Source organism: Cnephaeus nilssonii (genome assembly GCF_951640355.1).
Source record: "Cnephaeus nilssonii genome assembly, chromosome: 16".
NCBI classification, from domain to species: Eukaryota; Metazoa; Chordata; class Mammalia; order Chiroptera; family Vespertilionidae; genus Cnephaeus; species Cnephaeus nilssonii.
The window spans coordinates 31792251-31864339 of record NC_137087.1 but is presented as its reverse complement, the minus strand read 5'-3'; positions in this window follow the sequence as shown (position 1 = coordinate 31864339).

Below are 72089 nucleotides of genomic sequence, written 5' to 3'. Positions count from 1 at the left end.
AACGTACCTAGGACATGCATGACTGCCTTTAGATTAGAGAAGACTTTCTTAATGGATTGATTGATTCTATTAACAGTTTCAAGTTATGACCTTGATACTATGTGATATTATAGTCATCCTTCACTCCATTATTCTATTTGATTTTGCTATTAAGGTTACAAGGGATCAAATTAGAAACAGAGCTCACTTCATTTTAGACTAACAGAAATCAAATTTCATTAGCACTCATTATACTAAACATTGAAGGCTTCCTCCCTGCTACCTCCTCGTGAATGATATTAAACTCTCTTAGTAAAATCTAAAGGCTGACACTAACAGATTCGATCTTTTAGCAAAATACATTTGGCTTATGTCTGAGTGTTCAATTTGGTTCAATGATGCCTGAAATGCAACATGGGAGGAAGGCATTTACTGTATTTGCCTGCCTAGCAAACCCATCTCCTCCTTTTGCTAAGGGTCCTACAATTTTTCAAATATTCCCTGTTATACACAACCTTGGTACTTCTGTAAATCAAGGTGATCCACCCACCCTCCTTCCCCTGGCCTAGAGCTTGGGTTTGGAAACAAGGCAACCAATTGCTTTATGCTGCAGAACATATTACAAAAAGAAAAATTAAATGGAAGGAATACATCCCAACAGCTGTTACCTAAACAAGTCCTCACGGGTTCCTCTTTCCTAGACCCCAGAACTGTCCTCATTTTGTACTTCCTGAAATTTAATTGTTTAACCATTTTTTTCTTTGAATATGTATCTTCCTTCTAGCTTATAATGATTTGCTTAACTTTGTTTTTAAGATGGCCAGTTAGTTTTTGAGAAAGTATTTAAGGCTGGAGGGAGTCCTAAATAGTGATGAGAATCCATATTGGGATTTTCTTGGGATCTACTTGACATTCTGAAGTGCCATTTGTGCCTCCTTGCCCTCTGCCATGGTAACTTCTCACACTGTTGATGAGTAGCTTCACACCATCATAATCCCCATGGGTCTTTCAATTTAGCTCCTAGGAATGATTTAACCACAACAAAGCCTCCTTCTGCCAGAATACTGCTTTAAACCCCCCCACAAATGTTAACTCTATTTGAAGTTAAATGCCCACCTGTTTGTGCTATGAGAGATGTTGGCAAATAGAAGGAAAATGAAAGAACTCCTATTTTAGAAAAATTTAAACTTGTCAAATTCATTGTAAATTTTTAAAAACCATAATGTCAAAGTGATCTGTTTGGTGAAAACATATTTAACTATTATTTTCTGTGTTAACATATGTTCCAATAGCATTGTTAGACATTTGATAATATATTTTCCTGAACCATCTTAAGATTATCCTATCTAATAAAAGAATAATATGCAAATTAACCATCACTCCGCTAAACCCACCAGCCACGCCCACCAGCCACGCCCACCAGCCCATCAGAGCGAGTATGCAAATTAACCCCAACTAAGATGGCTGCAGCCACAGAGAGCAGGAGGGAGGTTTGGGTTTCCTTGGCAATGGAGGAAGCCAAGCTTTCCACACACCCTGGTGGGCCCAGGCATCCACTCAAGGGTACAAAGTTTCAATTACAGAAGGTAAATAAATTCCAACAGAAATGGCGGCAGCCACGGACCTGGAAGAGCAGGAGGCTAGGGTTTCCCCGGGCGATGGAGGAAGCCAAGCTTCTGCAGCCCCGGCCAGCCTAGGCCTCCACTCCAGGCTACAAAGTTTCAATTATAGAAGATAAATAAATTCCAACAGAAATGGCTGCTGCCACGGAGCGAGCAGGAAGCTTGGCTCTGCTCCAGGCTACAAAGTTTCAATTGTAGAAGATAAATAAATCCCAGATACCAGGGCCTCCACTTGGGTCACTGGGGGGCATGGCTGGCCTGTAAACCACCACAGGCCCCTCACCCAGGCCACCCCACACCCCATGGGAACCCCCACCCTGATCCGGGACACCCTTCAGGACAAACCAGCTGGCCCCCACCGATGCACCAGGCCTCTACCCTATCTAATAAAAGAGTAATATGCAGATTGACCATCACTCCAATACACAAGATGGCTGTCCCCATGTGGTCAAAGATCCTGCCCCCATGTGAACACAAGATGGCCACCACAAGATGGCCAGCAGGGGAGGGCAGTTGAGAGGGACCAGGTCTGCAAGGAAGGGCAGTTGTGGGTGATCAGGCCAGCAGAGGAGGGCAGTTGGGAGGCACCAGGCCTGCAAGGGAGGGCAGTTGAGAGGGATCAGGCCTGCAAGTTAGGGCAGTTGGGGGTGATCAACCCTGCAGGGGAGGGCAGTTAGGGGTGACCAGGCCAGCAGAAGAGGGCAGTTGGGGCAAACAGGCTGGCAGGGGAGCAGTTAGACATCAATCAGGCTGGCATGGGTGTGGTTAGGGGGTGATCAGGCTAGCAGGCAGAAGTGGTTAGGGGCAATCAGGAAGGCAGTCAGGTGAGCAGTTGGGAGCCAGCTGTCCTGGATTGTGAGAGTGATATCCGACTGCCCGTTTAGGCCCGATCCCGGTTAGCTAGGGCCTAAATGAACAGTCGGACATCCCTGGAGGGGTCCCAGAATCGAGAGGGTGCAGGCTGGGCTGAGGGACACCCCCCCCCCATTTATAAATTTCGTGCACCAGGCCTCTAATTATTATATACGATATAAGTTATTTTAAATTATTATATAAGATATAAATTACTTTAAAACTATTGGTTCAACCAGTGTGTGTGCCTCAATAATTTTTAAAATATGTAAAAATACATTATGAAAAACTTGGTAAGCTAACAATTCCACAAATTTAAAGGGCTTAGAGATTAAAAAATTGCCAATGTGAAGTAATACCAAACAAATAGACATTTATTTTGATAAATACAAATATTTGTTATACTGAGATTTAACCTCAGGGTACAGAAGATAGGTTAAAGTTTGATTTAAATTCACACATCCATCCTAAAAGGTTTACAAAGTGTACCTTCTATTTATTCATACATGCATACTAGTCTGCTTCAATATTTGAATATAAATTAATAAGTGAAAAGCATCTGTGTATGTAAATTCCAGCAAAGTCACATCTAAAAATCTCCCCTATCAGACCACCTTGCAAAAGAAAGAGGATTTGAATTCTGCATATTAAGTATTTGGCAGAAGTAAGTGTCACAGTAAAACGCATGCTATGAATGTCAGCCATTAAATGGAAAACAGCTAACAGGAAAAGCCACTCATTAACCTATTTACATAGTGTGTTCTCCTCTTCCCTGTTTTATAAGAGACATTTTAGGAATATTTGAAAGAAAAAGAAGTTTAAGCATCTAAAATCAATAAAGCATCCAACATGTTTTATAGCTACACATTATATGAATTTAAGTAGTTATTTATTTTTTTAATTTAATAAATATTGTTCAGATTATTACAGTCCTCTTTTTTCCCCCCATAGCTCCCCTCCACCTGGTTCCCATCCCACCCTCTTCCCTTACCTCCCCCCCACTGTCCTCATCCATAGGTGTATGATTTTAGTCCAGTCTCTTCCCGCACCACCCACACACCTTTCCCCCTGAGAGTTGTCAGTCCACTCCCTTTCTATGCCCCTGATTCTATTATATTCACCAGTTTATTCTGTACATCAGATTTTTAATTCACTTGATTTTTAGATTCACTTGTTGATAGATATGTATTTGTTGTTCATAATTTTTATCTTTACCTTTTTCTTCTTCTTCCTCTTCTTAGAGAATACCTTTCAGCATTTCATATAATCCTGGTTTGGTGGTGATGAACTCCTTTAGCTTTTTCTTATCTGTGAAGCTCTTTAGCTGACATTCAATTCTGAATGTCAGCTTGGCTGGGTAGAGTACCCTTGGTTGTAGGTTCTTGCTATTCATCACTTTGACTATTTCTTGCCACTCCCATCTGGCCTGCATAGTTTCTGTTGAGAAATCAGCTGACAATTGTATGGTGCTCCCTTGTAGGTAATTAACTGTTTTTCTCTTGCTGCTTTTAATACTCTCTTTGTCTTTTGCTCTTGGCATTTTAATTATGATGTGTCTTGGTGTGGTCCTCTTTGGATTCCTTTTGTTTGGGGTTCTGTGCGCTTCCTGGACTTGTAAGTCTATTTCTTTTACCAGTTTTCAGTCATTATTTCTTCAAATAGGTTTTCAGTATCTTGCTCTCTCCCTTCTCTGGCACCCCCATAATTCTGAAGTTGGTACACTTGAAGTTGTCCCAGAGACTTCTTACATTATCTTCAAATTTTTGGATTCTTTTTTCTTTTAGCTTTTCCAGTAGAGTGATTTTTGCTTCTTTGTATTTCAAATCTTTGACTTGATTCTTGCGTTCCTCTAGTTTGCTGTTGGGTGTCCGTATAATTATTTTTTTATTTCAGTCAGTGTATGTTTAATTTCTAGTTGGTCCTTTTCCATATCCTCGAGGGTCTCTCTCATATCCTCGAGGGTCTCGCTAAATTTATCGGCCTTTTCTAGGAAATTCTTGAAAAACCTTATAACCATGGTTTTGAACTCTATCTCCAGTCGTTTGTTTTCCTCCATTTCTTTGGTTTGTGCTCTCTTTCTTTGTCTCCGCATTCTCGCTGCTTCCCTGAGTTGGTAGGGTAGCTTTGTGTGCTAGTTGTCCTATATGGGCCAGTGGCTCAGCCTTCCCAGTTACCTGAGGTGGACACACTTGGTGCACCCCTTTGTGGACTATGTGCACAGCCTTGTTGTAGTTAAGTCTTGATTGTTGTTGGTATCAGTGGGAGGAGTTGACCTCCAGGCAAATTGGCTGTGAGGATCAGCTGTGTCTATGCTGGGAGACAGCCTTATTTGACTAGACTTGCAAAATTGGAAAAGCCTCTGTGCTCAGCTTGGATGTGGTGAAGTTTCAGGGTGGTGCCTACAGCCTTGGCTTCCTGTCAGCCCCGCCCTATGAGGTTTCTGGGTCTCAGTGTCCCTTGGTACTCGCTTCAAGCACCTCTGAGAGAAAGGAACCCTTGTGTTTCGCCCGCTGCCAAACAGTCTAGTCTCTCCCCTAATTAATCTGGATTCCCAGATTCTCGCCTGGAACTGGGGTTCAGCGCAGTCTGGAGCTTTTGTCTCCTTCCCGATAGGGCAATCCAGCGACACAGTCAACAGTCCGTCCTCTGCGTGCATTCACGTGTGCGCCTCCGGAGCTCTGCCTTTCGCCGCTCCCCTGAGTTTCCGCCTTACAGCCCAGATCCCCCAGTATGAGCCTGGGTCCCCAGGGTCTCTCCCAGAACTGGGGTTCAGTGCAGTCGGAGCTGGGTTTCAGCGCAGTCCGGAGCTTTTATCTCCTTCCCGCTAGAGAACGCCAGACAGGCACTCAGCCGCCCCGTCCTCTCCAGCTCCGTCCTCTCCGCACACGCGCGCCCATGTCTCAGTACCTCAGGCTTTTACAGCTCCTCTGATTTTCCTAGTGGTTTTCTCTTTCCTTCTAGTTGTAGAAATTCCAGTCAGCCAGCTTTCCTGTGGTTCTGGATGATGTCCGTTTTGTCTTTTAGTTGTATTTTTGAAATTGTTGTGCGAGGCTGCAGTTTAGGTGTTTAACTATGCCACCATCTTGGTTTTCCTAAGTAGTTATTTTTTAATTTTTTAACATATATTATTGTTGTTTTTTTTTTACAGAGAGGAAGGGAGAGGGATAGAGAGTTAGAAACATCGATGAGAGAGAAACATCGATCAGCTGCCTCCTGCACACTCCCTACTGGGGATGTGCCCACAACAAGGGACATGCCCTTGAATGGAATCAAACCTGGGACCCTGGAGTCTGAAGGCCGAAGCTCTATCCACTGAGCCAAACCGGTTAGGGCTAAGTAGTTATTTTTAATTTTTCAGCTACACTCAAAGCTTAAGCATGTTTATTTAGAAGATATTTTAAATTCACATTCTTAAGCAAACTCTATTGTTTATACTGTCCATATTCAAACATTTTTCAATAATTAAATATTTACTTCCCAAAATAAATAATTAAACTAGCCCTAGTATGATTACCATGTTCATAATGTATAATACAGTTAAGCTTAGAAATAATTGTGTTAGAAGGAGAAATGAGATCTAAATGATCCATGTATTACAAATGAAATACAAATGTACACAAGCATTCACTTCTCCTAATCTGTAGGTTTTTCTTATAAATTAGAACTGTGTTCATCAGCACAAGTGCGCCATCAAAACATATAAATGAAAGGTCTTTGTCTTCACAAAGTAGTTATAGCTAGCATCTATGCCCCTGACACTTATCCGCTAGCTTTTGTCATCAATCACCCACATCTGTGGATGCGGTCTCAACCCTCAATGATTTTCAGTGTCACATTAGGAAAGGAGAGATCTAGTTAAACCTTTTCACTATGAGTGCTTTGGAGGTGGCAGAGATGATTGTCATGTTGTCACATGGAGACATGTTGCTTCTAGCACTTCTTGATTCTTCGATAAATATGTTAGATCATTACTAGTAGGTCAATAACTTGCCCTTCTCACCTATGATTAGAAACACTATTTTTTTCAAAGTTCCTTATTGATTGTTTCTAGCTGTTTTTATAACTTTCAAAAATAACAAGAAAATATCATTTAATGCTGCTGCCAAAATAATCTATGGAAGAAAAACAACCACAGGTGTACCATACAATAAGAATAAGCTGATTTCTTATGTAGCCAGTGTTGTAATTGTGTAAGAGCCAATTCTAACTCCGCAATCTATTGCTTAACACCTGATGCTTAACACTTCAATAAAGTCAAGTCCAGATGAGCTGGCATTCTTCATATTCTTACAAATACATTACTGTCATAATTATTAAAGAGTAAAAAAAATCAGTTTACTATAAACTGACATTGGCATCTGGAATGAATGAGATCACATAAATGTATTATATTATGGAACTAAAGACCAAGAAGAAACAAGTATCATTAATGTTAAATATATATTTCTCCAAAAACAAATCCCCCCACACAGAGGCATATTTATGTGCTATAATCACACACACACACACACACACACACACACACACACACACACAATCACACACACACACACATACACAAATTAATATTAGTAGCAAACCCTAGATATTTAAAGTCACCAATGATTAATTATTCCAACAGTGTTACCCACTAAGCCTCAGAGACAATTATTTTCATTTCAGTTCCACTAGTGTGCAAAATTTAAATGTCAAAATTTAGCACAGTGTTTAATGAGTGAATATATATTAGAAGCCACTGCTCTTGAAATCTTAGGTAAATCATTATTAAGTTTTTATTAATTTTAGTATATGACATTTATTCATTTTTTCATACTAGTTTTATTTCGTATTAATTACCTCCTGCTTTGAAGATAATCTATTTAATATTTTTTTTAAAATGTGCTTTTCTCATAGAGTTTTCCTTATACACAAGAATTACCTTTGTAATATGTCTTCTAAGGCAACTGGACTGTATCATATCCAATTATTATTAACAATGCATTATTAATCCTGAATGCAACCTAGGACAAAATATAATCTAATTATGTGGGAAATCTATAGATGTTGTTCCTACCTATTAAAGAAATACATCATTTAACCTACTGAGAATCAAGGGAGGTAAATGCTTCAAAGAGTTGATAATAAATAGCTGGCAAAATTTTGGGCGGAAGTGTAATTATATAAATAATTTGATTTACTGTCATTATTATTTTTTTATTGTTTAAGGTACTACAAATAGTAGTACATATTTCTCCTTTTTTCCCCCATTGACCTCCCCCCAACCTCTCCTACCCTATTTATCCCAACAACACTGAGGACTGAGGTTTTCTTGCAATTCCAGTTTATAGGATCTCAACCCAGTGAAATTACTTTATCAACTAACATTTTAATTCAAGGGGATGATTCATCAAACTAGGTGCTAAAATTGAGCGATCGCAGCTTAATCATCTGGGATCTAGAAGCAAAATTTATTTATATACTATTGCAAATTGCAACCTTCCTATCGAAAACAAACAAAACCATCAATAGAAGCTTATACCTGTAGACCTTAGACTTCAGTTTAGCCTCTAATTAAATTTGAGGGCAATGGTTTTATACCAATATTTTATAAAGTTTTTGCATGGAGGTAAATACCGGTGTACAAGAGGAATAAGAGCAAGTTCTGGTAGAGAGGATTCATGCATGAGAGGATACCTCAGGGAAAGCTTTCAGTTCAGATGAAAGGGAATGCAAACACACACACACACACACACACACATACACACACAATGCCAATAACTGAAATAGTCCAACAAACAAAATGTTTCCTAAAAGAAGGTTTCATTTTGTCAGGTGATAGCTAGACTTGATTTATTAGGTTTGGTTGTTTGTTTCATTATGTTTCTTGCAGGTGGGGCTAGGTGAGGCTAACAATGTATTTTGAGGAACAGGAGACAGTTCAGGTATAACAACAGGAGATTGGAGGCAGTGTGAGAGAAAAACATGTCGAAAGGAGGTCTACAGGTTGAAAGAATGAGAGACTGAGGAGAAGAAATACATTTTAAGAGAAAAAACTAAGATTATGCTGTGTAGAGTATAATATAAATCTCAATCTTTTGCTCAAACTTAATTAAAATAATCAATTTCTGGTTGATGTTTTATTTTTTGGGGGGGAATATGAAGGGTGACATAGGTTGATTGCTCTGGAAACAGACTTTAAGATAGCTATTTGGATGCAATTATTTCAGAGTGAACACCTATGTGCAGTCTCACCTTGAGGCAATTGTTAAGGGTCTTTATATAACACTCTCTACCATCAGCTAGTTCTTCTATGAAACAACACCACCCTGAGACCAGTCACGGGATGATCGCCTCCTGGCAGGGTGTGAGTGGGATTTTGGTCACAGTGACTCCCTTCAACTGAAGCCAGTTTCTAAACTGGGAATGAGTGGAGGCTGTCAGCAACTATCACTGCTTACAATTATGGGGAATGAAATATCCATTGTGGTGATCCTTTCTTTTGCTGTGCAGAAGCTTTTATGTTTGATGTAGTCCTACTTGTTGACTTTTGCTCTTGTTCTTTGATCTTTTGATATTATAGGCAAAAAAACAAACAAACAAACAAAAAACACTGCCAAGACTAATATCAAGAATCTTTTTTCCTATGTTTTCTTCTAGGGGTTTTAAGGTATCATGTCTTATATTTATACTAGAGGCCCGGTGCATGAAAATCCATGCACTGGAGGGGGTTCGCTCAGCCCAGCCTGCCACCTCTCACAGTCTGGGAGCCCTTAGGAGTGGGAGGCGACCTGGTGATCAGGGGAAGGTGACACCCCATCACACCTCTGCTGCTGCCAATGCTGGCAGCGCAAGCCTTGGCTGGCCCTGGTTACTAGAGCCTCATGCAGCCCTGGGTGGCTGGGCAGCCACCATCCAAGGCTTGCCTGCATCTAGGGCTGGCCCTGGACAGCTTGGGGGCTGAGGGGGATGGGGGACTCTGGAGGCAGGCATGCAGCAAGGCTGGGCCCGCCTGGGGGCAGGCCAGGCCTTGCTGTGTGCCTGCTGCCCTGGCAGGGCTGAGGGGACTGGTCACTGCCATCTTGTGGCTGTGGCCGCCATCATCTTTGAGGGCAGGGCAATTAGCATATTCCCTCCTTAATGGCTGTGGGTGCCACCATCTTTGCGATGGTGTGAGGGTCAATTAGCATATTCCCTCTTTATTAGATAGGGTTAGGATCCATTTCAAGTTAATTTTTCTGAGTAGTGTAAGACAGAGGTACAATTTCATTTTCCTGAATGTCGTTATCCAATTTTTCCAAAAAAGTTATTTAAGAAACTATCCTTTCCCCATTAGTTTTCTTGGCTCCTTAGGAAAATACTAGTTGACAGTATATGCAGTGGTTTAATTCTTGGTTCTCTTCTGTTCCCTTGGTCTATTAAATACCCAAGTATTGAGCAACAGATGAATGGGTTAAAAATGTGATATCTACACTAATAAAAGAGAAACATGCAAATTGACCATCACTCCGCTACACCCACCAGCCAATCAGGAGGGAATATGCACATTAGGACAAAGATGGCAGCTGCCCAGATGCTCCAGGTGTGGAGTGGCCAGGCAGGGCAGGACACCTGCTATGAGAGGGAGGGCGAGGGGTGGGTGCGAGGGGGGGGGGAGAAGGGATCTACAGGAGCAACACTCCGGCTACAGAGAAGATGAACACTGCAGACTCTGGGCGGAGTCTGCAGCGAAGATGAAGGTGGCAGACTCTGGCCGGAGTCTGCAGCAAAGATGGCAGACTCCAGTCGGAGTGAAGGCCTGGGTCCCAGGTGCCGGAAGAAAACCAGTGCTGGAGGCCAAGGGGAGGAAGGCCTATTGCATGAATCTCTTCATGCAACAGGCCTCTAGTATATATATATTACAATGAGATATTATTCATCCATGAGAAATTAGGAAGTTCTGTCATTTGTGACAACATGGATAGACCTTGAGGACATTATGCTAAGTGATATATGTCAGAGAGAGAAAGACAAATATTGTATGATAACACTTATATGTGGAATATTAAAAAACAAACATGAAGAATGGTGATAATAAGGGGCTGAGGGGTTAGGGAGAGGAGAAATGTTTAAGGGTTCAAACTTGCAAGTGGTAGATAAATAAGTTCTGGAGATCTCATGCACAATATAGGGATTATAGACAATAATACCATACTATCATCAACATCAAACTTATTAAGATGCTCTATCTTAACTATTTCTACCACACAAATGATTATTATTATGCTGTACTATAGAGGAGCTAGCTAATGCTACAACAGCAATCACTGTATTATAGATTGCAATGCAATATATAAACATATCATATCATCATGTTGTACACCTTAAAGTTACACAATGTCATATGTCAAATATACTGCAATTGAAAATAGAAAGTAATCTTGGAGGTATCCATTAAGAAAAATGTGAAGAAGAACTTCAAGGAGGGGTTGAAGCCAGAGCTATGTCTGCCTACAAGAGAGTCAGTTACTTCATTTAGATATGGGGAGCTCTCATCACAATAAAGGAGAGGTAAAGAAGGTAACATGGACTTATATGAACCTTGAATTGCTTCAGTTCAATAATCCATCCAACTTAAGTGTACTTATCATTTTGCAGTTTCAAGGTGCTCTTTTTTCCTCTGTTATTGCTCATTTTCACATAAACTTTCATTCAGTTTGTCATTTTAAATAATTTATGTAACTCTCTTTTGCACTTATTTGAAGAATAACAGAAGATAAAAACGTGAGAAAATTAAAAGGGATTTATTTTTGCCAACGGAAAATATAGGTAATTTATAGAAAAGCTGGAAATGAGGACCCATTAAGAGTTTTCCAAAGTATGTCAGTTAGAACCATGGAGTTTTAAATATTTTCTTTATTGTAATCATTCCTGCTGGAAAGAAGGAGATCATTAGAGTTAAGTTAGCAAGAGAATGATAACCCTGAATAGAGTTATTAATCATGTGCACACGGTGTGCAGACAGGATGAGAAGATACTAGCCAAGACCCTGACACAGGAAAGAGTTACTAGAAACATCTCAGTTCCCACATGCAAGCAGATAAGTGCCCTTCACCAGATTTTGCAGTGAGCTACTGGCAATAGGCAGGGCAAAGGAAACTGTTGTTAAAACAAATGCCAGGTATTCAAATCGGTAAATTCAATGTGGGGATTTGATCTTAGGGTAATTTTTTGATGGATTCCCTTGCTTTTACCAGCATGCATTTTTGCTGTAGAGAGAAGGGTGTTTTCTCCCTATTTATTCTACATTAGTCAAATATTTTGAGAATATTGTAGTTTCATTAGATGTCAGTCACAAAATCCATTAATAGTTTCATGGAAGTTTAACAGCTATTGTTTAAGGATAAGTATCATTAATCATGGTCTGCTATATGGAAGCACTAGGAAATAAAATGACCTGAAAATTTTTGAGCAGTTACTGTTCTGCTTACTTTTATCAAGGTTATAAGGTCAGATTTCATTTCATTTATGCTTTTTTTTCTGATTGATGTTTTTACCTTAATTTATGAATAACAAAAAAATCCTCCTTAAAATTAGTATATATCTACAAAGTATTCACTATTTCAAGTTTCACTAAGTATAATTGTTAGGCACATGCTTGCAATCCATTATGCGCTGCTTGCCCCTCCCAGCGATTTTCCTGTTATTCTCATTATAGGTCTCATGATGAAATGCCTTTGGCTTCCAATAAACTGCCTCACCCAGTTTCCAGTGGACTGCCTACACCTGGCCCCCACCTGCACCTGGTCCAACTGGTTACTCTGACTGACCTTTACAGGAGACATAAATATCCCGCTCCCCCTACTCTGCCCCGCTGATGCCATTTTGGTCTCAGCCCTTTTGCTAGCAGATGTAACAATAAATTTATAATTCTTTACCCCTTTTGGCCTCGTGTGCTCCTCCGTAGGTGACCCTAACAATATTTTTTAAAGAAATTGTCTTAATATTTTTTTTAATTCTGACTGGTCAGATTAATTCTCATATTAAGTACTGAAATAAGTTTAGATGCCCTTGATAATTACAGACTGAATATACAGTTAAAATTGGCTCAATTTATGATGAGGTCAAAGACTCTAACATTTGATTCGCATTAAATTGTGATATTAGAGTGAAAAACTGCGTGGAAAGTGCCCATTGGTAGTGCTGAACCACACTAAACCATCCTAAGGACACAGCCAGCCTCAGGAGATCTGGAATAAATCTAGTCCTAACTTTATAAACTCAGACTCCTGTTCTCCTTTGGGTTATACAAAGACAAAAAATAAAGTTAATGTGCATAGATGGGGGTACATTCTGAATTTACAACAATGATCTTGGTTGCACTGTACCTACCAACAAATTTAACCCTGCTCTGGCACATTTTTAAGTAAATAACTATGCACAAAGAATGTGCTCATTGTTTTTTACAACATGGCATATGCATGTATCTGTGTGCATATATTCTAGTATAAATAGACTAACCTTCTCCTTAGAATTACAGCAAAATTCCCTGGTGTGACACAAAAAGACTGCATTTTGTTGTGTTTTTTTTTTTTAAAAAAAACAAACACAAAACCGTTCAGGTCTATTTAGTCTGGATTAGGACACAACCAATGTGCTTCTGATTCTTCATGCCTCTTCTTGTATGAACTAAGGGAACAGTTGGGTGGATATCACAAATCAAATGACATGAATTTGAATTAATGGTGGGAGAGGGGTGTCCCAAAGGAAAAGTGGTGTGGTATTATAAGACAAGAAAATGGATACAAAGCAAAAAGCGATACATGTTTGTATGAGTAAACACGTACAAATATATATGACAGACGTTAATACTTTTTAATTTCCTCATAGCCTTATACCATACTAGTTAATTAGAAGCTGAATTTAGATTAATACATTATTTTATGTAAGATATGATTTTCATTTTTTGACCACTGATTCAGCCACCTCACCCCACCCTATGCCTCCCACCTGTCACTCCAGTCTTCAATCATTCTTTAACCCAGAACAACTCTGACCAAGGAGAAAAGTATGTCTCCATTTCAGAACAAAACTAACCTTCGGCTATCCAAAGGTGGCTCAAAATCAGGTCATAGGAAAACAAAGAGAAGGAAAATAAAATCAAAGACAGCATAAAGCTAGCTCTAGTGTGTAAAAATGTTTTTCCTTCTTCATTCCCCTTGCAAAACAACCACCTCTTCTAGGACCTTAGGTGATCAGATAAATAATTGTTTAATCCTTCCTGATCCACAGGATTCTGCCTCAACCTTCCCCTCCTTGTTGTTCTATCTGGCTCTATACATCAGAATTAATGCTTTAATAAAATGTGCTTCGTTTTTGACCCCCCAAGCTCCTCCCCCTTTCCTTCCTTTCTTTTCTTGCCCTTTAATTAAAGCTCCCAGTTATGGTAATGCCTAATAAGCACCTTCTATACTTCATGAGAGCCTATTCAAGAAGCAACTGGCAAGGTTACTCCCTGCACACCTGTGATAAGTGTAATTGGGTTCCCTTTTGGTCTGAATAAATGTTCCTAAGGGAGCACTGATTCCCCCACACTCTTTAACCCTCAAGGAAGAATTTCAGAATTCCTCTGTGTAATCAGCTTGCATATAAACGTAAATATAAATGGCCCTAGCTGGTTTGGCTCAGTGGATAGAGCATCGGCCTGCAGACTGAAGGGTCCTGGGTTGGATTCTGATCAAGGGCATGTACCTTGGTTGCAGGCTCCTCCCCAGGCCCTGGTCAGGGCTCCTGCAGGAGGCAGCCAATCAATGTGTTTCTCTCACATTGATGTTTTCTCTGTCTTTCCCTCTCTCTTCCACTCTCTCTAAAAATCAATGCAAAAATATCCTTGGTGAGGATTAAAAAATAAAAAAATAAACATAAATCTAAATGGCTGCTCATCTTTCAATTCCAGTCATCTGTAAACTAAGGTTAAGGCAAGAAAAAAATTAAAAGTATATTGTACTCTGGAGATATCTTAAATCCTGCCACCAATCTCTTCAGGGACAGAAATCTTAGAAAAGATAGAATATCCACACTCACTTATATTTCTTCATCTCCATCTCAAGTGACTATCATAGATGCATAAGCAATAATTGCTTGTTCTTTCATATCACTGAAGTGTTGAGGTTATTTGTTATACAGCATTATTTCAGCAATTGGTGATTAATAGATGACATATATACTGATTTTTAATATCTGATCACCCACCCCACTTCTATGCACACATTCCTTAAAATGGCAATTTATTATTTACCATGTCAAGTCAGAATTTTCAAAAATTAGTTGAAAAATAATGAATCAACTATTGGATGTATAGCTATGTAATGATACTAATAGGTAGAAATAGAAAAACAATAGTAAAATGATAAAATGTATAAAGACAAAAGTAATTATAACTCAAAACGTTACTTATAAACTTTGTAGGTATTACTGTACACAATATTCAGGGTAAACAAATCAAATTAGAAGCATATGTATGACAAAGTTTCTTTACTTTTGCTCTTCAAAATATTCATATAAAAATCTACTAATCAAAATGCCAATAAAATTACAAAATGATAAGTGACTGCAATTATTATAAACAACTTCATTTGCATTTAGGTATTTAATTCATACTTATTTACATAATATACATAAAAGAATCACTAGTAAGGTATACACAAAAAATCCAGTTTTTTCTTGGAGAATTCTTACCAGCCAAGTCTAATCAGTGCTTGGGGAAATTTTAAGTAAATGAGCAAAATAGGGGAAAAATAGGTAATATTCATCTCATTCAAATCTGTTATCCATTTTTTAAAATATATTTTATTGATTTTTTACAGAGAGGAAGAGAGAGGGATAGAGAGTTAGAAACATCGATGAGAGAGAAACATCAATCAGCTGCCTCTTGCACACCCCCTACTGGGGATGCGCCCGCAACCAAGGCACATGCCCTTTGACCGGAATCCAACCTGGGACCCTTGAGTCCACAGGCCGATGCTCTATCCACTGAGCCAAACCGGTTTCGGCTATTATCCATTTTTTATAAATATATATATATATATATATATAGATCACATTAAGTCTTTTACATGAGGACCTCATTTTTATTGTCACTGCACAATAAGGACATCTTACCTTATATGTTTACATATAATATATTTAGTATCTCTGAAAACATCAAATGGTAAATATCCCAAATTGTCTCAATACTTTATGGAAAGTTTTATTAAATATATATGTATATACATTTTTGATTCACTAAAATAAAAAGTGTACATTACTAATATTAATAAATATTGGCCATAAATACCAAAATTTATTATATCAAACTTTAATTGAAGTGAAAATATAAATAATAATGAAATCTATGTAAGAAGATACATTAAATAGTTTTCTTGTTTTTGTACTTGAGTTCCTATAAACATAGACTGAAGTACTTATTGTGAATTCTATATTTATTCAACAAGTGTATTAAGTGGCCACACTTATGACATAAGATGCTCTTTCACTTCTTCAAGTATATGAACATGAAAAACAATGACTGATTTCTGGGATTACAAGAAGGGAATGTCTCATCATGGCCATCAGTCATCATTCTGTGATTTTAAAATGTATGAAGCAAAATTGACAACTAGAGGAGCACATGATTGCTATGTTCCCATCAGTACTAGGAGATCTTAGGAATCACATCATTAGGGAAGTCCATAGTTAAACCCTCTAATGTAATGTAATGTAATGAATCACATATGATGTATAATCACCAAGCACAGGCACTTGAATATGATATTGCTTCATTATATACCACCAATTATAATAAAGGCTTCTCAAAAATATATTCCATAATAAAACACTCTATTATTAAAAAAAACAGATAAAACACAGACAAAACATTCTCAACAACAGTTTCTAAGAATTCACGCAAGTCAGACTACAAATATCTAATATTATTCTGTTATATAAATCAAAGATATGAAGCATAGATTAGTCATAAGAAACAGCTGTCTTGAAAAATAAATCTGATTTATTCATTTAATAAGAAATCCTTGGCACTGAACAGGTCACTGCTCAGTTGGGAATGTAAATATGAAAAATATAAATATAGTAGCAGAATTTCTAATAAAGAAGATGCTTTCTGGAATATGATGCATTATGGATTCCTAAATCTATGTTAATATGATGAAGTGACAAACCACAATTTCTTATGATTTATTCTTTCTATGTGACTTTAGAGTTTTCTTCCCTTCAGCATGTCTATTACTAAGTCAACAATTCTTATTACTTTAAAACAATGAGAATAAAATAAAATGTGGAATGGCAGTCCCAGATATTACTTTACCGCTACAATAGCAGTTTTACAGTGTATAACGATTGCAATTATGTTTGCTAACTCTCCCAAGGTTAACTATGTAAAGATATTCATATCGTTATATAACATAATTGGCGTTGTTTGATATGCATTTTGCTCATCTAACCTAGAAGTGTAACATCAAAAACTGGGTCCTTAAACTATCTGCTTTCGTAGATCTTACCTTCAGATAGAATGTCAATTTTGATGTAAAAAGTAATATTTAATCTCCTTTTTACAAGTGAATTGCATAATATTAATTATTTGATTACACTGTTCGTTTTTTTAAATGAGAAGGAAGTCTCTAAGGAATGGATGACAAATGCATGCTAAAAGCAGTTTATAAATTATATATGAACGTTTAAAGGGTTTCAAAAATATCCTACTTTCAGAGCAAGGCAGGGGTGGGAGAGGTGAGATTAACTGGGGAATTTATATGCATATGTGCATAGCCCATGGACACAGACAACTGTGGTGAAGGTCTCAGTGAGGCGGATGGAGGGTAGAAGGGGGTCAATGCAGAAAAAACACACAGGGGACATCTATAATATTTTCAACAATAAAGATAAATTTTAAAAACTATCGAACATAAAGATGGAAAGAGAAAAAAAATTTAGCCCTCTTAGATCGTCGGCCTGCAAACTGAAGGGTCCCGGGTTTGATTCCGGTCAAGGGCACATGCCGGAGTTGAGAGTTTGATTCCCAGTAGGGGGCATGCAGGAGGCAGCCCATCAGTGATTCTCTCTCATCATTGATGTTTCTATCTCTCTCTCCTTCTCCCTTCCTTTGTGAAATCAATAAAAATATATTTTAAAAATCCATTGCGCAAGAATTTAAACGATCAACCATGAAAACCTATGCTATAACTCTTAATATAGTCTATTTGTGACTGTTATATAGATAACTATATATGTTGCATGGTACAGTCCTTCACTTAAAAAGGATATATTTTTTGAATTTTACATTTAACTTTTTAGGGAACATGTCTAAGGATTTCACACATCATTGTGTGATAATCAACATTAGTGTCAAAAGACTCAACAATTTGGTTCTAGGTGAGAGGCAATTAAAATTTTTCCCACTTTAGTTACATTCAAGTATTCTTTTTTTGTGAGCCAAGTCACACTATGTCTTTACTTCCTAGAACTGACCCTTATGCAGGAACCAACAGTATCTACACTAATAAAAGAGACATATGCAAATCGACTGTACCTTCATGACATCCACGAGCCAATCAGGTGTGAGTATGCAAATTAACCCAACAAAGATGGTGGGTTAATTTGCATATGCAGGCACAGAGTGGCCGGGCGGGGCGGGATGCCTGCTATGAGGGGAAGGGTGGAGCGACCGGGGAGCTACAGGAGTGGCGCTCCAGCTGGAGCGGAGAAGACTGAAGGCTCTGGCTGGAGCGAACACTGAAGTCTCTGGCTGGAGCAAAGATGGAAGGTGGTGGCCAGAGTGAAGGCCTGGGTCCCAGGTGCCGGAGGAAAACCGGTGCTGGCAGCCAGGGGAAGGAAGGCCCATTGCACAAATCTTCGTGCAGTGGGCCTCTAGTAGCATATAATTTAAAATGAGTCAATCTACAGTTTTCATTCTCCCCTCATAGGGTAGATGAGCCATTCAGGTAAATCACAGCCAAGCAGACTCAACATAGATATATTTGGTTGAATTATCAGATTATGCACTTTCTTATTTTCTCTGGTACTAGGTGCTGTAGTGGTGGGAGCTCAAAGCTACTAATAGCAGAAATATAAAGATTTTGAGAACAGATTCAACTAGCAGAGAAAGCAAGTGAAGACATGCATCTGAAAGTTATACGTGAGCCTTAAATCCTTGTAGCAAACCATATCTACATTTTTGGGTTTTCTGTTACATAGAATGATATGTTTCTTTCTTCTTCCCTTTCAATAAATTAGATTAGGCAGAGAGAGAGGGGTGATCCAAGGGAGAATCTGAAAAAATAGAATGAGAAAACTTTGGAATATTTTAGCAAGGCAGTGACATGGTAAGATTGATAGCATTATAGAGGAAAGATAGAGGTAGTAGAAAGGGAAACAGAGAGACAGCAAGTGATGAAATAGAATACAGATGAGTTGGGTATTAGGTGGGGAATGATGATGACCTAAAGGAAAGGATAGAAGGAGGATTAGATTCTAATTTTATTAAGATGGTAGAATTGACAGAAACATTGTGGTATTTGATAAGATATGAGCATAAAGTGTGAGAGAGAACTAGAAGTCTGATACATAGGTTTTAAGCTTGAGCAATTTGGTGTTGGTTGTCATTAGTCCCTGAATAAGAATACATTACAGGGCCGAAACCAGTTTGGCTCAGTGGATAGAGCGTCGGTCTGCGGACTGAAGGGTCCCAGGTTCGATTCCGGTCAAGGGCATGTACATTGGTTGCGGGCACATCCCCGGTGGGGGGTGTGCAGGAGGCAGCTGGTCGATGTTTCTCTCTCATCGATGTTTCTAGCTCTCTATCCCTTTCCCTTCCTGTCTGTAAAATATCAATAAAATATATTTTTTTAAAAAAGAATACATCACAGGAAAGAAGAAGGAGAGGCTGGGACGTAGGGGTGGGGAAAAAATCATGAACTCAGTCACATGATTAATGGATTTGAAATACCCATAAGATATCCACATGAAAGTTCCAAGGGGCAGGTGTTTTTCAGATCTGAGCTTTGGAATGAAATGTGTAGATGTTAGAGATATAATTTTAGCTGTCATCTGCAGAAAGAAATTGGTTAAGAATTTAACAGTGGATGAAATAAATCAGAAATAATATAAAAATGAAAGAAGAGAAGGAAGGAGGTATAACTGAGCACATTAACATGTAAGACATACACAGAGGAAGATCAGCCTGAAAATGAACCTGAAATGTGTCTTGAGAAATAAGACGTAAAAAGCAAAGATAACAGTAAAACAAAAGAGAAATCTGTGCCATAAAAATTAAGAGAAGAGAGAGGTTCAAAGATTAAGGCATAGTCGGCAATCTTATATCATAAAGAGGTAATATGCAAATTGACCCTCACGTCGTCACACAAGATGGCTGCCCCCATGTGGTCAAAGATGGCTGCCACAAGATGGCCGGTAGGGGAGGGTAGTTGGGGGTAATCAGGCCAGCAAGGGAGGGCAGTTGGGGGTGACCAGGCCTGCAGGGGAGGGCAGTTGGGGACAACCAGACTGGCAGCGGAGGGCAGTTGGGGGTTACTGGGCCAGCAGGGGAGCAGTTAGGCATCAATCAGGCTGGCAGGGGAGTGGTTAGGGGGTGATCAGGCTGGCAGACAGGCGAGCGGTTGGGAGCCAGCAGTCCCAGATTGTGAGAGGAATGTCCGACTGCCCGAGGGGTCCCAGATTGGAGAGGGTTCAGGCTGGGCTGAGGGACACCACCCCCTCCAGTGCACAAATTTCGTGCACCAGGCCTCTAGTATTGAATAAAGCAGAAAGTAAGACAAGGCCTGAAACCTTCTTTTGAATTCAGCAGAAAAGAGGTCAATAGTGATATTGGTATTTGGCATTTCAGGTAAGTAGTTGGTGATATCGGTATTTGGCATTTCAGAAAGGAAGTAGGGGTGGGAGCCAGATTGCAATGGAAACAGTGAAACTGCTTTAATAAATTATTTAATGGGTCATTGAATTTGAATTCAAAATTACTAATCTAATTCTTTATAGAATCAAGGACACCTGGAAACCTGGTCATTCCCTATATGAAACGTCCAAGAAGGAATATCACTTTCCATAAAAGAAAGATCCTAACTCCATAGGAAAGGAGGCAACATTGAGCGCTGTGGCTGACTTTTCCTACATGATAAATAAGCACCTCTAACATAGTGGGTGGCTTCAAAAATATCTTTAACCTAAAATTGAATTCACAATCAAGATATTTCATAATACTTACAAGAATCTCTTAGATATGATCACCCCCAAAACAAAACAAAACGCCCTAAGATATACTCTGTGTGAATGCAGTACTTTATCGCAAAATCTTGTTTCTATTTTGTCCCTTGTTAAATTCCTACCCTTTGACTAGCTGGAAAACTGCAGGATAGAGAATTTCCTGATGAGCTATGTAACAGCTTATTCCTCCCTCCTGCTATGCCTTCAACATTCATGTTTGACATTAAATTGCACTGCAGCTGAAGTGAGTGTGATAGTAAGCCTAACTTGAAGTGTGTGTGTGTGAGTGCCTGTGTGCACGCGTGCTTGCTTTAAGCAAAAGACAAAGGCTTGAGGTGATTTAATTGCTGCAAATATAATATAGTGACAAGGAACAAGCATATACTAAATACGTTAAAAACCAAATCTTTCCAAAGGAGAAATGATTATAATCACCATTTTACAGAGAGCAATTGCTATATTTCTGATATCTTGCCATTATGAAGATATGCAATGAACGTTTTAATTTTAGTGCATCTTTAAATATAACTATTTTACAAACTTATTATTCCCAAAACCAAGTTTTCTTACCTTTATTTTGAAGTATAAATTTGTGACATTAGGATGATCAAAAGTACTTAGCTGTTATCTTCCAGAATCTCAGCTCAGTATAGAAAGTAGAAGAATATTAAGCCACGAGGACAAAGTAGTGGCGAAAGAAAATGTGTAATTTCAACAAGTTTGTCGATGTTTGGAAGTGGAATACCAGTAACGTATTTAGCTGACTACAGAAAACTACATAGCAAATGGCAAAAGTGGGGAGACAGCGATAATATAAACCCTATGGACTCCTCAGCAGAATATGTGAGAAGCTTAACAAATCGAATTACATACCAAGAGAAGCAGGGGAGGGACGTGATGTTAGCTGAGATCCCTTACACAAGGGTATTGATTTAATTATCAGGATTCCCACTTCCAGCACTGAGAAACCTTCCTCTAAACCTTCCCCTGTTCCAGAGCTTAGTCATTTTCACAGATCCCCCAGATTTGGGGACAGTGAGTACAAGGCCACCTCTGTTTGAATACAGCACGTTAAAGCCCACCTACACAAAGGACTGCCAAAGAGTGTTTCAGAGCCTCGTCATCAGTGACACATAAATGCTGGGAATGTTCTTTGCTTTAGCATTTTATCACTCACACATTTTCCACTGATGTTACCATCATTGGAAAAAATTATTTGCCACCATGTTAAAATGAAGCCTTATAATCTAAAGCTCTGCTGAATTTTATTCTATTCTTAACCTTGATATATGAATGTAAATAGAAATTCATATAATGTATGCTCTTCAGAACTCAGTATATGTTGAGTGAAAAATTTTTAATAATCCTTGTAAAGATTCCTAAAATTCTTGCTGCCCTCTTCTGTAAAATATTAGCAAATTGATGTAGCACTAGCTCCAAAACAAGAGCATTCTATTCCATGCTAATGGCATGAGATAAAAAGTAAGGTTGTTTCACAGACTGTCAACACCTATTAGATGAAGGGACTCATGCAAAGATATTCAGAAATAAAATTAATGAGCTAGGGGAAAACTGCTCTACATCATCTACTTTGCACAGGTTAAACGACTGGCATATTGAAAAGTACTATGCTCAGCCAGCATGGCTCAGTGGTTGAGTGTCAACCTATGAACCAGGAAGTCATGATTCGACTTCCAGTCAGGGCACATGCCCAGGTTTTGGGCTTGATCCCTAGTGTGGGGTGTGCAGGAGGCAGCCAATCAATAATTACCTCTCATCATTGATGTTTCTCTCTCTTTCTCCCTCTCCCTTCCTCTTTGAAATCAGTAAAAATATATTTAAAAAAAAGAAAAGAAAAGTACCATGAATCATTTCTGGCACATAGTAGATGCTCAATATTTATTCTTTTCTTTATTCGTTTATCAAACAAATTTAACAACACATCAAAGACAAAAGAAAAAGTGCATTTGAATCAAACCCTTGCATACATTCGTAGAGTGCTTTCCTCTAAATATAGCCAAGTATAAGGAATATATTTAGTGAAGAGAACTCAGTATTTAAAAATTCAAAAAGTAAAAATATATTTTTAAAAAACCATAAAACAAATAAAATTTTGAACATTTCAATTATTTTTGGACAATGTGCTTTAATTTCTCATATTCTACCTTATAGCTACAAATAGCTTTAGTGCTTTTATAATCTACACTAGAGTCCCGGTGCATGAATCTGTGCACTAGTGGGGTCCCTCAGCCTGGCTTGTGGGATTGGGCTGAAATCGGCTCTCCAAAATCACCCGAGGGGTCCTGGGTTGTGAGAAGGTGCAGGCAAGGCCAAGGGACCCCACCAGTGCACAATCGGGGTTGAGGAGGGCCACGGGAGGTTGGCCAGCCAGGGACAGATCATGAGAGGGCTCCAGGGAGTGTCTGGCCCATCTTGCTCAGTCCCGCCGATCAGCCAGACCACAGCAGCAAGCTAACCTACCAGTCAGAGCATCTGTCCCCTGGTGATCAGTGCACATCATAGCGACTGGTCGACCAGTAAACTGTCTGCCCTCTGGTGGTCAGTCCATGCCATAGTGAGCAGTTGAGCAGCCTTAGCATATCATTAGCATATTACACTTTGATTGGTTGAACAGCTGACCAGACGACCGGACACTTAGCATATTAGGCTTTTATTATATAGGATTTTCATTTATAAACCATACATATTCTTTTTCTTTTAATATTTTCTTATTGATTTCAGAGAGGAAGGAAGAGGGAGAGAGAGATAGGAACATCAATCATGAGAGAGAATCACTGATGGGCTGCCTCCTGCTTGCCCCCATCTGGGGCTCAAGCCCACAACCCAGGCATGTGCTCTTGACTGGAATAAAAACCTGGACTCTTCAGTCCTCAGGCTGACACTCTATCCACTGAGCCAAACTGGCTAGGGCTACATATTCTTTCTTATGCTCTTTTAAGCCATCTCCTCTTGAAATTCATAAAAGTAGGTTCATGTTTATCTCACTTTTCCAAATCCTTTTTCTCACACCTTTTTCTAACTTAATTTTTCTAACTTCTCCTTGTCCCTTAGGCCATATTTGTTCCTCTTATTACAGTCATTCACTTTTTTCACATCCTGACCACCTCTCTCTTCTACAAATAGTTCCGGTAGTAAGTAACTAAGTAAGTAAGTAAGTAACTAAGTAAATACGACTAAAAGTCACCAACAGGAAAGACAAATTTTCCTGGTTACAACTATTACTTTAATTGTTCTTAAGAAAGGGGAAGAATAGCAGGAAGACTTCTGCAAATCAATACCACCGTTCTCTCCAGAGCAGACAAGAGGAAACTGATTGTTTTATTTAATATTTCATATTAAAATGCCACAAAATCATTTCAGCTTTTCCTTACTTCACAGAAACTAATATTCAGAGCAAATATACATTCATTGATTAAATATTTATTGAGCACTTACTAAATCTGGACACTGAGCGAGCTAGTGAAACTACTAAAATATGCTATGCAAAGCCCCAAATGAAATATACTCTTTCATTTAATTCATAGAGTATGACTGTGAGGTAGAAAAGAATACCTGAGTTTTATAGGTGAAACAACTATAGCTTATGAATGCTAAATCATTTACCATATTCTATGTGGAATAAGGGCTGAGACAAGGATTTGACCTGAGCTCTCACTCAGAAACTTCTGCTGCTGTAATTCCACCTAAGTGTTGATGAAAATGATGATAAATATTGGTCCCCGTTTACTGAGACATTTCTTGGTTCTGGGTCCTGTGCTAGGGAACTTTATATATGGGAATTAATCCTTTGCACTGGCTTGCTTTATTCTCGATTCCTTTATTCTACTCGGGATTTAATTTTTTAAATACCCCAGATTTTACAAAGCACGGCAGTAGAATAAAAAACTGGAGTTTCTTTTCATACAAACTTATTTATTTGGATTTTTTTTGTATTTCAAATTATTGATACATTCAAAGAGTATAAAAAGAGCTGCTACCGATGCTAACCGTGTCGAGTCACACTCGACATCCGAGTGCAAAAGGTTAATCCATTGTTCAACCATTACAGACAGAAACTGGGCTGAGATGCTAGGTAATAAGTTCATCACTAGTAAGGGACTAGAGCAGAACTGAACTCAGTTCCCTCTGCTCTCCTCTCATCTTCTCTCACACACTCTCTCTGTATCTCATTTCTCCTCTGGGTCACAGGATCTCTCCTCATGTCTTTCTACCTGATTACCTGTCTAGTCTGTCTGTCTTTCTCAATCTCCCTTTCTGATCTCTGTCTTTAGTCTTTTTGTCTCTGTCCCCCTTTCATCATCTATATATCTTGTTCAACCATTTGTCTTTCTGCCAGTCTGTGTGTTTTTGATGTGTTTTTTTTTCTGTTCATTTCTGTCTATCTGACTCTGACTTGACTCTTCTTTCTCTCTGTGTGTATGTCAGTTTCTCTCTCAGCCCTCGTTCTTTTTTAGCTCATCTTTTACTCTGACTCTAACTTTATTACTTCTCTCTTTCTGTGAGTCTCTCTGATTCTCCTGTTCTTCACATGACTATTCTGTGGCTCTCTCTATGTATCGCTGTCACCTCTCAGATAGTGACTTAAGGTTCTAAAAAAATAACTACTGCTCATCCCGTTTTAATGAACCTTCTCTGGATTCCAGTGGTGTGCTGCACAGTTGAAGAAATCGGTCCCTTAAATGATAAAGCAAAAAGGAAAGTCACTGTCCTTGGGTAAACAATTTGCATTTCCATAAGGATCCAGTGATGCAGACTCAGAAAAGGCTCATTCTGACACCTCCATGAAAACCACAGGGAGAGCATTCATTAGCTAGGTTCGCGTTTGAATGATGCGCTTCATTGCACACACTGTCTTCCCCCCGTTCAGGAAACGGTGCCTAATTCTGTCTGAAACCCGTCCTTTCACTGAGCATTAGAATGAATGACTTTTCAAAGTAATGGGAACTACACATCTGCCATGGCCTGAGAATGTTTACACTCTAAAAGCCACAGAAAAGTTACACCTCCTGTCAATTTCATATCCATCAAGGAGCACAATAAACAAGTTTTGAATTTTTCCATTTACCAGGTCAAAGGGAAGAAGTGCTTTATATGCTTTAGCTTCTTGAAGTAATGACTGCTTTTGCCTTTTACATTTATGGCTTCAATAGCCATGCTCTGATATTTAAGGTTGAGTGCAACCTTTAAACAACTTGTGAGATAAAAGGAAATTGGTCCATGACCCTGCTCAGGTAGAAACTTTCACTTTAGATTGGAAATCCTTTTCTTGTTGTTATTGTTTGCTGATAGAAACACACACACATACAAATCATCTTGAGAATTAACTGCTAGAATACTAGAATGATTAATTGTACATTAGATTACTTAGCAATTTAAAGGTTTCTTATTCATTATCTTGGCTGATCCTTACAAAAACTCTAATAGGTTGAGGGCACTGAGGCAAAAATGCTTAGGGAATGTGCCAAATTTCCCAAGGAAAATAATTGTTGTCTATACCAGAATTTGAGGTTTCTTTGCTCCTTACTTCAATGAATAAAGTGTGTGTGTGTGTGTGTATCTTATTCATTAGTGTGTGACTTATTTGCAGACTGAGACCAAGTCATACTCATCTTCATAGTCCTGTAAATCTGGCACTTTGATTTATACATTACTGTTGGTGATTCCAGTTCTAAGTCATACTATTCATACTCATACCTCCTTACCTCCCCCCCTCACTCTTATGTGCAAGAAAGTATGCTTGCATTTGGAATTTCTGTGCATATTCCATGGTCCTGTCTCTATTTTAATCTAAGCAACTATAGTATTCAAGTTAACTGAAAGTTACATATTAGTTTCTGAGTGTTTGAAATTTGTACAGAGACTAGAGGACGTAATCTTGGTATACATTACTCATAATACTTATTTCTTTCACTCAAAATTGACTGTGAGCATTAATGAATATCTATAATTCTTTCCAATATCTCCTCATGCAATCCAATGATATTTGAGCATAAATCTAATATATAAAGCCCCCTATGTCATCATCACTTTTGAATCTACCATCCACTATATTGTAAAGTAATAAATAAAAATTCCATTACAAAACAAACATATCTATATCCAAACTAAAATTTTAGTTGAGAGTAACCGAACCTTTTTAGAAAGCCAACCCCATCAAGTAAAACTATTATTTATTTTAAGTATTATAATTGTAAGCCTTCCACATATATGAGAAAGACATAGGGTAACAAAATAGTTCAAAAACACCAGAGATGCAAAAAGTAAGAACAACTCTTTAAAAAAAAGTAGAAAAAATAAAAATGACTGTTACCAAAACCTACTCTAAACATAGAGTCCAAAAAAAATTAAACTTTTAGATGATAAACACACCCAGTTGATTTAGAAGCAATCTCTTGCTGGAGATCATTTTTCTGCCAACTTGAATTTATTCATAGGTTGGAATCCTTGGTAAAACTTAAAACCATATATTTATCCCCACTGTTAAGGCTACAATAAAATGTAAATCTATACAGGGGCTTCCGAGCTAAAAAAGTTAAGATAACAGCTGGTTTATGAGAAGTTTTATGTTATTTTAAACCATGTACATAGAAACAAAAGTTCTTATTGTCTGTAATTACACCTGCACATTTACAAGGGATAGTATGCTCTTCTACCCTTAAAGACATTCACATTTAGGGGATTACTTTATTATTATTTTGTTGGTTTGTTTTATTTTTTACTTTAACTGTAAAGGCTAATAATTTATTCAGGAGGTAAAAGTCCCCATGATAAAGTGATTTTAGAAAGGTGCAATTAATTGGTCAACATATATTTGCCTGACACACATTTTGTGATCAAAGAAAAATAGCTATTTCCTTTGACAAGAAAATAATAATTACCTTTTGTATTTAACTCCCAACTTAGGCTGTGTACCAAAATACTGGAGAATTTTTACAAATGACTTCAGTTTATGTCTCTGTCTGCCTAGAAAGTTGGGTGATAAAAAGGTAAAATGCATACTATACAAAATTTAAATGTGGAAAGACTAAGAAAGTAAGTAATGGACATTTATCTTGAACTCTAAGTTCTTTTATTCTTAGAATTATAATTATTAGTGTTTTGGGGGACTGCTCTTATAGTTCAGAGACTCACTAAGCTAATCAAATAATATCACTAATATTATTATTCCAAGACTTCTCTTAGAAAATGAAAGATTTTATTTAAACCTCTTTGTGAAGAATACCCAAAACTTTTACTTCATAATATTTCAGACAAGTAGCTCAAAAACACCAGGGATGCAAAAGTAAGAACAACTAACAGTAATTTAGTACACACCCTGATCAATTCATGTCTGTTAATGAATGGTTAATGCCTAAGGGTCATTTTTGTGGCCAAGTGAGGGGATTCACATTCCCTGTTCAGTCGTTATTTCATCAGCTGAGAGGTGAGGATGTCCCCAGTCTGTGAAACTGGGTACACATTAAATTGCTCTTTTATTTCATAGGAAAGCGAGCCCACAGTCATGGGGATTAAGTTGCTGAAATTTGAAGACTCACATGTACAGATAAATGCACACACACTTACCAACAACTACAGAAAACTAAAGAAACTTGTAGAAGAGTCAAGTTGCAGTAAAAAATAAGGCCACAAGAACCCGTATAAAAAGATTCAAATGTGCTGTAAAAATACTACAGCAAGCATTTTATGCTTCTTCCACAAATTATTTGCTTCTCTGATGTTAAGCAACACAATAACTCTACCCCTTAAGTATTTGGTTACTACATTTGACAATTAGCTCTACTTGCGAAAGCCAATGAGTAAGGACTTGGAGTTAACCTTACATGAGGCCGTCATACTATCCTCTAGTTAACAATGGCTGTCTGCATACATGCAACTAGTCCATGCCACCGATGGCCACCTGTGCGTATGAGAGACACGCATTAGAGTAGCAACAGATGGGGCCTGAAACTTGTTACTCGGGGCCCTCCTTTCCTATAACAACCAAAGTGTGTTTTTAAAGTAAAGGCTACACCACAAAGCGGGAAGGTTGCTAGTGCCGGATGGTATTAACGTTGTATTATAAGGATAAATCCATCTGGATTTGCTTTCTAAATGCTCCCAGATACTTTCATAAAGGAGCAGATTTTCTAATGCACTAAAACATCTGTTGTGAAAACATCAGGATACTCTATATTATAACAAAACACAAAAGATAATGCTGTTCATTGTGAGGCAGAGTTAGCCACCTAACTTATCCACTGACTATAACCTCCAGCCACTACCATGCACAACACATCACACACACAGACACACGCACACACACAAAAAAAAAACTAAACATAGCATGCCGATACCTCTACTCTTTTTTCCACATAGTGTGTGTGTGTGTGTGTGTGTGTGTGTGTGTGTGTGTGAGAGAGAGAGAGAGAGAGAGAGAGAGAGAAGCAAAGAAAGTGGTTGAAGAGTGACATTAAAAAAAAAACACACCACACAGAGTTATCATTCACAAGTGTGTGTCTAAGTATTACACTGACATCTCAAAAACATTACAAGACCACACAGTAATTAGAAAACTGAGAGGGCAAGGAGTTGTGCTGGTTCTCCCAGAAGATAATTACTCACACATCATCACCACTCTGTTCTTTGAATGAGCATGACAGAAAGTGATATCATGACAGAGACCAATTGCCCTGAAATAAGCTCTTAACTTTCTCTGTGCTTTGCTGCTGCCTTAACTGTGAAAGAGTAAGAAAATGAAGCGGAGGGAGGGAGAGAAAGAACTTACTTGCAGGTTTAAAGTTTCATCTTTAGCCCATGTGAGATTATGCAGCAAGTTTTCTTGCCAAGGCTGCCTCCTGCACATCCCTTCCAAAACAACCCGTGTTCATCATCCAGGTCCAAGGCGATTCGTTCACACGTGACACTCCTTGATTCTGTGAGGCATTGATATCCAGTCTTGTATCATCAGGAAAATGTTACAGAGGGGGGAAAAATCACCTCAACATAATCAACCCAGAAGGCATACTATCTTTCTTTCTCCCCGTTCTGAAAGGTATGCCAACTGCCTTAGTTATCACAAGCAACTAACTGGAAGCTGCTAGCAGGAATCTGTCTGCCCTCTATCTGTCGCTATTAGCTCAGCATGTCGATTCACTGGCGCTGAAGCAACAGCAATTAGCTGTCCTGCTTCTCACAGCACATACAGGGAGAGCTGAGTGTGCTAAACCACACAGTGATGGCTGAGCTCTTCGCAGCAATTAGTAGCAGGTGCTACAGCCCAAAAGACAAACTGATGCCCACTAATCACTGCCATTGGCTGCCTTATGGGTACTGTGTCCTGTCTGCCTGTCTGGTGATCCTCTGCTCTCTTTTGTGTGGTTGTTTTTGCTGTTTTACTTCATCAGTTCTAAGAAGTTTAGCAGCTTACACTCAAGGACAATATTAGTGACAAGTCAAAATAATTCCTTAAGCTCCTTTTATCATGCTCCCTCTACATAGCCCTCTTTCTTTCTCTCTCTCTGTCTACTCTCTTATATCAAGCCCTACAGATCCCCAAAACTTTGGAGCATAAGGAAACTTCATACATTCTACAGGAGTAAAAAAAAATAGATGCTTTAGGTATTTTTTTATTATTAATCCTTACTGAGGATATTTTTCCCCATTGATTTTATTTAGAAAGAGTGGAAGGGAGGCAGGGAGGGGTATAGAGAGAAAGGGAGATAGAGAAACATCAATGTGAGAGAGACACATCAATTGGTTGCCTCCTACACAAGCCCCAACCATGGGACCGGGGATTGAATATACGACTCAGGTACATGTCCTTGACTGGTAATCGAACCCATGACTGTTCCGTCCATGGGCTGATGCTGGCCAAGGCTTTTAGGTCTTTATGGGCACATATGACTTAGGGCATAATGGAGAGACATACTATAAGAAAAGTTATACTGTATTTTGTAAATATTGTGATATATAAGATCCTCACAATAAAGTTCTGAAAATGGGCAGGTAAACTGGTGAAAAAAGACATTCTGTTGTCTAAATCAGGTATACATTTTCTACGGAATCTCCCATGCCTAGGATTTATTCAGGCCCTTATCAGATTTTGTCCACACATTCATCTGAGCCTCTGAGAAAGAAGAATCTGAAAATGAAAACAATTTCAAAATGTGTTATCATAGTGTTTGTGACAGAGCAGATATCCTGAGGTTAGTTAGAAATGACAAGGTGAAGAATACACAGACAAAATCCCCATAGCACATGTTTTCTTCATGGACAAAGTGGGTTATTTATCATGATGATACACTCATCTCATTCAAGAAAAAAATTGCACAGAATGCCTCTGGAGTGTTGCCATATTCATACACATACATTCTCAGAAAGTAACATCTCACTTAATACAAAATTCATTTATCTTGCAAGCTCAGTTTTCCAGAGGAAAGGGGAAATTCTGAAGAATGTAGAAATAATCTGAGGTTAGCTAAATGTGTCACAAATGTCAAGCAGTGAGATGTGTATGAGTTAATCACAGATAAATGATAGGTGAAGTCCTAGAGCCCTTCAGCAAATCCTACTTGCTCTAGTTTTATATAGGACTCAAAGAAACTGAATAATTTGCTTCCTTCAAAACCCAGAAGATTGGGGGTGGGGGGGGGGTCAGTGGTGAGGACTGTAAGAGACAGACACATTTTACCGTTGTAGAAATTGAAGCTTTAAAAGCTTAGAAGTTATGTTTTAATAAAGATATCTTTATCAATAAATGTTTAAACAAAGCCATGTTGCACATTTTGTTTGGGAAGACTTTTTCACTTCACTGAAATATCACATATGTAGGAAAAACCATCTCTTCTCTCCTCCTGTGAGGAATTAGATCATTAACAGTTGAACTCTATGAATTACAATAGCTGAATTTTTATATCACCGTATTTGGATTTAGGGAAACTATAATAAGAAATAAAAAATGCACTATAGTCTAGGATAAATATGTAAACATCACATTTTCACCTTTTTTTCTTTTACAAAATATCATGGGCATTCCTTTTGACAATAAATCTTTGTTTAAATAATCAGTATCAATGATGTCTCATTACATGTGCATACATATAATTTATGTAACACAATACTTAAGTTTTGACTTTTAGGTAGTTTCTTATTTTAATGTATTTGGAGAAATATATTTTATTCTATCTGGTGTTCATTTGCATAACTTCTAGGAATGGAAAATATTGGTCTAAGAGAGCTGGCCAGTCATTATTATCAAGTGAACTCTTGTAGGTAACATGATGATTTTTTAGTGAATCTTAGCATCTTTAATAACTTAGGTTTCATAAAGGAAGGGCCTTGTTTAATTTATCTTTGCATGCCTTACTGCTTCTAGCCAAATGTCTTATATCTAAAGTAAATGTTTAATTAATTGAATTTTAATTTGGATATTAGAATAGTAATGATACCTACCCCCACAGGTGTATGAAGATACTTAAATGTGATATATTTTGCTAATACTCATAATAGTAAATGGAATATGGTCTCTACTTGGAAATTTAAGGTATTAGTAGTATCATTTTAACACAAAGTTTGGAATGATTAGGTAATAGGTACAAACATGAGAGAGCAAGTTTCAGATAAAGCAAATCTTTGCAATGCGATGCATTTAAGTTTAGTTTTTTATGATATGGGAAGAAGAAAGTCACTATAGAATTTCAGGCAAGGATGTCCTATGATAAGTTAGGTGTTCTAAGCTTTTATTTATCTAAGGGTCATAGGGTGATTGTTAAAATGCAGATTGCTGTGGAGACTCTGAATCAAAGGATCTGGAGTGGCCTAGGAGTATGAAACTGAAGCTACCTCTATGTCCATTCACCGTGCACAGAAGTATAGTGAGATCCCAAGCCACAGTCCCAGCTCATGAGGTTCACAGTGATACCACACAATACCATGGTTAAGCACTTGTGGTTTGGAGTCAACTGTGGGAACTGGAACCTTCATCCTGAAATTTACCAGCCAGCTGACCTTCACCAAGCTGCTTCATTTTTAAGCTTCAGGTTTCTAATATGTAAAATAGGATGGGCTAGTATTGTAAGATTAAATAGAATGTGCCTATGAGGCATTGTATATCAGGACGTCTGGCATATATTGCATGCATGTAAGGCATATAGGAAGTGCTGAATACATTAATCAGATAGTGATGAGCATCTATCATGGAAATAGGGGAAGAGAAGAGAAGGAAGGGCCTTAAACGTTAGAGACTTGGGTTTGAATACTGGTTTGAAACACTTTAACTTCCTGAACTTCCATTTTGCTGCTTTTAGCCACGGTCATGGGTGACTGTGCCTGGGGAGGAGGCAATTGGGGCTCAAGTCCAACGTGCTCACCTTGTGAGTCTTTGTGCTCTGGCTTGGGACAGTGTGCAACCGGAGGAAGAGGTACCCTTTTCTTCCCACAAAGGCAAGACTGGGCCATCCATCGTCCACATCTACACAAAGATGTCTTTTTCTACATCTCATGGAAGTGTAAATGCGCTAGATTTGTTGCCTACAATAGAGCGGTCTGTTATACAAGGTAAGATACTTCAACTGCGTAACACAAAGGCTGAGGAGGAGGAGTTTCTTCAAAGGATAGCAGTCAATCACACACGTGAAATTAGGTTTCGTTTAAACATTTAACCATTAGAGATTAGGACTTCACCTATTTTAGAAAATGAAAAGTGTCATATATACAGTTAAAATGAATCATTAAATACAAAGTCAATCAAAATGGAGAAGTGGATATATAAATTATATTACATAACTTTAGGAGTAGTTATGTAGCCTTTAAACTATTTATCATGAAATCTATAAAAATGTGGCAAAATAAAATAAATTGTCTAATTTTTAAAGTTGAAAACAGATAGTATTCACCCTCTCTTAAAAACTGCATTTCAGTTTGTGTAGATACATGTGTGCTGACTGGCAATATCACATGAATATAAATTTGGTGATTATCATTGCAGAGAGACTGGTAAATTTTCTCCATATTGTCTATTTAATGAAATCCTACTTCTGAAATTCCTTTTTAGCACATCTTATTCTCATTCCCCATTTCCTTTCAGAGATAAACATTTGAACATGTTTACTTCGGTACTTTTGTGTTTGTACAAAATGCACATTTTGTGTGTTATTGTAAAATTTCATAAAACTAATTGTATTTGTACCCTGTGATAAGTTTTCATAAACATGAATTTTACACATTTTACAGAGCACTGGAACAAAACACATAATGTTCTAGCTGCATGCCAAAAATCAGTTACATCCTACATACAGCTGTGAAGACTGCCATCAACTTTTGTATTCATGCCAGTTCATCTGTGCACTGGTACTTAATGAACAATAATAAGCAAATAGCTGGTCAAAGATATAAATTTTATTTTCTGTATTTAATTTTTTGGAATTTTGACTTATTTTAAGAGGAGGTTTATATTATACTTACAAATAGAAGGTTTATATTATATTAATTATAATGCAAAGTTACTTCTCTGTTAATTCTTCTTACTCCATTCAATAGCTCTGGCAAATTAACATATTAACCGAATACAATAATTCTTGTAGCCTTAGACAGCAGGCTGCAGTTAGGGAGCATGTCAGAGTATCCAACTAAAGTTCAACAAACCATTACTTCTATACTATTCTCAAATGTACCTCATTGAGAAAGTAAGACAGAAGAGGATTTCATCTCTCCTTCCAGAATGAGGACTGAGTCCTTGAGTCAATAGGAACTGCCAAGTAAAGAGAAGCAGAGGCGGCTTTTAAGCTTTAGCGAACAAAAGCTTCTGCAGTATTATCAAAATAGCCTTGTTCATTGCAAGCAGTGCCTCACCAAGTTGCCTGGGATCAAGCCATTCTAGGCTTGTCATTTCGAGTTGAAATTCAAAGCTGTTGGGTAAAACCTCAACCAGGCACTTGGGGGCTAAGGAGTCATTTGTCTCACCAATAAATCTGTTAAATTTCATGTTGCACAGCTCTTTTTTTTTCACAGCTTTATTTTTTTATTTGGGCACCCCTTTTCATCAGGATTCAAGATATCAAGAATTAAAAATTTTTGCCATCAGTATCTTTCCTTGTTTTTTTTTTTTAACCCAGCACTTGCCTCTTTTATAGCGAGCGCTTGAGAAATAAGAAACAGTACAATTTTTATTTAATACTTAGCTGTGCTGAGATTTCAAACAGGCGGACTATTATTTTAAAAGAGCAGTTTGGGCATATAATACAGTAGTTCTATGACAATGCTGAAAGGAATAACTAATTTATAACTAATTTATATATTATTTTATCAGAGGAAAACATAACTCCAATAAATACAAGCACTTTGATACTTAAGTAGTTGAAATATTTATAACCAGAGTAGTTTGGAAAAAGATTTCCCAAAATAGAAAAAGTGAAAGATTCTCAACATAATATTAAGCTACATGTGCAGAGGAACTTCAGGATCACATATTGTAGGAGAGGTAGTATTTGCTAGGCATTGTACATTCATATATTTGCTAATGACTGGGGAACTTCTTTCAATAGTAAAATGAAACTTAAATCAGCTTTGTGTTGTCTTCTGCCTATAATAGTAAATCTGAGAGAAGATTACCAAGATGTCCTCTTAGACTTCTTGAGCCTAAGCCTATGCTAAACACAGGATGTAATATAGATAGCCTGTGTGTGTGTGAGTGTGTGCATGTGTGTGTACACATGTACACATGTACACGAGTACACACACACACACACATATAAAGCTATTCAATAGGTAATGATGAAATTATTTTTGTTACTTAAAGCTTTTATCATTAGACTTTAGGTGATAGAGAAAACGTTTTATGAATCATCTTCCTCACTCTGCTACCTTGGAACTTATAAGTAATTCTCAGTATATTTTGCTGAATTTCAAATGGTCTCAGTTATCTATAATTGTAAAAGAATGTATTTAAATTTTATACACATTTTATCATCCTTCAGGAGTTCAAGTCTCAGTAAATATTTGTTGGTACTTTCTAAAGCAGACCCAACATTAGATGCATTTGTATAAATAAATATTTTTAGATGGAGTAAGACAAATCACTAAGGATTACAATAACATAAACCTTTATTTTGTGATTTATACAGGTTTATTTTTCACTCAATAATCGCTACTATTTTACCCCATTTCAAAGAGCAAAATTTGGGAAGACAAACTTATTCCCCAACTGTGTAAACAAATTTATTCTGTCTTTCTGTCCTTCTCTGCCTCTTGCCTGTTCTTCAAAAGCAGTCATAGACAAATGTGTTGGCGGAAAACTGCCATTCATTCAACACAGAGAACACAAGTTTTCAAACAAACAAACTCGCAGGCAGAGGAAAAGTGGAGTCAGAGTTATTTCTGAGCCCAACAAGCTTCTTAACATGGCAGAGCAGACTGAAATGAGCTAATAAGTGTGAAAGGGATGTAGTCATTCTGTCCACTGGCACTGTATCAGGCAAGTCAATAAGCCAGGCAGCCCCATCTTTTAGCTCTGACTGCCACCTTTAGAGCCACCCCTAGCACCTGGATCTTAAAGGATTATGGACAGTTGATTTACTTCTTGGCAATCATTCAGATGTCCAAAATGTGTATTCTTCCTTCAAATCCATATCCTGCTGGAGTGAAGGAATTTATAACTGCTTTGTAGCTTCATTTATTAGAGCTTCATAATTTCCATAGCAACCGATTACCATGTCACATATTTTGGAACAAGTTCAAGTTCCACTCCAGACTCAAAGTGATATGACAATAATTCTGACAGTTAATAGAATCATGTAGAAATATAGAACCAGGAATATCTTCTGAGACACATATACCTTTAACTATACTCATGTTCATTTTATGCTGATTTAGCTCTAAGGAAAAATTAAACAATTAAAAAAAAAAACACAAAAAACAAACAACAAAACAAATTGCATTAAAAATTATCCTGACAGCCTGAAAAACAATATTTTTATTCCTAAACTAGATAATAAAGATGGCCGAAACCAGTTTGGCTCAGTGGATAGAGCGTCAGCCTGTGGACTGAAGGGTCCCAGGTTCGATTCCGGTCAAGGGCATGTACTTTGGTTGCGGGCACATCCTCAGTAGGGGGTGTATAGGAGGCAGCTGGTTGATGTTTCTTTCTCATCGATGTTTCTAACTCTCTATCCCTCTCCCTTCTTCTCTGTAAAAAATCAATAAAATATATATATATATTTTTTTAAAAAGATGGATATAAGTATGTCAATAGTAGGAGAATATAGATTACACTGGAGAATATACCTTGCCCATTGTTAAGGTATGAATATTATATGTAAGTTGTTTAATAATAGAGCCTCTTGGTCAAGCATGTAGATTCTAGAATTGTCAGAGGTTGATAAAATATTAATCAAGCCCCCATCAACACTCTCTGTTAGTAACTCTTCCTAGATTGTCACTAATTACATTTATAGGTGAAAATAAATAAAATAACCAGTAAATAAAGCATGTAAAAGAGCATATATTCCTAAAAATGAGGCTGGATCATAGGATAAGGAAGATAGGGAGTGTGGTGGAAAAGAAAGTCATTGCTATTGTCACTTTGCTCAAGCCAGAATTCTCCCTTTGAATAGAATAAGTTGGAATAATTTCTTAATCAGTTACCTCTGCTGTTAGAAATGGTTGACTCTCACCATTAATGGTTGTAAGAGTTGAAAATGCAGTTTGGGGAAGAGAACTCATATTTCAAACAGATAATATTTCTCAGTTTCAATATGATCAAACATTTAATATACTTTCTAATAAAAATTAATAATTTGTTGAATTTTTCTCAAACAATGTATGCTTTCAAATAGTCCCAAAATGATTCCCCCAAACATGAACAATCAGGAACTTTATTCAATTTTCAGTAATCAATAATAAAAACAGTTCTGGTTGACAAATCCCTAAGAATTACAATAACTGAAACCTTTATTTTGTTATTTATACTGGTTTATTGTCATCGTCAACTTGGGACCTCCTGTGACAAGAAGATCTAAGTACAATATTGAGGCATAATAAGCCTCAGGTTCTCATTCTACATCACAGAAGCACTATTGTAATATATATTTAAATAATTTTTATTTAAATAAAAATTAATATAAAAATATCCCTTCATATGCCAGAGAACAGTTCCATCTATTATCACAGCTCTGACACATAATATACTTTTTTTTTCTTATCAAAGGTGTGAGATGTTACTAATGCACAATCCTAGATTTCTATTAAGGAGTGTGTGCCTCTGGCATCTTTATTTTGGTGGTTTGATTGCCCATCTACCAGACATGGACAATATACATATTTCTAAACATAACATTGTACAGACTTTCAATTCATATATTTCTTTTAAAATATTTGATCAGCATTTGTCATTATTAGAAGAGATTCGTGAGACACATTCAAATAATTCCCCCTTCTGAAGGAACACATTCACATTTATATTAAATGATTCATATATTAAAATATATCATAAGAATCATAATTTTATTAACTTTGTTGGTACCTAAATCTCTTTAGATGATCTTAAAATTTTCTACTCTAGATTTCATCCTAAAATAAATAAGACAACATAAAGGAAAGCAATCAAAGATCATTCTCCAGAATGACATTGAATATATTCTGCTTACCTATATTAATGAGGGTTGTTAATGTGAAAATACACCTGGAGCTGATTTTCTTTTTGCACTGATAACAGGATTTTAATAGTAGAACTAGAATTTGAACTTGCAACCTAACTGAACCCTGAACTGGATATCCTTTTTGAAAATTCAGGCCAATTACTGAGAAAACAGAGCTGATTAAAGTAAGTTGTGAATGATCTTCTATCTTAACAATTCTTTCAAACCTAAGGGAAATATAAAACAGCTTGGCCATTCTTAATAAGCTTACAACATTGTAGCACATATCAATAAGAAATGGAATGACAAAAAGGATCTTTATTAACACATAAGTAGGACTATTCAATTATGCACTTATAGTTGTAAGTTTGAAGATTATTTTTCTGCAATATTTATCTCATAGTTGTTCTATGTCTTTTTTAATGAGTGTCTGAAATATATTGGAACTGCATAAAATACATAAAGAATAAGTAAAACATAGTCATGGTAACATAAACAAATCTGAGCATTTTTTTAGGCACTTGTTTCTAATAGCATTTCCACATAATTAAATAAAAAAATATTTTTTTTTATCTGAGGAGAACTTCTGAGGGAAAAAAACACATATATATATTGTCTAGGGATCCAAGCATTGATGGAGTGTTTGATTTAGTTGATTTCATGGGACACCCCAATTCTGAGTTCCTTTACTTTTACAGTTCTATTTTTATATTTGCTAGATTGCATTTTTTATAAAATAATGCAGTTAGCAATAACTCACTGATAGCTACATGATTAACATTTTAAAAATTTATTGGTACCCTTAGAATGATTTCAGAAAAAATGTAGCTAAAGTTGATAGTCCTATGAGTTGAAAGGCATGGATGCAATCACTTCTTCTCAAACTAGTAGTTTTAAATATCATGCTTAGCGTAGGATTTTTATTTGTTATTTTAAAATATTTAACTTGCAATCTTCTGCAGCATTTATAAACATACTTGAATAGAACTCAAATTGCTAAGGAAACTTAACTATGTGTTCTTCACCAAAGACTAAAGGTATCTTCATAATTCTTAATTAATTAAGGAAGTAAAATAGGTAACTAACAGAAATTATGAAAATACTATAAAAGCATCAGATATAAAATGGTTTCTACCACAAGCCCAAATATCAAAAATTATACCCAATCAAGAAGAATCAGGTATCTTTCTCTGTTCTTCAAATTCTCTCCCAATCCCAGCTCAAAAACAAACAAAAATAATAATAATTGGTTGTTTCTAGCTATCACTCTCTCCTCCTTAAATAGCAAACTCTTTTCAAGAAGATTGTCCTTTTCTACCACTTACTGCTCAAACACATTAATGTGGATTCTACCACCTATCAAACATCTCACTTCTGATATATGTCTTAATTTTCAATCTTTTCTTTCCTTGCCTTTTCAATACTTTCAGAACCTCTGACAATCTCTCCTACTAGAGTCTGTTCTCTTCTATCACTAGAAAACACACTCTCCTGGTTTCTCCAGTGCTAAGTGTCCGTCCGACTGGTAGCTATGATGCACACTGACCACCAGCGGGGGTAATCAATGCAGGAGCTGCTGAGCTATGGTGACTTGGCAGTGGTGGTTCTCGGGTGACACACCCTGGAACTGGGAGAGGGAGCCTGATTCCTCTCACACTCTGGGACCTCTTGGGGGTTGTCGGAGAGCCGGTATTGGTCCCACAGGCCAGGCCGAGGGACCCTACCTGCCAGAGGAACCCCCGCTCACTCTGTAGATGCCGGGGAGGGACCGCGGGAGGTTGACTCTAGGGCGTCTCACCCAGTCCTGTCCCACTGGCCACCTTCTAATTAATTTCCTTTCAATGTGCATGAATCCATGCACCGGGTCACTAGTTAATTATAACTACTAAATATACCTCAAATATATTCTTTATTGTCTTGCCTATCTGTACTGGATCATTTCTCTTTAAGACAAGAGCAAGAGTCTTTTTTTTTTATTTAATATATTTTATTGATTTTTTACAGAGAGGAAGGGAGAGGGATAGAGAGTTAGAAACATCGATGTAAGAGAAACATCGATTTAGCTGCCTCCTGCACACTCCCCACTGGGGATGTGCCCACAACTAAGGTACATGCCCTTGACCGGAATCGAACTTGGGACCCTTCAGTCCCCAGGCCGACGCTCTATCCAGTGAGCCAAACCAGCTAGGGCGCAAGAGTCTTTTAACGCATCATTTCCATTCTTGCCTTCCTTCAATCTACTCTGCATATCACAATCAAACTGATATCTGACACAAATGTCTAGGTCTCACCCATGTAGACACCATTAATGTTCCCTGAAATCTTTGAAAACCTGGCCATATTCTTCTCTTTTAGTTTTATTTTATTTCACTCCCCTGGTGACCATCTACATGTTAGCAAATCTGAGTTTTATTTACTTAATAAAGCATGGCATCTTCCCTCAAGACTCATGTCCTGTTCACATGATATTATTTCTGGTGTAAAGAAATGATTTTAGCCCTGACTAGTGTTGCTAAGTGCTTAGAGTGTCAGTCAACAGTTTGCTTCCTGGTCAAGGGCAGATACCACTGAGCCATGCCAGCTGGGCCTCACAATAATCTTTCAATGAAGTTGTATTAGTCAGTTTGGGCTGCTACAACAAAAATACCATAGACTGAGTAGCTTAAATAGAAAACATTTGTTTCTCATATTTACAGGCTAAAGTCTGGAAGTCTGAGATCAGGGTCCTAATTGTTCAGGATTTTGGTCAAGTTCCTTTTGTGGTTTACAGATGTCTACTTTCTTTCTGTATACTTACATGATTAAGAGAGAGAGCTCTGTTCTCTTCATCCATGTATAGGGCTACCAATCCCATCATGGGGAATCTACACTCATGAACTCACCTAAACCTAATATTCCTAATTTGGTTACAGGATGAATTCTTAAGTAATGATGACCCTGTCCCTACATGGCTTTACTATCCTATGGTATGAAATGCAGTAATTTGACAGTTCTGAGCTATAACGATTCCACAGGTCCTTCTTCATTCGTCATGGGCTGCAGTGCTACTTAAGAGAAGTTCATATACTTACTTTATCTTAATAAAAGTAGGTGAATCTTTCTGATTATTTTTTAATTAATTTGTAGGTTCCTCTGTATGTAACTGAAGCAAAAGTAACCTAAAATTTAGCTATCATTCATGCCAGTCTTTGCAGGGAACTAGCCTTAGCTCTAATCTATATCATTAAAATACTATTTAATATCCAAAGAAATCATTAAAGTCCTAATATTAAATTTATTAAAGTAGGTTAAAAAATTTCCAGAAATATCAATCTGAGAATATAATGTAATAAAACCTTATATCTGTGTGGAAGTGTTCATAGTACCTTACATATAAAAAATAGTTTTAGAAGCTATAATAATAATAGCAGAACTATCTTTCATAGGACAATTACCATAAATCTTTTAAAGTAAATATTATCATCTCCATTCTAAGAATGAGGAAATTGAGACTTAATAATGCTACGTTAAGTACCTGGGATCATATAACCACTAAAAGGTAGAGAAGGGTAATCAATCTGCCTGCCTCTAAAATCCACATTCTTAATCATCTCTATTAATTGCCTGAATGTTAAATCCAAAATAAGTATTCATTTGTTAAAAAGGGAAAGATAAATCCTTGGCCTAGCACATCACTTAACATCATGGCCCTGGATCTTCACCACTGAGATAATTCTGTCGCCAAAATTGTAAGTGAAATGGTACTAAGATGAGAAACTTATGGTAATTCCAATCAATTCATTTGCATTAAATGCTTCTCACATGAATGATATACTATGCCTTTGAGGTTACTTTGAGACCCACATATTTCATTAACATGAGGTATTCTTAGAAAGCATGTTCATCATCCCATTTCCATACTTGAAATGCTAAAGTTACTGAGAGAGTTAAAACACTCACACAATGACACTAACACCTGAAGATCTTTTCATTTTATTAGCTTTATCTATATCTATTACTAATATTACAATTCACTTTATATTCATATGTTAAAATCATACATTTTATTGTCTTGAATTATAATGATGTGCTTAAATACCTCAGAAGATAGTAAACCATATCAAGGAAGGGACAATGTTTCATTCCTATTTATATCTGCCTAGTTTCTAGCATACAACTTAATACAGAGCTGTTATTCCAAAGGTATAATTCGCATTCCATTTTTCCTTTTTTTAATTCATCCATCTATCCATGTAGTCTAGGTTATTTTTGTTTATTTTAATCTACCTATCCATCATAATGCATTGATTAATATCTAGCTCAAAAAGTATTATGACAAGTCTCCATTCAGCATAAGAATGAAATTGAAGAATTATAATAGGGTCTGTTCAGTAAAATTATGTAGTGATTACTCATGGTGGCAAATTGTGCTTTCCAGAGATAGCCACATCAGTATCTTTCATCATACATGTTCCTCTTATAATATCTCTTTGGAACTCTTCCTATTAAGAGTGTAGGATCCTTCTCCTTGAATCTATGCTGGTTTGTTACTCTGAGTCCAGTGGAAGTGACACTGTGTGACTCATGAAACTAGTTGATAATCTTGAAATCCTCACACAAATCCTAAACTGCCATGTAAGCAGTCTGACTAAGGCCATGCTGTCAGGAAGTCCAAATTAGGCCTCCCAGATAGACTAGAGGAAGAATCTGTGAGATTACTTACATAAAAAGATACACCTGGACACCTCTCTCAGTTGCTGCACCCACACAATATTTAGCTCCGCCTATTGTCTCACTAGAGCTGTATTAGAGACCCTGTGACAGAACGGATAGCTGAGAACTTTCAAAATTCCTGAGAGATAATTTTTTTGTTCTTGCTTTAAGTCATGATGTTTTTAGGTTGTTACACAACTAGAGTAACTAAAACACAGGCTTTTCTGACAGCGTCAAGGACACAATTAAGTATATGCAAGCACTAATTTTTTAAAAAATATTGTTTAATGGTTTGATTAGGTCCAATGCATTTAGGACATGCAAGGTACTTCATATTATATTTTAAAAATTCATGATAACGAATATAATAAGGAAATGCCACTCTCAAAATCTTACATGAGAAAATAAATTCAATTAGTGCACCTTATCTTCCTTGTTCATATTTTTGGTCTTTAACTCATATTCCATTGACAATGAGAAAATTCTGAGATGAACTAAATTAAATTATGGTGAGCCAGAGGGTAGAAAGAAGATACAAGAGAAGTTAATCAGTTAACAACTGCAGGGCAAAGCCAACAAAAGACAGCTGGCATTTCTAATGTATACTAGGACTTTAAATTAACTTCCAAGTGACTATTTCCACAATTATCTAAAAGAGAACAGCCAGGTGCCACCCCGCCTGCCGTGGGAGCCTCCACTCTTGTTTACACGTGGACTTTCTAATCGGTTACCTACAACCAATCCATTGGAGTGGACATTTCTTCATTAGGGACTGTGCACCTATCCCTGAACTAGCCCCATGCCATCTTCCTCCACCCCCTTTATCTATAGCCAATGTCAGTTCTTTTAAAACAACTTACATCTTTCTTCCCCAACTGCTTCCATGAAGGATCGCAACTGCAGGGCCCTGAACATGATTACATGATTGTCTTTTCTACCTACCCTTGCTGGTGCTGGTTCTTAGTGAAACCAAGGGTCCTTATGACTTTGATTAAATTTACATTTGAATCCTAGCTTTAGAAGTCATCTCTCTCTCTCTCTCTCTCTCTCTCTCTCTCTCTCTCTCTCTCTCTTTCTCTCTTTCTCTCTCCTCCCCCTCATAGATCTAGTTTCTCCCCTGGATAGTCAGCAACCCCTTGAGGCAGAGGATAATAGTGGGGACCTGACTAATGGTCACAAGGTCTGGACCTCTGGCAAGCTGAAGAACATCTATTAAGATAGGTTTCAGCTCCTGAGCCCTAAGGTGGAAGGACTCCTGACCACTTTTCCATGAAACCAGAGGGACTCCAGAGCAGACCATAGAGCTGTCCCTCAAGGCCTGAAGAAGTGATTTATTACCCTTACCTCACCACCAACCAATCAGGCCCCAGCACTACCCTAAACCCTAAATTAGCTTGTTGTTTCTTGTGTGTGATCTGCCCTATATAACCTGTAACCTACATGCCATCAGGTAGTTGGGTCTTAGAACATGAGTTTGCCCACACTCTGGATTTGCCAGTTCCCTAATAGACCCCCATTCTATACTGCAAACTTCTGCTCAAGCATCTTTCAGCCAGTGCAGCAGATAGACTCTAATATCGGGATTCAGTAAGAAAACTGCACGCCCAAGACCTGCCTTTTTCTTGCTAGCAATGGCCTAATAAACCATTTCTTCTAAAAAAGATTTTTAGGTATTTTTTGTTGTTGTTGTCATGTTTTGTTTAACACAATAATTTCCTATTAGTTTAAATTAAAAATAAATTGAAATTCTTTTTTCTCATTCTTAGAAGTGATAGTAGAGTTAAAAAACAAAGCTTTTATATTTTTCTCCTGTTTTAAAAGAATTCCAGATATTATAATGTCCATGATTTTGAAGGCTATTTTCTTAAGTTTCAGTAATAACACAGAGTTCTTTAAGTAAAGTGTTTTATATGTGTGAGTTTGATTTTTATTTTAGGTAAAGTGTTTCATTTTTTTTAACATTTCTCAGTTTCACTATGAAGTAAATGCACAGATATAAAGGAGACTATATACCATAGGAAAATTATAGCAAGAGATCACCCAAGACAGAGGGATCAACTCTCTTTATTGTGTGACTTATGAGTGCTTTTGGGAAGTGATAAATTTAATACATGTAAATGTCAAACACATGCCATGTGACTAAGATCAATTAGTTTTTCTTTTCCTCCACAGGGAAAGAAAAACTATATATTTTTCTAGATTACGTACTTTTTCTATTCCCCTTTCCCTATGCCTTGCTAATGCAAGTGAATGTCCTCTAACCTCATAAGAAAGCATACTTTGTGGCAGTATCATCTGCTGCCAAAATAAGTTTTCTAAAAAAAATTCAAGTGATGGCCAAGAAATCATTATCAAGGTCCATGAGTACCCTAATGTGTGAAAAGGTTTACAATTTTCCTCTCAGAAATCATTCTATGATAAGGAAGGTAGTCTCAGCACATCAAGAAGAACTTACTGAATATACCCAGCTGGTGCAATGAGAGGAATGACAATCCCACGGAGACATGTACCCAAATATGCATTCACATTCTGAATCTCATCATGGCTTTCCTGAAGTTACTTTTTCCAATCACCATGTTCCACATGAGAGGATTTGCTCATTAGCATGAACTGTTTTGTTCCTTAGAGTGTACTGACATTCCTTTTGATGCCGACACTACTTACCACGTACTTGCTCAGTCTTTTTGGACGTAATAGTGTGACATTCTTTTATCCTTTGCTTTGATTCCTTTACTATAAAATGTGTCCTTAAATTTGAAAGAAATCATGTTAAAATTAGTCTTCCCTGGTTGAATCATTAAAAATTTTTTTCAAGACAATAAATAGATTTTCATGTTCTGCTTTGTTGGCTTTATAAGCTATATTTTTATTATATAGCTTTTGAGAGAAACTATACATTGTATTGCAAATATTACTGAAATACCCTGCTCCTCTGTTTCTTTAAAAACTTATTTTAGTTCCTGTAAGATAGGCTATATATAGTTTAGGAAAGGAAAGTCTGTTGAATCTGAAGTTTAATGAGGATCATTGATTGTATCATGGTGTTCAAATAGATAGACAAATCTGCATTTGCAGTTAAAGCTCCATGTCATCAATTCAGCCCCCCCCCCCAATTAATGAGATCTATTAATTTTGTATATATACAAATGGTAAAATTTGCTCAGAAAAGAGAAAATGTGAGCATTTTATGTAAAAGGGCTTTAAAAAAGTATTTGCTTAATGTTTGTTGGAAATTTTTAAATAAATAACTAAATATGTTTATGGAAAATACTACATATAGCATAAAATATATCTGACAAATACCCACCTTTCTCATGAAGCTAATATCATTTCTTTCTACTTCTACTTAGCCAATCTTAATTCATTCCAGAAAAAATATTGACAAGAAAATACAATGTAATTATATTATGCTTTCCAATGAAGAGATAGGGTACATGTGCCTTTTTCATAAACATACAAACTATGATTGATAAATTATATCAATATTTTCAAGTTCTTTGCTTCCCTGCATATTTACAATAGTGTAGGTAAGTACCAAAGCTTCAACATATCAGAATGCGTTTGTTTTGAACACAACCTGTGTCACTGACCTATATACATTAGCAGCTCAACGTAGTAGGTAGAGAGGCGGTTCCATTTTTGTAGGGCTTAAACATATACATTTTCAGACTCCATTTAAGTTAAATTTTACAAATGAGAAATTAGGAACAAAAGTAACAGATGGGAGGGTGTTTGGAGAACTGGGTGAAAAAGGTAAAGAGTTCAAGAAGCACAAAGTGGCAGTTACAAAACAGTCACAGGCAAGCAAAGTACAGCATAAAGAATATAGCCAATAATATTGTCATAACTAAGTATGGTATCAGTGGGTACTAGACTTCGCAGGAAGATCAGTTTGTAAGTTATATAAATGTATAACTACTATGCTGTACACCCAAAGCTTATATAATATTTAATGTCAATTATAACCTGATGAACAAAAAGATAGATACAGAGGCAGTAAAGCATTGAACAGACTGTCAAATTACAGCGGGAAGGCTGGGGAGTGTTGGGGAGGGGGGGAAAGAGATCAACCGAAGGACTTGTATGCATGCATATAAGCACAACCAATGGACACAAGACACTGAGGGCGGTGGGATGAGGGCATGTGACAGGGGGTAGGGGAGGCTGGGGGAAGGTCAATGGGAAAAAAAAGGAGATATATGTACTACTATGTGTAATACTTTAAACAATATAAATAAATAAATAAATAACTTATATGCTGCTTTAAAATATGTGGATATTTATTTGCCATGAGAAAACAAATGATGACTAATTATACTTTTCAATAGTTGGTGTATGCCACTAGCTTCATCACTATTTCCAGAACTGTATTTTTAAAGTAGATAAGCACACATGATACAGATCTATAATATTTATTTTTCTTACAAGTTTAGGCTTCATCATCTTTGATTGCTTCTTAATAGGAGATAAGCTTTATATTATTAATATCTCTGGTGATAATTGGAAGATAATTAAGTCTTCTAGTTACTATGATTAATCTTTTTATTGTTGCTGTTGATAGTTCAGAAGTTTCCTTAGCTTCGCCACTATAAATTGTGTTTATTGTTATAAAAATTGGTAAATTCTCTATCAAGTTTCTTCTTTGTAGGAACTGTAAGATTTTAGAAAAATTAAGGTAGGTTTTTTTTTTTTTTTTGCCCTGATGACTAATCATAAATATTCTTTGCCTTATTGGCATTCATCGACCACTTTCCTCCAGTCTTTGGATGGGTCTGCGAGATTAGGGCCAAAATTGGGCAAAATGAGTGAGGCACTCACCTTGATCACAAAGTTTGAGATCCACCAATCACTCACTAATCAAGACAACTAATAAGATAAATACTATTTTAATACAGTATTAAAAGAAACAAACACACACACGCATCTGTGCACACACACATGCATGCACACAGGTGTACATTTCACCTCAGAACCTAATTTGGTTTGGCAGGGCATCAAATGAGAGTAAAACGTTCTGACACTTCCACTTGAGGAGCTTCATGTTAAACTTACCTTTGAAGAGAGAATACTACTGTGATTATTTTATAACTGAGGAAATAGGGTGGCTCACAGTAAAAGCTAAGGACATTGGTAACATCCCAGCACTGTTCTAAGCACTTCATAGATGTTCACACCTACTTCCAACTACAGCCCTGTGAAGTAGGTGCCTTCTCTCTTCATCCTTTTTTTTTCATGTTACATTAAATGAAGCATAAAGGAGACTGAGTAATCAGAGGCAGGAAATATCACACCTGAATCCAGTTTTCTCTGATCTTAAACTCAGAGCTACTAATGGCTTTCCTATCCTGTTGGTATCTTTGTCGGTGAAAAATGAACCACCTGATAACAAATGCTGTACCAAATTATACTATTCTACCTCATTTTATGAAATGGTAGCTTGCTCTTGCATAAAATTTTAAAATTAGGAAAACCTAACAGAATTGTTTATGTCTTAGAAACACAAAGGTTAAAAATACTTGTTCTTGAAGAGCTTCATGCAACCCAATAAATGATACTGGATTTAGAGTTTTGAAGACTCTTCTTTGAACAGTATGCAATTTTTCTTCCCTGCATGCCCAGGGTTATAACAGAAAAGACTCAAAAAATTTACTTTCAATGCTTATAAATCTACACCTTGTCTAACATACCATCAAACACTGCCATATTCCCACTATCAAAGTATATTAGTACTGTCTCTTTATTGTTCCCAGGCTTCCAAGAAAAGTCTTACATCTTCTGTGTAAATGCCTGTGGAAGAATATCCACAGGGGTGCCATCATAAAATTCTAGAGGTTGTATTTCCTTTTTCCAGTTCTCTCAGTCCCTGGGTAAATTTATCACTTTCTTATGGATTCCAAGTTGCTGTGACAGGATTTAAACGCATGTGTATTGATATATACCATATATTAAAGTCCACTAATGCAGAGATTGTTAAATAATAATTGATATAATGAGCCAGAAACCAGAAATAAAAATCCCTGTTCGACCCAAGTTGTCATTTCTTAAGGCCCAACACAGAAGAAAATAGAACAAAGGAGACAACTGTGGAAAAGATGGCAGGCAGCTGGATGCCTAGGTTAACTGGGGCTTTCCCCACCTGTTACTTTGAAGAAAGAGCAAAAACAAACTCACCTCACAAGTGCATCGGAAGGCACTCTCCACCCATTACTGTGGTCTCTGGTCTACAGAAGAAGTACCCAAATGCCTCCACTAATTCTTATCGTGTATGTCAATGGACAGTTCTTAGAATATGAAGAAATGGGAAAGAGAAGATACAGAAAGCAAGAAGGTAGTAGATATTGTTTTGCCTCATTTACCTACTTTGTGCCTATGACTGAGCATGGTTCAGCAGCTCAGATATGCCCTTATTTGTTCCCGTGGAAAATAAACAAACGAAAAATAGATATTCATTTAACCCAAAATCTCATAGAAAATACACAGGGAGAAAATGTATGGGTGGAAATAATATCACCCACTTTTTTCCCCTCAAAACATGAAAACATTCTATTTTGAAAATGCCCTATTTACACAATTTAAATATTCTTTGTGTCTGGTAAATCCTAACCCCAATCATCTTGGCTAATCATCACATATAATTTAATATGTTCTTTTTTGTGTCACAATATGAAATTGATAATGATATTATAGAAATGTTACATAGTGCACTAACCACATAAAACATGAGGAAGCACAATATTCTCTATAACCGTGGTCGGCAAACTGCGGCTCGCGAGCCACATGCGGCTCTTCGGCCCCTTGAGTGTGGCTCTTCCACAAAACACCACGGCCTGGGCGAGTCTATTTTGAAGAAGTGGCATTAGAAGAAGTTTAAGTTTTAAAAATTTGGCTCTCAAAAGAAATTTCAATTGTTGTACTGTTGATATTTGGCTCTGTTGACTAATGAGTTTGCCGACCACTGCTCTATAACATATTAGACCCTACTATTATAGCCTGTTATCTTCAGTGGTTTCTTGAACATGTAAGTCCACCATAATCTCAGTTTTAAAATTTTCAGTGAGCACGTACAGCTTTCAACTAAGAATCAAATTCCATGACAGATTATCCCTCTCCAGTAAAACATTGCCTGATGTCTTTATAGAGTTAGTTTTTCTTTCTGTATACCCTACATTAGTATTTAAAATGTTTACCCCTTTATTGTAGAGACCTTATCTTCTTGTATTTGTATCACAGGAGCCTAGAAGAGAGACAGCAGAGAACCTAATTTCCTTATTATAGACTCCATTAATATTTATTGACTAAATAAGGTAATCAATCTGTAGATATGATATGTGAGAGCTTTTCATCACCCTATATTGTTTTGTGGAAATTTTTCCTTATATTAATACTAGAGGCCCAGTGCATGAAATTTGTGCACGGGGGGGGGGGGGGGGTCCTTCAACCCTGTCTGCACCCTCTCCAATCCAGGACCCCATGGGGGATGTCCGACTGCCGGTTTAGGCCCGATCCTTGTGGGATCAGGCCTAAACCGGCAGTTGGACATGCCTCTCACAATCTGGGACCACTGGCTCCTAACTGCTTTCCTGCCTGCTTGCCTGCCTAATCGCCCCTAACCCCTCTGCCTGCCTGCCTGATCACCCCTAACTTCCCCCCTGCTAGTCTGATCACCCCTAACCACCTCTGCCTCGGCCCCACACCTGGGACCCAGGATTCCCTCCTCCAGCTGGCCGCAGGCACCCAGGACCGGGCTTCCCTCCCTCTGCCCAGCTGCAGGCACCCGGGACCTGGGGCAGCTTTGCCCAGGCTGGCCGCAGCCGCAGGGCACCATGGGCAAGCGGCTTGCCCGGGCCCGGCTTTATCATAAGGACATCTGGATGGTCGTCTGGAAGACATCTGATCTCATTAGCATATAAACCCTTTTATTAGTATAGATACTTTAATAAAAATATGACTAATCACATAAAAGTTAACATATTCAACCCGAATTTAAAACAGTGGATGTATGAGTAGAATATAAAATGGCAAGACACAACAGAAACAAACAAAAAATTGAAAGGAGATTAGCCCACCCAAACAAGCAATTTTGGATCTATTGAAGCAGTATGTGAAATCACAGGCATATATATGAAATATGGAATAAAGGGATTGATAAAATCAAATTTGGTTTACATTTAAAACAAAATGGCAACGTTGGGGTAAAAAAGTCAAGTATGAGCTATAATTTTCACTGGTATTTTACAAGTAGTCTACAAGATTTTAAGCATGTGAGGACACAATCTTAAAATCCATAGTAAAAAATATAAGAGGAAGACATGGAAGTGTCCTCATTTTTCCCATTTGATAAATCATAAAATACAGGCTAATTTGTTCCATAGAAAGCAGATATAAACTAAGTATATGACTGCCCTTCTTCTGTAGACGGTGTAACTAACTAATGGTAGCATTCCTTTCTACTGACCTTGATGCAGACTCAGGACTCACAAACACAAGACAGTCACCAGAATTTGTTTCTTGAGACAAAAGCTACTTGCTTTCCCCTACTGAAAACACACTAAGAAGACTCTGGTTGGACTTTTCGACATGCCAGGAACAGGGTTCCAAGCGCACATATGGGAATACATGTGTTGTAGGGAATGGATGCCAGGAAATGTCTTGTGGCAGGCAGATGGCCAGAGAGCCAGTTCACCTCTGGATGACAGTGTCTTCTCTAACAGGAGAGTGATGTCTACATTAACACTGTCATTGGCATGTGCTCTCTGAAAGACAGCTACTCAGTATGAAAATGCTGCTGTCTCTCTTGAGCTCACTAGCCAGAACACAAATATTTATAATGGTTTTCAAATGTGTACTCAAGAAACACTGGAGTGAATGTTTTGTTTTTCCCCCACAAACTGTCAAACAAACAACAGATGGTAATATCCAATAACCCTAAACTGGGCAATATTAGAACCAATAACCAGAAGATGATCCATTAAAAAAAATTTTTATTAGCCTCCCTAGTCTCAACCCTTAAAAGTGTCTTTGTTCTGCTAAATTTACAATATTGTACTTTTTAGTTTTACTTATTTTTTTCCCTAAAGTCTGCAAGACAGACAGTGAGAGGAAAAGCAATTTTCAGTAGAGAGTCATTTAAATCAACTACATTTCATTGCTTTTCTCTCCTTTGGGAGCCAAGTCCTGATTTTCAACACAGAAGACCTGGTGGAAAACAATTGCATCTTATTAAAATGCCTGTTGGGCTTATTGAAACCTTTAGAATTATTACAGAGCTAATTGCCATTTTCATTTAGCTGGCAGAGACAACAAATATCTATTGCATCGACCATGTTCCAAGTTCTCTGAACATGATGCTCAACAACGTATGAGGAAGCAGATTTGCAATACGGGTGATTTGGGATGAGGGTTCAAACAGCTTTGCTGCATGTGATGAAAAAAACTCCCATATAAATTACTTATACTTTCCTCACATAAACTACTTTTTCTAGCACATTTGAAAAACTGCACAGTTTATTTGGAAAACTAACTTACATTCTATCACTAGAGACAGAAAATACACAGGTACATAATATTGGATAGTGTCGCACATGTCCCAAAGAAAAATAAAGCAGAAAAAGAAACTGTAGTCAAAAGGGGCTCAGGAAGTCCTTTTTCAGATGGGAATTAAATAAGAGACCTGAATGTAGTGATTATGTTGGGGATCTGATGGAGAGAATGCCAGTCTGAGAGAACTTCAAGTGCAAAGGCCCTGTAGGTCTGTGAACTTAGTAAGTTTTATAAAGCTCTAAGACATGGTGTTATGGGCAGGGGTTGAGCAAGGAAAAGAGGAATAAGAAAATAGATATCTAGGTCTAGTTTTTATACACAGGACTTGCAGGTCAAGACTTGGATTTTGCTTCAGGTAGGATGGATAGGCATTGGAAGGTTTTAAAAGATTTACTCTGGCTGTTTTGTAGTGAAGAGCAAGTCCTAGTAAATAATAGTGGAACAGTGACAGTGGTAAAAGTGAAAACAGAGAGATTCATTATGAGGTCAGTTTGGATCCTAGATTCTCCTTCTAAAGCTCTTATTGCAGAACCATAACCAATAATAACACAAACACCAACAAAAAGTATTCTGGTAGAGGTAACTATTGTGGATTCACTAATGGATGTTTTGCACTGTTCTACGTGCTTTATGTAAACCATCTTACAAAACTGCCACATGATACCAGGAGATCAGTACTATCCTTATCCCCATGATTCAGTAAGAAGTTTGAAGTAGGAAAATGTCAAATAACTTGACCAAAGTTGAACATCCAGGAAGTGGTGAAGCCCAGAATTAAATGTAGTCAGCCCAAATTAAATGTCTGTGCTTAAACTAAAAGGCATGTACTGAGTGCCTAGTTTATGGCACAAATGGCATTTATGCATCTCATCACCAGGCTTGCAAATGTCCCTAAATCTCCTAGTTGCCTACAGGAAAGGCAACATGGAACAGTTGGCAGCTCTGACTTATTTCTATTTATTAATAAAGCTCTCCTTTCCAACTTAGTCCTGGATTACATGGCCATTGTATCCAAAACTCCCAGGAGCTTTTTTGTTTTGTTTTGTTTTGGTTGTACATTGTCCCATCAAACGATGGAGTGTACCTATTGATACGCCTTCTGAAAGTGGAGGAAGCCCCTCATTTATCTGCAAACATTTATTTGTTCCTTTGCTCCAGCATATCTAGGGCCTCATAGATGGAGGCTTATAGGAAGATAGTTTTATCCATTTCATTCAGGTCATCCAATTCTGTTATTTCTAAATTGAAACACTGAAATTTATTTTCCTTCTAAATTATAATGATGGTTTTACCTCAGAAAAAATATGTTCAGAGAAAACAGCAAGCTCTGCCAAACTTAGGAACTCACATATAAAAATATTCTTGCGTAATGGGGAGAGAGTACAGCAAATAAATTGTCTACTTTTCCTCACCTTCTAGTACCTCACAAAATGAATAGGCAAGGGCTGAGTAATGGAGTCCCTACCAACAGAATCAATACAATTATGCACAAATATGAAATAATCTGTATTCCTTAGCAGAGGGTGATTGTTCTTATAGAAAGTTAATTTATTCTTGGAACAAGTAGGTTATCACTAAGCATATGTAGCCACTACTTAATTCAATAAATTCTGATAAATATAATCACTCCCAGAAGCACTGCTATTTGAATTCCTAAAAACAGAGATTTGTAATAAAAGATAACTGTAATGTGTTGTTTTTTTCATTCCTGAGCTAACAAAAAATTACTTGTGTTGACTTTTTCCATGTTCTTAATAATTTATTTTTCATGAGACTTATGGGAACATAAAATAAAATAACAGATTATTGGAATGAGAATTATAAAAAATATTTTCAACACTTGAAATAATTCATGCAGTTCAAATATCAAATACATTGCAAAAGATGCACCATTGTACCTTGTTAAACAATTACCTTGGATATTTTTACAGCCACTTTTCTTCCATTTTACCAGTTTTTCACAATGTGACTAATGTTTACTAATTTGTGGGAGTTCTTTAACAATTTGTTAGGAGTGAAGATTTGGTTTACTCAAAACTCAACTTTTCAACGCTTGTGCAAACTGTAGCATTAGCAACAGAATTGCTGATTCAGAAACAAACTGGCCTTCTCCAAAGTACATTGTGTTCATGCAGGTGGCCAAGAGACATATGAAAAAATGCTCAAAGTCACTGATCAACAGAGATATGAAAATTAAAATGACAATGAGGTATCACCTCACACCTGTCAGAATGGCTACCAATGGCAAATCAACAAAGGACAAGTGCTGGCTAAGATGTGGAGAAAAGGGAACCCTAGTACACTGCTTGTGGGAATGCAGACTGGTGCAGCCACATGGAAAACAGTATTGAGTTTCCTAAAAAAATAAATATGAAACTTCCATTTGACCCAGTGATCCCACTTCTAAAAATATATCATAAGAAACCAGAAACACCTATCAGAAAGAATGTATGCACCCCTATGTTCACAGCAGTATTATTTACAACTAGGGGCCCGGTGCACGAAATTCGTGCACGGAGGGGGGTTGTCCCTCAGCCCAGCCTGTACCCTATCCAATCTGGGACCCCTGGAGGGATGTCCGACTGCCCATTTAGGCCCGATCAGGATCAGGCCTAAACGGGCAATCGGACATCCCTCTCAGAATCCAGGACTGCTGGCTCCCAACTGCTTGCCTGCCGGCCATCCTGATTGCCTCTAACCACTTCTGCCTGCCAGTCTGATCACCCCCTAACCACTCCCATGCCAGCCTGATTGATGTCTAACTGCTCCCCTGCCAGCCTCTTTGCCCCCAACTTCCCTCCTCTGCCGGCCTGGTCACCCCTAACTGCCCTCTCCTGCAGGGTTGATCACCTCCAACTGCCCTCCCTGGCAGGCTTGGTCCCTCTCAACTGCCCTCCCTTGCAGGCAGGGTGCCTCCTAACTGCCCTCTCCTGCTGGTCATCTTGTGGTGGCCATCTTGTGTCCACATGGGGGCAGGATCTTTGACCACATGGGGGCAGCTATATTGTCTGTAGCAGTGATGAGAAATCTGCATATTACTCTTTTATTAGGTAGGATAGAGGCCTGGTACAGGGGTGGGGGCCCGCTGGTTTGCCCTGAAGGGTGTCCCTGATCAGGGCGGGGTTCCCTTGGGGCGTGGGGCGGCCTGAGTGAGGGGCCTGTGGTGGTTTGCAGGCCAGCCACGCCCCCTGGCAACCCAAGAGGAGGCCCTGGTATCTGGAATTTATTTTCCTTCTACAATTGAAACTTTGTAGCCTGGAGCGGAGCCAAGCCTGGGGCTCCCTCCGCGGCCGGCAGCCATTTCTGTTGGGGTTATAATTGAAACTTTGTAGCCTCAAGTGGAGGCCTGGGCCTGGCCAGGGTGTGCGGAAAGCTTTGCTTCCCCTGTTGCCGGGGGCAACCCTGGCCTGCTCTCTCAAGCTCCATTCTGCCGCCATTTCTGTTTGAATTTGTTTACCTTCTATAATTGAAACTTTGTAGCTTGAGTGGAGGCTTAGGCCTGGCAAGGGCAGGCGGAAAGATTGGCTTCCTCTGTTACCTAGGAAACCTTGCTCTCTGTGGCTGTAGCCATCTTGGTTGGATTGATTTGCATACTCGCTCTGATTGGATGGTGGGCGTGGCTTGTAGGTGTGGCTTGTGGGTGTGTCGGAGGTATGGTCAATTTCCATATTTGTCTATTATTAGGCAGGATAGCTAAGATCTGGAAACAACCCAAGTGCCCATCAGTAGATGAGTGTAAAAAAGAAGGATCTCGTACCCTTTGAGACAGCATGGAGAGACTTGGAGAGTATTATGCTAAGTGAAATAAGCGAATCAGAGGAAGACGAGTTTCACATGATCTCACTTATATGTGGAATCTATCGGACAAAATAAACTTATTAAGACACATAGAAGCACAGAACACACTGTGGAATCTCAGAAGGAAGGCGGGGTGGGTGGGTGGGTGTGAAGAGATCAACCAAAGAACTTGTATGCATATATGCATAACCCACGGACACAGACAACAGGGTGGTGAAAGCTGGGGTGGGGTGTGATAGAAGGTATCAATTGCGGGGGGAGACATGTAATACTTTCAACAATACAGATTTTTTTTAAAAAAAACTGGAATTATGTAAACACACATCATCACAAACAAAAGCTAATTCACACAAGAAGAAAATAATCTTGACCTCTAGATGTTTATAGATATGTTTTCACTCTGGGCACAAATTGCCTTTGAAAGAAGTAGAATTCAATGTTCTTTAGTTGGACGAATTTAGGGGTTCTATCATCACAAAACACTTATTTCATTAAGTGGTCACCTTGGTATAATACTTCACTAGACCCCATTAACATAGAAAAGACATAAGAACTTTTCTAGAGTGCTTCAAATCTAAGACAGATACATTCACTTACATTGGCTTAGGAAAAATAACAACAACAAAAAGTTACCTAATGCACAAAGTGATAAGTGCATATTTGTATGTTCACTTAGGTGTATTTTCCTCTGGGTGTAAGTACTCTTAATTCAGGAAATAAAAACTTTAATGCCTTTGAAGTATCTACACATCTAAAGCTTCCTTTATGTTTGCATTCTCTAACTTGATGCCAAAGTGGGCTCATGAAAAAGCTGATGTCCCTCTTGGCTGTTAACATAAAGATACTGATTTGGAACAGGCTGAGGAATCCCAGGAGAAGTGTTGGCAATGGGTGATATTCCATCACTGACCATCTAAATCAGTCACAGTAGTCTAGTCAGACCTAAAGTAACTCTGAGAACAAAAAACAAACAACCAATGGAATGCATAAAATAGGCACCAGTCCTCAATTTTTTAAACATGTCTATTTAAAATTCCAATTTCATTTAGACACATAAATATAGAGAGATTATGTGGACATGTTTTAATCAGACAAATGAAAACATTAGAAGTGGTAAACAATTGCATTTGCATTATAACCCTTTTATGAAAAGTTTAGATTATTTTCCTGACATTCATACATTCCCATGTGCATCCTAAAGAACTAATATGCCACTCAATCCTAATCCTGGCTAGTACATTTGTATTGAAATTTTTTTAAAAAATGTTTTCTCTGGAGCACTGACCTTATTTCCCAGAAATGTATGACTTGAGTCACCAGGGCAACCAGACAAGAAAATGTAGATGGTCAGGCTTAAAACTATTCCCACTAACAGAAAAATAAGGACCTTCTTTTGCCTGATCATTAGTGCCATATGATGACAACATTCATTTGTCAACAGATGAATATAGAGATCAGTTAGGAGTTTTGTGAATGATGAAATAAACAAATGTCACTGAAGTGGTGACCCCATAGGCTGATTAAACTTTACAGCTGAAACAGAACTCAATGACTTCTATTCCAAAATGCTACATTTCACAGGTGAGGAAGCTGAAGAGTAATAAGGGAGAAATTAGTAGGACTGCACAGCTAATGAGTAGCAGTTCAATGTACATGTAAGAAGAAGGTAATAAGCAACAAATTACATATACACTAGAGGCCCAGAGCACGAATTTTGTGCGCAGGTATGGTCTCTAGGCCTGGCCTGTGATCAGGGCCATCTTCCCCGGCTGCCCACAGCCAGCCCCAAACCCATCGTCACCCACCCCCTACCTCCACCCACCCCTGGTTCCCCTTTGGCCATAGGGTGATCAGTGCCTGAAGGCCAGAGTGGGGAAGGGACTGAGAGGTTGGCTGTTACTGCCCAATCACCAGCCCTGCCCTCTTGGTGGGTTGCGCTCTGTGTGTGGGGTGACCAGTGGGGCGGGGGCCTTGGCCTGGCACCGCCCACATCCCCCACCATCCATCCCTGGTTCCTCATTCGACATCAGGCAATCGGAGCCTGCTGGCCTAGGAAAGGAACTGAGAGGTGGTCAGTGCGCCTCATAGTGATTGGTCCAGAGGTTGTTCTGATCGTTCTGCCTTTAGGGTCAATTTGCATATTACCCTTTTATTATATAGGATTCTGTATGTATAAACTACATATGTGTATATATTCTACATATGCATAGTACATATATGTATATATCATAGTTAATATATGTTGTGATATATGTGTCATTAGCTACATGTTAGTGGTAGGAAACAGTCTCAGAGAAGATAACTATCTCAAGATTTCACCATTATTAAGATGCAGATATTGAAAGTATTACTGTTCATTTTATGTGTCAATTTGACTAGGGAATGCTGCCTTGTTGTTTGGTCAGAGGTTATTCTCGATGTTGCTGTGAAGGAATTTTTTAAATGTGAGCAACACTTATAATAAGTATACTTTGAGTAAAGCAGACTACTTTCCACAATGCGAGTGGCATTATCCAATCATTTGAGGGTCTGAAGAACACAGACTGAGGTTTCCTGAATAGAAGAAATTCTGCCAGAGACTAAAACAGATAAATCCTACCTGAGTTTCTATCTGTTGTCCTGCACTGTGGTTTTCAGACTCAAGACTGTTATTAGAATTTCCAATTTATTAACCTGATCTATAACTTTGGTACTTGCCACCCCTAGCCCCAATCATGTAGAGTCAATCTCTTTCTCCTTTCTCTCTCCCTCCTTCTCTCCTTTACCCAGGACTTTTATTTAATGCAGAGTAGAAAACTATAGTTAAATGTCCATGAACTGTGTTGTTCATGCCCAGTGGTGTCTTACTGAAGAATGCTAAGATATAACTGGGAGTGAATAACTGTCTTGGAGAAGTTCAGTGCTATTAAAGTCTAAAAAGCAAAAAAAAAATATGGCAACTTAGTTGACTACTGAATTATATTATTCTATGTTATATGCAATATTATAATATTATGGTATAATGTTATGAATAAAAACAATAGCATGATTAAGATTTTCAAAGAACACTCAGTAGATCGATACTGCAGAAGGAAGACAAGCACATCCTCATGGTTCGAATCAATTACCTCTAGAGTTAATACTAGCTTTGATAAAAGTATCAATATTTATCTCTAAACCTAGAAATTCAACATCTATGACATGAAATTTATGTCTCAAATTTCTATAGTTTTGCCAATATTAGAAGCATCCGTTCATACAGAATCTCTCTCTCTCTCTCTCTCTCTCTCTCTCTCTCTCTCTTCTCTCTCTCTCTCTCACACACACACACACACACACACACACACACAGCCCTCCACATATACATTTCCATGTATGTATATGCACACAAAATAGCCCCCATACAAATCCTTCCGCATGTGTAGATACTGCCTCCATATATGCACTCCCTACGTACTCATACATGCAACCCCAAGAGCACACACATCTTTACCAACATGCATACCCTCCATGCTCACATAGCCTCCATTCACCATAAAGCAGAAAGAATTACAAAGGAATCAGAACAGTTTGTCATTGGTATTAAGCTCATCAAGTTTGAAGGGTATAGTTACAGAATTCTATATAAGAATCCAATTTATGTTATTAAATCATCCAGAAAGAAATTCTGAGTAAAGATGTTTGAATATATATAGTTCATAGTATCTTCTTCCCTGTACATAGTGAAATACTGTGTCACTTATAAAAGAATAAAGTGCTGTAAAAATACAAACAACTAACCAAACCATAACCATAAAAGTAAAGGAAGCCCACCATAAAATAAGATTATAAACTAATGTAATATTCTTCAAAGAAACAGAGAAAATCTATTGATGCAAGACACTGAAAATTCTATTGGAACACAAGAAGCTCAAAATTTAATTCTCACTTTAATTAATCCTGGGAAGTTCAAAAAAGTTCTGAGATTTATCACCAATGTCCTTGAATTTGGAGAGGAAAAAAAATAAGAGTTGTGAGGAGAGATGATGAACAAGTAAAATTCAAAACAAAAATTGACTCAATCTGGGAGAAATAAAAATTCCTTGAGTTCAATCTCAGTTGACTGAATCATCAGAAATTGAGAGTACAATAAATATCAAAGCTGAGTGAAAGTTTTTATAGCAAATTTAGTGCAATCTAAAAAGAAAGAATCATGGTCTTATCTCTCTCACATGCATATAAACATTAGACATACATACACATATGTAAAACTGAGGTAACAGCTTAGCCTTGCCTTAAAAATTGAAACATATTTGTTAAGCAAGAAAAGTAATCCACCCTGTATCAGAGCAGTTAAACAGTTTTCACATCTAAGCAATGAAATAAAAGTACTGAAAATGACTTTGAGATTTGTTATACATATTTTAAGAGATATGTGAGGAATCTAATACAAAGTATACCATTGTCCTGGAAACAAAATAATTTTTCTCACCAGTACTTTTCACATTACTGACTACTTCAATAATATCATGAATTAAATATGTCAACTTTAAAAAGAATAATGATAGATTGCAATAAAGAGAAAATAGCAAAACTACTAATTGATATAAAAATCAGACCATTACAAAACTAATAATTAATAAACATTATGACAAACTGAAAAAATAATTAATGACACAGGAAAAGTTTAAGGTAATAAAAGCAAATGTAAAGCAGGAAACATCAAATAATTCAAAGATAACAAATATAGGGCAATAACAGGGCAACATAAGAGTAATTGTTATCACTGAGATAAAAAAAAACCCCTGTTAAAAATGGATAAAAAGATGTTCAAAATAGGTCAGGGTAAATTTTTGGAAAAGAATGAAGAGCAGAATATAAGGTTTAAAAGGACAAATCATTCTAGCAAAGTAGATATAAATGACCAATACAATAACATATCCACATTAAGATATTAAAAATTAAGAATATAGAATAAATTTCCTTCTGTCATACAGGCCCAATAAATTAAATTCCCTTAAAAATAAAACATGAGAAATTTAACCAGCTTCAGAGTTTTTCAAAATAGCAATCAGAACTAGAAATTACCAGACAATGTTTACAAATATGCCCTAAAGATACACCCAGACAAGATAATGTTTATGCATAAATCAAACAAACAAACACAATGAAAGCATGCTTAGATGTGAAAAACTAGCTAATATAATTGTCATGAGTCTTTTACATACACACACACACACACACACACACACACACACACAGATTGCACCACTTAAAAATTTTAAAAAAATCTGAACTCAGGCAGTATTGGAAGAACTGTTTTTAAAAAGTAAGCATTGAGAATTGAATACTATTAAATAAAAATTAAAACTGTGAAAATATGATTGAAAAGCTGAATATAATTATCACAAACTGTTAAAAATGTATTTTGTAATTCTCACCTGAGGATACTTTTCCACTAATTTTTCAAGAGAGAGTGGAAGAAAGAGGGAAAGACAGAGAGAAACATCGATGTGAGAGAAACACATCCATTGGTTACCTCCTGCAGGAGCCTTGACCAGGGTCCAGACCAGGGAGGAGCCTGCAATGGAAGTACTTGACCTTGACCAGAATCGAACCTGGGATCTTTTAATCTGCAGGCCGATGCTCTATCCACTGAGCCAAACTGGCTAGGGCAAACTATTAAAATTTTTTTGAAATAATGAGATTGGTAAAATTGAGAAGAATGATAATTTACTATCTCCTCAATTTTTCATATCAAGGAGTCAATTTATTCTATATAATTTTAAAATGTAGTTTAAAACATAATTGCTTTAACTTAGTAATATTTTTGCAATCATCTCTTTAATCTTAAATGTTTCAATATTATTACCTAAAGTTAATCAATTGTTTTAATTTCTTTTCTTTTTTTTGAGTTTTAGAACAAAATTTATTCAATAAATATTTATTGTGTGTCTTATGTACCAGGAATAAGAAAACGGTGGTGGACAAGATGGCTAGAAGCAGTATGGCTTCATTATTCATTACTCCATAAGTCAGAGAGAAAAGTAGTTAGAGCTGGAAGGGGCTATGCATTTGCCATGTCCTATAATATACACCAGACATGGAGTTGAAAAAAAAATTTCAGATCTATTACTTTAATTCGGGAAATACATGCTCATTATTTTCTTCAAACTAGAAATTACTATATCCCTCTTTTCTTTAAACTCCTCTTTTTTTATATTTTATTATTTTTTATTTTTTTATTGTTTGAAGTATTACAAATAGCAGTACATATGTCTCCTTTTTTTCCCCCATTGACCTCTCCCCAGCCTCCCCTACCCCCCAGTACATGCCCTCAACTGCCCCCGCCCCAGTCTCTTGTATCCATTGGTTATGCTTATATGCATGCGTACCAATCCTTCAGTTGATCTCTTACAGCCCCCCCCCCCCCCCAAACCTTCCCTGCCTTCCCATTGTAGTTTGACAGTCTGTTCCATGCTTCTTTGCCTCTGTATCTATTTTTCCCCCATTTCTTTCCTTTAAAAAAATCTTGCCTCTAGAGACTAGAAATAAACATATAATAACAAAAAATAAATTTACTTCCATTTTTATTTATAAAAATGGAAGTAAATTTAATATTTTAATTAAATGTAGCATACATATTATATTCCATTTTAATAAACACAATTGTTGTTTTACGTAACCACCTATATTTGTAGCCATTTCTTTTTCTACCTACATACATGCTTACAGAGATGTTTAGACAGATCTTATGTAAACCATGTTTATTTTGATATGACAGTATATTAGTTCTGCATCATTTCACTTTATTTTAGTAATCTACACTAATAAAAGAGAAATATGCAAATTGACCATCACTCTGCTATGCCCACCAGCCAATCAGGAGGGAATATGCAAATTAGAAGGTCAAAGATGGTGGCCACCCAGCTGCTCCAGGTACTGCGTAGCTGGGCAGGGCAGGATGCCTACTATAAGAGAGAGGGCGGGGGGGGGGGGGCACGAAGGGATCTACAGGAGCGGCACTCCGGCCGCAGGGAAAACGAAGACAGCAGTCTCTGGCCTGAGTCTGCAGCGAAGATGGCAGACTCCAGCCAGAGTCTGCAGCGAAGACAAAGGCAGCAGATTCTGGCTGGAGTCTGCAACAAAAACAAAGAAGGCAGACTCCGGCTGGAGTGAAGGCCTGGGTCCGGGTACCGGAGGAAAACCGGTGCTGGAAGTCAAGGGAAGGATGGCCTATTGCACAAATCTCTTCATGCAACGGGCCTCTACTTATATATAATTTTTACCAAAGGAAGATGATCTGAATTAAGAGAATAAATCATGTCACAGTTGAAGAGTTTTAGTTATAACAAAGAACTTGGACCTAGTCTCTTTACTTTACTATAAGATTTATAAACTTCCTCAATAATTTCAATGTGGCAGATAAGGGAAAGGAGAATTGTGTGTGTGAGTACTGTGTATTGAGAGAGAGAGAGAAGGAAACAGAGACAGGGACAAACAGAAACAGAGACACAAAGAGAGGTAGAGGAGGGAATGAACAAACGAGAATAATTTAATAGCAGAGTCCTTGTAATTTTATAGTTTCCTTCCATTCAGACATATTCTTAAAACTATTAGCATCATCTCCTTCTGCAAGGTATCTTTTCTTCAGGTATCTTCTCTGCCATTCTGAACATTTTTTTCTGATTCTAGGAACTTGTGCTTAGTAATCTGTGACCTGCTCTTTATTTCCATTTCTTACAGCAGCAATTATCAAGTGGTGTGCTACTGTAGGCACACCAGTGTGCCCCAAGAGTTTTTAAAACATGCAATGCCTGACTACTTAGTCAAGGGCACTGACCTTTTTCTCTGATTGTGAAATTAAAAAATGACAAAAGCCAACACAGCAATAGCTATCAGATGTGAATGATTCAAAATTATATCAATTTCTTGTTAGATTGGCAAAAATATATTTTGTGTGTGCCTCAGAAATTTAGTAATTAGTTTATATGTGCCAAGAGATGGAAAAGGTTGAAAATTGCTATCTTATAACAATGGATTTTTGCTAATGCATTTAGGTTCAAACAACAGGAGAAAATTTGTCATTAAGTCCTACAAAGACTCATTTAAGGTTCTAGTTTTAAAATACATGTTATGGAATTTTACTAAGAATTTTTTTTTAGATTTGCAAAGTATGCATAGATTAAGAACCATGTGAAGAGCTATAAATATATACAATGTCAAACTGTTAGCATAGGCATCTATATATTAATAAAGAAAATGAGCAAAAAAAAAAAAAAGTCATTATTAAGCACTAGATGCCCGGTACACGAAATTTGTGCACGGCCTGCACCCTCTCCAATCCGGGGCCCCTCAGGGGATGTCCGACTGCTGGTTTAGTAATTAGTTTATGTGTGTTATTAATCTGGCAGTCGGACATCCCTCTCACAATCCAGGCTCCTAACCACTCACCTGCCTGCCTGCCTAATGCTCATAACTGCTCCCCTGCCTGCCTGATCATCCCTAACCACCTCTGCCTGCTGGCCTGGTCACCACCAACAGCCCTCCCCTGCTGGCCTGGTCAACCCCAACTGCCTGCCCCTGCTGGCCTGGTCACCCCCAACTGCCCGCCCCTGCTGGCCTGATCGACCCTAACTGCTTCTGCCTCAGCCCCCACCACCATGGCTTTGTCCGGAAGGAAGTTGGACATCCGGAAAATGGCCAGTCACCCGGTCTAATTAGTATATTACCCTTTTATTAGTATAGATCAGTGATGGGCAACCTTTTGAGCTTGGTGTATCAAACTTCGCCAAAAAACAGCATAATTCGGGTAGTGTGTCACTTTGAGGAAAAAACTAACTCCAAGACTCTAGTCACAAATGTTTCATCCTCAGGAGCAGCAAATGTTTCATCCTAGGCATGTGGCCACGTGTCAGTGCTGACAAGCGTGTCATAGGTTCGCCATCACTGGTATAGATAATAAAGTAGGGAGCTTAAGCCTGCTTGATTTCATAGAAAGTTATAGCTTCACATATTCTCCAGGGCATCCCTGCCCTAGGGACCTAATCCCCAGAAGCTGGCATACCAGGGGAGAAATAGAAACAGCAGGGGAAACTCCATAGCTGGGCATATGCCCAATAGAAGTCAAGAAGGCACAAGGGGCCCTTGCTGGTTTGGCTCAGTGGATAGAGCGTCGGCCTGTGGACTAAAGGGTTCCAGGTTCGATTCTGGCCAAGGGCACATGCCTGGGTTGTGGCTCGATCCCCCCAGTGGGGGACGTGCAGGAGGCAGCCAATCAATGATTCTCTCACATCATTGATATTTCTATCTCTCTAGCTCTCTCCCTTTCTCTCTGAAATCAATAAAAAATATATTTTTAAAAAAAAAGCACAGGGGAAGGTACTTGATGTTCAGGCATGCACAACAGGAGCCATAGAGGCCTGTCAGTCTAGCCTGAGAAAAGGATCAGTTTGGATCAGGACATAGAACCTCAGAAAATCTAGGGAATAGATTGGTTAGGGGGTGGATCCAACAGAAGCCTGTGAAAGACTGAGAAGTGGATTGGTTATTTTGAAAAAGCACCTTGTTCTTTCCAAACCTGAAATAATATAATCAGTCTAACAAAGAGCTCTTTCTCTCCTCTCTCTCTCTCTCTCTCTCTCTCTCTCTCTCTCTCTCTCTCTCTCTCTCTCTCTCCCTCTCTCTCTCTCTCTCTCCTGGTAACATATACCACTCTCTCTGCTCATTCACATGTTTTGTAGCAGCCACATGGGTCTAGTAGCCGCCTGGTGCCAACAGCAGACACAGGACTAAGCTTTCATATCACACCGAATCTCTGGACACTAGTCTTTGTTCTGGGCTTGATGAAGACAAGGCTGGACTTTTTCTGAGACATTGGCAACCTGGGGGCAGCCTTCTATTTCCACCCAGAATAAATCTTACCAAACCACAATTTCCTATGCAACTTCATCAAAGAACATGATTTCTACCTGCAAGAAAACTGGTCTTAGTATAGGTATGGACTTTGCAATTGTGAGCCTGCCTACAATCTCTGACCCAATTGTATAACTATGGCAAAAAATATCTTACTTATTTTGGTATACAATCAGTAAAATGAAACTTTATTTTTTATATATTATCTCATCTAAACACATCTTTTGAAACAGACTGGAGTTTTGGATAAATTAAACTCTCACTTTCCATAGTACAGAATGATACCAAAGGATATAAATTATTTCCACAATTTAAAAAAATAATTGATTTATTGATTTTTAGACAGAAAGAGGAAGGTGAGGGGACAGAGAGAGGGGGGGAGAGAGAGAGAGAGAGAGAGAGAGAGAGAGAGAGAGAGAGAGAGAGAGAGAGAGAGAGATTTGTTGACTGGGAATCAACCCACATCTGAAAGATACTCCAACCAAGTAAGCACCTCGGCCAGGGGCATTTTAACTATTCAACAGCATGCAGTTATCATCCAGAAATTCCAGAGTAAATAACATTTGAAGCCAAAGAAAGAGGAAGGCAGGTTGACATCACTGAGAAGTGGGGGTGGGGAGGTGTCATGACATGTAAATGTAATGAAACTTCATGTCTGTAAAGAGGAACACAGGTAGTACAGTTGAAAGAGCTCATTACCAGTTTTTACAATCCTAACAAAGTCAGGGACATTTAACACATAGGTTTTGAAATGTAATATTGGAGCCCATCTCCTCAGCAATATCCAAAGAGCCCTTAAAAAAAAAAAGGCTACCTAAAGCATTCCTTTCATTGTTTTTGCATCATTTGCCTTCATGAACTTCATAGAGAACTGAACAAGTAGTGTGCCCTTCCAGTTGAAAAACTGGCAAGGAAAATAATTGCATTGTGCTTCAAGGGAGACGGATTTGAGCCAAACAAGGTACATCCTATATTAATATGTAAGCTTAACAATCGGGCAAGTCGAATGCACCAGACCTCTGGGTCAGAATACTAACATTTCTTCCTGACATGCTTAGAGCTGGAATTGAATGCCAAGGAAGGCATTTATAATTAGAAACTGACTTAATTGTGATTTATAGATGTCTGACTGGCTGACACTTGATCCTTACTCTTACTGGCTAACCGTTCTTTGTATGTCCTGAGAGATACAAAGGATGTAAAACCTCCTCAAATGAGAGGTCTTGTTTCTCAGCTTTATACTTTAATAGTTACTCAGATTTTCTCTATATTGCATACCTCACTTTTACTCAATCTTTATGTTTTAGCATTTATGTAACAAAGAGTGAATTCCATTAAAATATTTTGAGAGCTGTTCAATGATAAAGTTTAATAAACAAGTTTCCTTCCCCAAATGTAGTAAAATTTCCAGATGAGCAACTGAAATTTCAGAAAGAGTCCCTGATGCATCTCAGACTTGAAAAATTGGGATCAGGGTTATGTGTTCCCAATTTAAAAATACCTGTAAAGTGAAGACGAGTAAAAAAAGAAAGTCTATTACTGTTTGTGAAAACAAGAAAATACTTTCAACACAGAATTGAGTATGTTTATTTCATAATATAAGGCAGAGTCTGGCTGGGGTAACCTTTTATACATACTTCAGTGTTACTCCACTGAGATTAGAAAGCTACAATTTAAAATAAGTAAAAATAAGTGTATATATCCAAATGAAGCATCCATCTTATATAAAAACTGCTGTTTGAAATTTTAATCCTATTTTGGCTTCTGTAAACGCTTGCTTGCTTAAATAATAAGGAAAATAAGACTACTCCCACTTCAGAGAGGCCTAGGACTATGCCCCAGACAGAGGTGTCGGTGCTGACACCAGGCCAGGCCTTGAGATTTGGTCTCATGGCCCCTCCCTAGCACGCAGGCCTTCTTTCCCAGAAGGCCCGGAAGTCTCATTCCAAATTTGGGAGACAAAAAGAGCTAGGAAAAGTATAAATAGAAAAGGTTTCCTCCATGTGGGGGGGGGGGGGGCCCAGAATTTGAGAGGCACATTTTTCTCTGGCCCTGCCCTTAATAAAATGTAACTCCCTTTCTCTAAGCATGGCTTGTTTTTTTTTCCCGGTCTTCTGTAACACAACCGCTCATCACTAAGCAGAGCTGAAATATTATGAATCCTAATGTTATGTAAAGAGTCAGTTCCATATGGCATGCACACGTAATGAACATAGGTTAGAAAAGAGGTATTATATCATTTAGATGACTTAGAAAGCTACAATACTGTCAGAAATCTTAATTTATAAAGTGTGTGTGTGTGTGTTTGTGTGTGTTTGTGTGTGTGTGTGTGTGTGTGTGTGTGTGTGTGTCTAGAGAAGGGGGAGGACAAGGAGAAAGAGAGAAACTGTGTTCAAGTCAATATGTTAAGATACAGTTTAGGGAGATAATTGAAATCAAGAACATCATCTTCTGTGAACTGAAGCCATGTCATGTACAAAATACTCTCATTTTTTTGACAGAAATTTAGTCATGTGCCTTCATAATGCCCCCACACCTTTGCTTTCCTGACCACCCCCTCTCTGGTGGAAGCATCTATGGCTAGAGAAAGGTTTTCTTATATTTTTTTCGAGGGGTATTATAACATCTTTCAAAATACATATCCACATTCAAAAATCACTGATAGGAAATTTAGAAATAAAGTTCAAACTTATTGCATTAGTTAGTTATTCAAATATCTAATATCTTTATAAATTTTGTGGGAACTTTTTAATAGATTTTTACTGTGAACCTGATGACTATCATTTTATGCACTTGACTAGAGGCCCGGTGCATGAAATTCATGCATGGGGGAGGTGAAGGGGGCCCCTCAGTCTGGCCTGCACCCTCTTCAATCCGGAACCCCTCGGGGAATGTCCGATTGCCGGTTTGTGCCCACACTTTTAACAGATGACAGCTCCATTGTTGTTTCTTTCTTTTCATGCTTAAACCCATTGGAATTAGTAGATATTCAAAGTGTGTATACATTTTGGGGGGACACACTGTATATCTCTGGTCAGCTGTGAAAGGAACCAACGGCGGATTTGGAACTCCCCAGACAGGGAAGCTCGCTCACTCCCCGCATGTCTCCCCACTGCACTTTCCACCTTCGTGGGCGGTGAGAGAATCAATGTTTTCTCTCATTAACTCAGAAAAACACGTCCTGTCACCAACTGCCCAAGCAAGCGAGGCTCAGTCAGGGCAGCCTTCACTCATGGGTGCCGACACCCAAAGTGCACATTCCTCCTCTGCAGTCGCCCAGACTATCCCACTGTTTCACTGAGAGGAAGGAACTCCTCGCCTCCTCTGGGTTCCCAATCTTGAATGCTGACCAAAGGCACCTCAGCGAGGGCTGTCCATGCCCACCAGGTGTGTCTGTCCACTCCTGCTCCTGCCTCAGCACCTGCATTAGCCCCATGGAGGTGATCTCGTCCCTGCACTGGCCTCCGCGGGGGAACAGGGCATCACCACTCCGCCCTCTCACTGTCATCTCACAGGTGCTCACGCTCAGCACCCAGAACACCCGGACACTCTCCAAAGGACGTGAGCATGCCGGAGGGAATGTGCGCACGTCCTGTGGGGGAAGTAGGCATGCTGGGGTTGATGAACGTGCGGCAGAGGGGCCGGGGGGGTGAGGTGGGGGGGAGGAACTTGTGCACGCCATGGTCTGGGACTGTTGCAGGCACGCGTGGGTGACAGTGCACTGAGGGACATTCGCACGCCAGGTGCAGGGGAGAGGATGTGCGCACCGAAGGCCTGGGGCTGCGCATACCCGCAAACCCCCATGGCACGGCCAGGAGGATGTCAATCTGTCCCGCCACGGTGGCTGTCCCTGCGACCAAGGAAGCCACCCCCCCCCCCACCCATGTGCTCTGGCTGGCTTGGCCTGCTCTGCTCCGGCTGGCTTGGCTTCCTCCATCACCATCTTTGTTGCGTCAATTTGCATATTCCCTCCTTATTGGCTGTAGGTGCCTCCATCTTTATGGTGAAGTGACGGTCAATTTGCATATTACTTCTTTTATTAGATAGGATGTGTTCCAGAAAATTGTGATACAATGTTTTTAAAACTTATCCTAACTTAAATGTATCAGAACAATTATTTTATTTTTAGCCTCCAGAGCAGGAATAAAAGTACAATTTAAATTACTGTTATTCTCTTTTACTTTTATTCTGCTTGTGTGTAATATTTTAATTTAAAAATGCTTTAAAATATTTATATATTTAATTTGAAGTCACAGTGAATAAGGATTTTTTTGAAAATTTTAGTACATTTTTGCAATGTGCTCAATTACCTCCTGGAATGTGTATTTTGTTAGTTACACTTTAAATGAGGTTTAACTCATTTTTGGCAAGTAAATAGCACTTGCAAATGGAGTTGCTATTTCCAATTTTCCACATAACACCTTTGAGGAAACCCAGGATCCCTGAGTGAGACAGCAAGTGGACACTGAAATCTACATGGAGATTCACTCCCTAGTGTTTGCTCTCTGAATCAAGGTGAGACAAATTATGGAATGGAGCTTTTTTTTTTTTTTTTAAATTTTAGACCATACAAAAGATTGTCTTTTTGAAAGTTAGTCAAAATTCTATTGGTGCTAATTGCTGTAATGAATAATGTGGTCAAGATTCTGCATATAAGCAGTGAAAGAATAGCCAAGGGCTTATGAGGCCTTATTATCTATTATGCTAATACTAGAGGCCCAGTGCACGAATTCGTGCACCAGAAGGGTCCCTAGGCCTGGCCTGAGGGGTCAGGCTGAAACCGGCTCTCCAACATCCCCCGAGGGGTCTCAGATTGCAAGAGGGCACAGGCCAGGCCAAGGGACCCCACTGGTGCATGATCAGGGCCGGGGAGGGACGTGGGAGGTTAGCCAGCCAGGGAAAGACCACGGGAGGGCTCCAGGGCGTGTCGGCCAGTCTCCCTCAGTCCTGATCGGCAGGAAACCAACAGCATGCTAACCTCCTGGTCAGAGCGTCTGCCCCCTGGTGGTCAGTGCACATCAGAGCTAGTGGTTGAGCAGCCTTAGCATATCATTAGCATATTACACTTTGATTGGTTTAACAGTGGACAGTTGACCTGACACTTAGCATATTAGGCTTTTATTATGTAGGATTCTTAATGAAGTCTCAGTAGAATTCTACTGTGGCTGTCCAGAATTCAGTGTTAGAGGAAAATGAGGCAAATGGCATGGAGTGTAAGAGTAAAGGGTAATGTTCTTTTCTTTATACACAGCATTTTTGGAAATAAAAATGACTGGAAATTGTCTTGAAATAATTATAACCTCCTCAATATATTTACCCACTTCCAATGCTCAAGTACCAGGTAAGCAACTTGAAACACAGGAATTTTCCCAGACTGTGGGAAACTAGTGACTATAATATTCATATAGACAATCAAACTCATCATTTATTTTTTTAAAATCATTCCATAAAGTTTTGTATTTTTATACAATTTTTTTTTATTTTTACCTCATATTAAGTGTTAACACCAGAGAAAATCTAGTAATGGCTGAAAATGCTTTTTTCTCTAACTTGGTTATTGATGTTCTACTATTAACCACCTCACTAATACCACCACCTCAACCTGATATACTGTACATAAAGCTTCAATATAATTAAATCTATTCATCAATCAAAGGAATGAATAGTCAAATAGGAAAAGGTTGCAAGGTCATTGATTTAAAATATGCAAATGTGTGTGTCTGTGGCCTGTTCAATTGCAGATCCCTCAGGATTTGTTAAATCTTTCTTGTTTTTTTAATCCTCACCTGAGGACATGCTTAGAGAGGAAAGGAGAGAGAAGACTGTGTGAAGTACCTGAGTGAAGTACATCATGTAAGAGTGAAACATCCATGTGAGA